The following is a 72,089-nucleotide window of genomic DNA, read 5'->3' as shown; positions in this document are numbered from 1 at the left end:
TCATAAATAAATAAACACCGAGGGATAGATGCTTTACACAACCTAGCCTAAAACTAACCAAAGCTTGTCCTACCTATATATTAATTATATACCTATGGGTGCAAGGCGACGATATAAGCATAGTATTACATAGGTAACTTAGGTATATATAAATAAAAATAAATACATAGTACTTTAAGTAAGGATTAAATTTAATAACGTGTTAGCTCTGAATGACTGGCACGTTATCTATTCGCGGATTAGCAAAGCAATCTTCTACCTGTTGGTCGTGTCGTGTTCACATTATCCGGTCCGATATCGGATGTCGGATGAATGTCAAAGATGGCGCCTCCAATGTATCAGCGAAGAGTAAGCGTAATCTGATAGATCCTTCAAGCAACTTCAAGACACTTGACGCTAATCTACAAATAATCGATGGTAACAAGGCATTTTTTGTGGCGCCATTTATGTATGGTGTAGTGTATGTGCGTTCTTAGGCGGTCGCATTTTAATGTATGGGATGGTATGATCTTCTTAATCTTCTTATATTTAATCTATGCTTCAAAAAGAGAAAAATATAAAGTAAATGAATTGACCGGTCACGCGGTGACGTTTCGTTTTCCCCCGACGCGACAACACTTTACCATTGATTAATAATGGAAATCAATAAAGAGAATAATAATTAATAATTTATTTTGTCATATTTCTTGTGTTTAAGAATTCAAGTAATTTTATGTTTAAGTACCAAAATTTTTACGTTCAAGAATTTCGTAGTTAGGTTTTCATCTTACGTATTTCGTAAGAAGGTAGAAGGTAGGTAGATATTCCTAAGAAGAAGAAGGTAGGTATTTCGTAAGGAGGAAGGTAGGTATTCCTAGAGCTACTTATTTAGTTATTTTATTACTTTTTGAAAGCTCGCACTTTTAGTTTTTTTCACCCTTTTTTTATTTAATTTTTAATTTAATTCACCTTTTTTTTGTGTCGGGGGTTTTCATAGTATGTAAGTATGTAATTGCAAATTAGCAAATCGTTTTGACAGTTTTTAAAAAGAAGCTGATTTGACTAGTAGGAAACTAGCCTATTATTCCTCGATACTCGATAGCGAATATGTAATGGAATACATTATGTAATTTTTGTGTCTAAAGTAACCGCTTGGGGCGCTGTTATCTTTCTCAATACAATGAATGTCTTCCGTAAAGTCGAGAACATTATCGTTATCAAAGACAATATAATACTGGGACAGACAAAGCCCATACAAAAACCGTACCCCTGAAATGTATGGGTCTTTTAGGCTTAAAACTAGATGGCGCTGTTTCGCAGCCGGGAAGTGGCCAAAATCCCCAAATGTTTTTGCGTGCTTTTATTTTTTATACGAACAAATGACATGCTTCTTTATATTAATATCATGATATGACGTCAATACACATTTTGAAAAAAAAAACAAATCAGTGTAAGAGTTTTGAATGATTCACGGTTATTTTCATTGACTTATTCACGGTCGCGCGACCGTCGCGCGACCGTCGCCGTCGCGTTTCATCGTTACTTCCATATCGATAAGGTTTGATTTCGTATGCGTCGCATCGCCGTCGCGCGATCATCGCGCGACCGTCGCCCACGCAAGCCACGGCGTTATATTGACCGGCATATAGACCGTGATTACCTTCGTGATTAAAATCAAAAAGGTAATCACGGTCTATATCCCGGTCAATATAAGTCTAATCATCAGTGTAGGTACTGTGTAGTTATGATAGTATTTAATTAGAGGCGCTAAAAATGAGATACGATTCTTAGTATGAAGATTGTCAATCCTATATAAATCATCCTTGTCGTTACTGAGCATATCGAGTGAAATTAATAAAAAAAAACCTACTTTAGCTAGTACTCGTACATACTTAGACAAAGATAGCTACCTACTTTATTTGTGTTTCCCAGGTAGGCACAAACTGTCCAGGTATTCGAAACAATTGGTCCAAACATTATAAATTATAATTACTTATTGTTTTCCATTAACTACCACATCAAATTCCACCGTTTCCTCCACATAATCTCGCATACAACATAAACATAAAAGCCGCAATCGTAAAGCCGATCATAATCCAACATACACGCAACATACAACATAAAACTTCATCATGTAAGCTCCCCAAGACGATATTAATATTAAGACTACCCTCTCATACTAAAATACACGCACACATTTCAAAAACCAACCTTAGCTTACTACATATAAGCTTAAATTTCCTTAAACTTTAATATATACACTTTGTCATTGAAATTTAGTCCGTATTTCTGGTGGGTAACGTTGGGATTGGGTTGCGTAGGGTGGGGAGTGGGCTGTGGGGTGTGGGGTTCCTTGGGGTGAATGTAAAAACCACCCCGCGATCGACTTATATGCTGTATCAAGACGCGGGCACGCGCCAGGTGGAGAAGACTGTATGTGGTTTCATCATCATAGTTTTAAGTGCTTTGCTCAGTTTGAAATGGCATCGTCTTGGGTGATCACATTTTATTTTTGTCATCAGACTACTCACAACAGTGATGTTTGAAGAATGGGTGACGAACGCAGAATGGGTCAGATTTGAGAAATTTACAAAAAAACTAATGGGACCATCCAAGATGATGGATTAGAAATGTGGTACTGATGGAAAATGCTAGGAATCAAATAAACAGACCGCCGCGCCGCACAAACGAATCAGTCCGTAGCCGGCTGAAAATTTATATACGATTATACTTTTTCAGCTAGCGTATACCTACTTGTATTCTCCGAACACGTAGGTATTAGGGAAGCTAGAGTTGTTGATGATGATCGGTCATATATAAAGAGAAACAGAAGTAGTATGTCACAGTTTCGTTTTCTCTCAACCCCTTATTTGCCAAGAGTGGCACTGAAACTTGAGTGGTTTCATGTGCTCTGCCTACCCCTTCATGGGATACAGGCGTGATTGTATGTATGTACAGAAGTAGTAGAAGAGCATCTACGCGATGACATGGTCAAAGCACAAGCAAACGCAAGGCACAAAACCCAGACTTGCCTGCAAACACTTAATATTAACCATTTTCCGCAATTCCTGAGTTTAAGAAGTAATAATAATTATTAAATAAACCGTCTTGATAATTGTCAGTAGCGTGGTTCTCCGCCCCCGGCCGCGGCTCGTTTCTCGCGGGTGCGCACTTATTATGTAGCCTCCTCACCTATATACTGCGCTGTTTTACACTTCGTACCAAATGTTTACTACCTGAGCAAGTTTCATGAGTAACCTTATTATATTAAATACGTAGCAAGTAACTATAATGATATAATGAAAATATTAAATGCCGTGAAGCGCCTGTCAAAACGGGCAGTGGGAAAATGCTAAATTGATAACGAAAAAATGTCTTTTCGACGATTTTTTACTTAAGTCCTCAAGCGTGAATGGGCCTAAAAAGAAGAAATATGGTAAATATGATTACTTATATAGGTTGAGAACGTTGTGACTTTTTATACACTGCAAATTTGGTTACGCGCTGTGGTTGCGTTAGACTCAAGCGGTTAGGTACCTAAGTACATGTAGGTAAAAACAGGATTAAGTAAATATGTACATAATTCTCATATGATCTTAATTTGATTTAAAACATTAAAATGGCGTTAAAAGGAGACATATGGTATGAAAATAATCCATACTAATATTATAAATGGGAAAGTGTGTGTGTCTGTTTGTTTTTCCGTCCTTCACGGCAAAACGGAGCGACAAATTGTCGTGATTTTTTAAGTAAAGATAGTTGAAGGGATGGAGAGTGACATAGGCTACTTTTTGTCTCTTTCTAACGCGAGCGAAGCCGCGGTCAAAAGCTAGTTGAGTTATAATTTTAAATTCCTATTATAGTAATCTACAGTTTAGGAATCAGCGTCCACCTTTGGTGCGATTTTAAATCATGATTATTAATTTGACCACTTCCCGGCCCCATAACGATTACCTCCACTAGTAGTGTGATTTGGAACTTTATTCGATCGTTGGCTCAGAATTACTTTAACGGGCACGTTTAATTTATACCTACCTCGAAAAATCGTCATTTGATAGTTTTATTTGTGTCTGATTTTTTTTCACGTTTTATATTTTTAAATATTATTTTAATGTTATCCACATTCTTTTATATATATAAAATTGTATAAAAAAATGTTAAAAATATAAAACTCACTTCAAGGAACAATTTTCTGCTGAATTTCAAAGTCATGCTTATTTTATTAGTTACTTTCGGATCTTATGGATTTTTTATCGTATTGCGTATATTCGTATCCAAGTCGTGTGCCTAACTAATTTTTGATTTTAAATTGAGACCATCGTCAAATTCAATTAAATGTTATGGCAGAACCTTGAAAGAGGAGCCCCGAATCTTGCGAGAGAGATGTCGCGGCTACATTAGAATACGTCCCTTCCCCCGAGGATGACTGTGTCTACATTCAGATCACGGCGCGAATTCGGATTGAAACTATTAAATTCCATGCATATGTATGTATGTAGAAGATTTCATACTATGAGATTTTTAGGGAGATTGTCAGAAAATATTATGGTAGCAATAATGATACTTCATCAATATGAAACATTAGTTCTTTAAAGTTTTGTTAGAGACTCGTCCTTCGCCTTGCACGTGTATAAACGTATAAGTAAACCTTACCTCTCAACCGCCTAGTTCCAGATCTCTCCCAGACAATTTAAACTGTAGTTTACAGATTGAACGTTATTAATACAGTAGCAAATTTTTGACAACGGCGTTCCAGGGGTTATTACTCTATCTATTTAAAAGAAACGCATCAAAAACCGATGAGTATTTTTAAAGATACATTTATTTCAAAGATACACTCTGTTTTTATTGAATTCCGTTAAATTTAAGGGAAGGTTCTTTAGATCAAATACAATTAATTTCTCGAAGAAACTAGCGTCTTCACTCTTAAGGTTATCAAAGTTATTAAAAAAATAAAGATAATTACTGAACATTTGTGTGATACCTTTACCAATTCCTAATAATGTTATTTGTTTTGACATGTGCCGTCAAACACTTGACAATGACTTTAATTAATTTTTATTAAGCAGAAACGTCTGCTAACGATTCTAAACATTTTTATATTAAAGGAAAAAATGGAAAAATTTACGCTTCCGGCGGGACTTGAACCCGCACCATTTTTGCAATCCGTGCAATGCTCTTACCAATTGAGCTACGGAAGCCACGCCGGACTTCGCAAATCTTTCCATGCCATTCCTTTTGTACACACGTCTTGGGGTGACGTCTAGCGCCATCTACCGACAGACTATTACATCTTGTAACGGCACTGGAGTCTCAAGTTATATTGAGAATTCACCAGTAACAATGTGCTAACCCATACTAAATTAATTTTTATTAAGCAGAAACGTCTGCTAACGATTCTAAACATTTTTATATTAAAGGAAAAAATGGAAAAATTTACACTTCCGGCGGGACTTGAACCCGCACCATTTTTGCAATCCGTGCAATGCTCTTACCAATTGAGCTACGGAAGCCACGCCGGACTTCACAAATATTTCCATGCCTTTCCTTTTGTACACACGTGACGTGACGTCCCAAGACGTGTGTACAAAAGGAAAGGCATGGAAAGATTTGCGAAGTCCGGCGTGGCTTCCGTAGCTCAATTGGTAAGAACATTGCACGGATTGCAAAAATGGTGCGGGTTCAAGTCCCGCCGGAAGCGTAAATTTTTCCATTTTTTCCTTTAATATAAAAATGACTTTAATGTTATGATTTAGGTCCTCTCACACTAATTAATCCATTTATGGAAACGAAAAAAAAAAATTTTTTTCGAATTTAACAAAAAGCGACATACAGGATGGTTCCTGATGATGAACCTAACTGCGTGTCGAATTTAACGGAAAACAAAAACAACACGGTGTATACATATGTAGTGATACACAGCATTATTAGTCCGGATATATATATTTTTAGTCCGGAAAAGCAACTTTCGGACTTCTAACAAAGTCCTAAACTTGATTAATTCGAATCAGCGAATATGATTTATTAGTTGTATACACAATTACACATTAGGTAGGTATCTTGCGCGTTGCCAAAACGAGCGTATTTTATCTTCGTAATAATATCTCCATCTTAATCTTTAATCGTAAAGTATACAACGTGTTTTTTTTTCGTTAAATTCGACACGTAGCTAGGTTCATTATCAGGAACCACCCTGTATATCACTTTTGGTTCAATTAGCAAAAAAAAAAATTCACTATTTTTATACATAATAAATTAATTTATTAGTGTGAGAGACCCTTAAGAATAACATTCAAGTCAGTGTCAAGTGATTGACGGCACATGTCAAAACAAATAACATTAGGAATTGGTAAAGGTTGTCACACAAATGTTCAGTAATTATCTTTATTTTTTTAATAACTCGATAACCGTAAGAGTTAAAAGACGCTATTTTCTTCGAGAAATTAATTGTATTTGATCTAAAGAACCTTCCCTTAAATTTAACGGAATTCAATAAAAACAGGGTGTATTTGTAAATACTCGTAAATAAAGATTCACTGTTATCTCATTTCTGTTCAGAGGAAGCTTCGTGCAAAACTAAGCCAAGCGATTTTTGGCACGCGGTTATCATTGGACAACTTTTCCCCTCGTAAAACACATTCATAATCTCGTTCCAGCCCGGGAATACATTTTACAGCATCCAACTAAAACTGCGGACTAAAAATTTCCAACTACGTAATAAAAATTAATACCGTTACATTCCGCATGCAAGCCGCACGCGAAGGGAAAACATTGCCCCGCTTTCCAGAAATCCCCAAAATTAAAACTAAAACGCGCGACCCGGATCTGAACGCACACAACTATAAAAACAACCAATGAACGTGCCGTATTTAAATTTGGAACTATAAAAGCAGGTATCGCCGACCCTCGGTAAGAAGTTTAAAAATATAGAAATAGTTATAGGACGCCGGGCCAGGGGGGCGGGCGCAGGAAGTGGGGTCGAGTAGCGGGGAATTCTGCGTCGGGCGGGGTGTCTCCTAAAAACGGTTAAGTAGCCCCCCTACCCTCTATAACTATTTTATGCGGTCCCCTTAGAAAGACAGCGGAGATGGGGCCGCGTGATACTATAGGCGCGGTTTGGGGAAGTGAAATTTTAATATGTCTAGTCGGTTAAGAATTCATAGCGGATTTATAATTAAATGTCTAATTAGGGTATAGCGATGTTTTCGTGCGTGCGTATGAATTTTAACTTTTTAGCTAAGCCCGTGTTGTTATGGGTTCTCTAATTGGCTATTCAAGTCGCGTCAGGTTATTGTTGTTGTGGCGAGAAGGTATTCTATGGCATTGTGTGCCTTAGCGTGCGGGGTGGCGACTTTCGATATACAAAAACTTTTGATTATTATTTAGAATTAAAATATTATGACTCATATCAATGTTTATGTCATAGGTATATGCCTAAATACCTAAGTCTGTAAATTACTGAACAAGCCAAGTTAAAATTTTACGCTTAATAAAAATATTTACTTATTTATGATACAAAAACATACTCTAGCAAGTTACTAAATTAAGATAAATATTTAGTTGTTCGAATTTCACATTAATTACTCGAATTGCACTAGCATTTCACTGTAAAATATTTTTTCGTAACACATGATGAGACGTGACACTAAAAACTTTTTAAACGACATGAGTACATAATAACTTGTTGCGATCTTAACTCCACCGCGGACAAATGGTTACTGAACCAATTTTATAAGCCCAATGTCAAAAAGCAATACAAAAACATGTTTTTCGTGAGAAAAAAGTACAATGGACATTTAGATGGGGCGCACCGAATTCACCTGCTCCGGTTCTTACGAGCAGGTTTCTAAAAAGTTTAAGAAAAGGGATCCCTTGGTGGTACAAGTGAAAGAGTTCTGAAATCATCAAATAAAATCGTCAATTAAAGGGGAAATTTAAATGATTATACTTATTCAATACAATTGAGTAAATAATGATTTTATTTTAACACTCTTTGCTAATTTTTTTTGTTTATGAAGTTAGTGTATGTTTTTTATTTTCACTTTTACTCGAGAAAAATACAATGATCTTTTGTTGTTCTTCTGCATGCGTTTTTGTCAGTTTATTTAGTATTACATTTTTATTATCTACCGAGAAAATTACACTCACATGACCAAGTATGGTAAGAAAATACCTAATGACGTGCAAACTAATAAATGGACCAAATAAAAAAGATGCTTGCTTGCAAAAAAAGACTGCTTTCGCTTAGTTAACTTAGTTTGGCTATACAATTTTTTTACTGTTAAGTGTGGTAATGTCCAAGAACTCCAACAATCAGACCTAACAACTGGTTTCCAAAAATCAGTTCCCACTTCAAAACAAGATTACAACAATATTACAAAATTTCACACGGCCAAGATCCCACACAACGAGTATTTTTTATCACAATCGCGTCATTTCTAAACTAGTCCTTCAATAATCGAACCCCTTTTCTAGAACAGGTTAAGACTTTTCCCGAACATTCCCACATAATTTGTCAAGTAACAAATATCAAAAACCTGTCGTTCCAAGTTAGATTACAATCGGACAAGACACGAATGAAGATTGTATACCTACATAAAAAAGACCGGTTTTTGTAAAGATTGGGGTAATAATGAGGTCGACTTGGGGAATCTTACTTTTTGTTACGACAGTTTACTTGTAAAAACTTGTTTTTTTTTTTACAATGGTGACTTTTTGACAAAAAGTAAAGTGACCTTTGAATGTCCACGTTTAAAAACTATGATTGGGACATTCATTCAACACAAGAAGTGGATTTAACAGACGGTATAGGTTTACTCATGTCACCTTAGATTTCGATACCTACTCGGTCAATCCGCGGCAAGAGTAACATGAGTCACGATCTTATGGCATGTTCCAATTATTCACGATGCAAGTTCGTCATAATCGGTCTCTAAATAAGTGTTACTTTCCCGATATATGCATAGATCCTTTCATTTGCAGCTGTAGTTCAAATGAACACTCAATGAAGTCGTGATTCACGCGATTTAGCCTACTAATTGTATTACATATTGAAATCAAATTATATCAAAAAAGAACTTATTAATAGCCTCGTTTTCTCTTTTACTTGTGGTAATGAAAACATTGTGATATAAGTGTTTCAGCATTGATGAATGATGCCTGATTATATTATAACCCAATAATCGATGAACCTAATTCAACTTTAATCCAAGACCGCTCCAATCGTTGCCGACCCCTGCTCGGCTGCTTAATACTCATGTAAAAAGCCAACGTCTAAGGCTGGGTGGTACACACCTGCAGAGCGCTAGTGTGCGTGATCTCATTGCGATAGTTTTTGCGCGACTGTGTGGGTGCGGCTGTGTGCGTTAATGCTGTATTGATTTAGCCGCGCGAAAAGTTGGCAAGACATTTTTGAGTGCAAGTGTAATGGTGGGACGGAGGCCATTTGTTTACCGATGTGAGGAGGGTGCTTTCCGTATTGTGTTGCCAAAGGTAAAGCACCTTTATCTCTTGACTTGACAAGTAGGGATATTACATTAAAATTAAACTATTGCAATAAAACAATATTTTGTTCCTTACAGTTAATAAGGGTTAGGTACATTTAGTAAATCTTGGTGCACCAAAAACGATATTCATTGATATTTTAATTTTTATGAACCGTATATTATATGAATTTGCAGTTGTGAGTTTGAATTATCTGAATGGAACCTGCGAACATGGAAGGAAACAAAATGTGAACCCGTTCACAATTACAAAATTATGAAATTTTGAAAATAGGCTAACTTATAAGCAGGCCTTTTTTTACCGATATATCGTAAGATTTTTCTAATCAAATAGAAATGGCCATGTCAAAAAAAAAACAACAATCAAGAAGTTTTGTTTAAGAAATTAGTAAGTACAACCATCTTGTCCAGTTACATATATTCTGGTACTTACTTACACACAACGTACACGTACAAAAAAACTCCTACACCAAAATAAAAATAAAAACCTAAAACAAAATTTCCGTATAAACCGAACCAAAGGTTGGCGCGCGTTAGATTGAAAAAGCGATGTCTAAGGCGAGGCGGGAGGGGGGGGGGGCTCTTATATTTTAAGATGGCTCCCGAAAGTCCCGAAGCCCGCGCGGCGCGGCACGTATCGACGCGCCGGGAAAGGTTGCCGGCCGCTGACACTTTTACTGCGTCTTCTGTTTCAAACGCGTTTCAAAATGGAACGAAAGGAATTGAGGAATGAAGGGAGGTATAGGCTTATTTTCTGATAAATATCAGTTTTTGTATGTTTGTATCAAGGTTCATAATAAATTATAAGTATAATACGGTACAGACAAAGCCCATAGATAAAAGCGTACCCTTGAAATGACCTGGACCTTTTAGGCTTAAAACTAGATGGCGCTATTCGCAGCCTGGAAGTGGCCAAAATCATATTTTCCCGAAATAATTTGCGTGTTTTTATTTTTTATAAAAACAAATGACACATTTCTTTACTTTAATATCACGATACGCACGTCAGTACACATTTTGAGAAATATAAATTGGTAGGCATCATCAGTGTAGGTAGGTATGCTATTAATTCTATTATGCATACGAGGTAAGTATGAATGAAGATTATAAATCCTTTATTATAAGTAATCCTTGGTATGAATTAGTATGTAAATCCTATATAAATAATTCTTGGTTTGTATTTATCGTTTTTCACTGTTTTTCATTCATTTTTATTAGACCTACATAATTATTATAATTATGTCGGTACGTACTACGCACGACCATCGTAAAATACGAGATTAGCTGAAGTTGAGTTTAAGGATTGCGAGGAATGTAACGATACGATCCATTTCAGAAAGGTCGTTGTGCTATTGCGTTCACGTGCGTTCGTTTTCGGCCACGTCCACATATTGCATAGCAAATAGTTTAGTTTCGTAATATGCTGCTCGCAAGATTAAAGTTTATGACTATTATATCAACAGGCCGTGTAGTTCATTAATGATAAATGTTTATATTTTGCGGCTTGTTATTTTTTTTTTTGATCGAATGACCTCACGAAACGAAGCGCTAGTAGATAAATGATCGACAGAGCCAGCGGCGTATCGCTTTCGTTTGGCGTCATCGGCTAGCCTGGAATGAAAAGTTGGATTGGAAATAATCACCTTAAACTTTAATCAATTAAAATAAAATGAAATTGTTCTAACATAACAAGTATTTACCGGGTTATAAATGAATTAGCTATTTAATAAACTCTTGCCAAATATTATTAATGAAATAAAATAAATCCACGTAAATGTAAGGTCCGGCTGTTACTACATTACTTCCCCTTTTTCTTAGCCGGCGCGGCGCGGACGTTAAAGACGACTCGGCTGTCAAAAAGTTTAGTCTACCGAGGCTATTAGTTCACAACAGTTTTTCGGGGAACAGATCAGTTGGTATAACTTTCTAGAAGCTTCTAGATAGCGGGTTGCCCTCCACGCGGCAGCTCAGCCCGCGGCTGCGGCCCCTGGCCCGCCGGTGCTGCACTACTTCCCCTTCTTCTTGGCGGGCACAGCGCTGCGCTTGCCCGGGCCCGACAGCGCGGCCTCCAGCATCTCCTCCACCTGCGTCAGCTCGCGGCAGCCCACCGGCAGCGGGTTGCCCTCCACGCGGCAGCTCAGCAGCCCGCGCGGCGTGCGCCCCGCGTCCCGCTGGTACGTCAGAACCTCCAGCAGCTTCACGACACTAGGATACGACAACCCGTTGTAAGACAGGTTCAGCAGACACAATGCATTATTCCCCAGACAATAAGTCACACCGTCCCGAAAAGTAACATTCTCAGAACAGTACGGATCTTTAAAAGGCGTCAGACTTTCCGCCATTGCTCGAGCCTTCTCGTAAAAATACGCGTCAGAGTAACAAGCGCTCTTCTCACTCGTTAGATCATCTTTCCCTTTCCCTTTCAAACGCGGAGTCGACTTCGCTTTACCTTTCACCATGTCGGTCACTCTTAAATCTTTAGCTATCTGTGCGATCGCCGCTTGCTTGTTCCGTAAATATTCTATGTGTCGTTTTTTCTTATCTATCACTTCATGTGGTGTTAACGGGAATTCCGATAAAATATTCAAGATAGCCGACGCTCCTTCGTCAGTAATAAAATTGTCAGCTAAATTCAAATATGCCAGTCTCATATTCATCTTCAACGCTTCTCTGATACTTCGCGCACCGACATCTGTGATCCTATTGCTGGACAGATTGAGAGCAACGAGGGTAGTAGATCCAGGTTTAGGATGGTACAATTGAGCCATTATCAAAGCCACAACCTGATCAGTGATTCTGCATCTAGATAAAGATAGATTCCTCAAAGTGGTAGCGTTTTCGAGGAATGTATAGTAAGTGCCTTCGCTTAAGAAGCAGTTGTCTAAAGTGATGTCGGTGATTCTAGACTTGGGGAGGAAGTGGACGATCTCGTGGATCACGTACTTGTTGAGGCCCTGGTTGATGGCGAGGCTGGTGAGGTAGATCTGGAACTTGACGACGAGGCCGAGGATCTGGAAGAGCGCGCGCGGGAGCGCGGTGTTGCGGTGGAAGCGCAGGCCGACGAGGTTGTCGGCGTGGTCGCAGACGGCGAGCACGCGCACCAGCTCCGCCTCCTCCTGGCTGACGCTGGCCTCGTCGCGGTCCACGTCGTCCACCACGGAGGGCACGATGCGCGGCTTGGACTTGGCCTTGCCCTTGCCGCGGTCCGCCGCCACCGCGCTCACGTATTCGTCTGGAAAAGACAGCGTTTTAAAGATGTCTATTAATTTAGATTTCCAAATCTTTTTTTAAGAGATGCAGTGTAGGTATGTGCAGTTTTAGTGCTTTAAAAAGTGTGGTCAATTAGTTTCAAGAAACTAATTGACCACACGTTTTAAAGCACTTAGAAGATTAGGCTTCTGGAATTCCAGAACCTAATTAGGTTGCTTTGAAAGAAGTTGGACTTTTTCCCACATTTCTAACAATTCTAGAGTGGAAAAGCTAATAGGTATTTACTCTGAAGAATCCTGATGATGACGACATCCTTGGACATCTGCAGCTGCGCGCAGGCCGACGGCAGGAAGGTCCTCAAGGGCTGGTGTGAGTGGTACATCACGAATAGCATGACACGTGACTCACTCTGCAGAATCCTGATGATGACGACATCCTTGGACATCTGCAGCTGCGCGCAGGCCCAGGGCAGGAAGGCCACCAGGTCGTCAGGATCGGGCCGCTCCGTCACCCGGTCGGTGTTGCTGGACTTGTCCATCGTGCCTGAAATTAACACTTTTTTATATACCACTATTTTTATTTTGTTAATGTTGTGCCTATATTAATTCTTTAGTGTAAATATTTCTACCCCAATGCATGCCGGCAGCATATGCTGACAACATTCCACCTATAGATAAATAGTTTTTAAGTAGTAAATAATTATGTAGTTATTTTCGATGGGTAGTGGGTACCTCAGCGGTCGAGGTGGTGTTAACGGCTTAGCACGTCAGCCACGATAGCTGGAGACCCGAGTTCGATTCCCAGTTTCGCCACCAGTGGGCTTGATCGCTTTTTCTTTAGTACCATACACTTAATCTATTTCAGTTTGATGATTTCAACGATAAAAAATGTGTCTTAAATTTTCCATACAAAATTCGAGTTTCCAATACCTCACGCTCGTATTAAGTTCATACAAAAATCGTGACGTAAAGGGAAAAAATGAGGACACATTTTTTTATCGTCAGGATCGAATCAGCTCGTGATTCTGAGAAGAATGAGCCCGAACACGTCCAAATCTGGTGAAATTCGATATTCGAGATTTATTTTGAAAACGCCCAGCTAGTATTATTGCTAGGAAACAGACGTAGTCTGATAATAATATTTAAACAGTAGCAAACCCTGTGCTCTTAGCGGATTCCTTATTCTGACTATGTAGTTGGTTCTAGTGCTTACCAAAGTAGTACTCGTAATTCCACGAATGTAGTCTTATCGTCTATTTATCTTCAGGTTCTGAAATATCTTCCAGAATTCTTTCGAGCAGGAGCAGGTTAAAAGGAACAGGCTAGATTTTCGAAGTTTTGTCATGGCACCCATGCACCATGGCACTACCAACTGACATTTAGCATTTTAATAAACATGCCACGTGTCAAACAAGACGACAAATAGGTAAAAAAACCTGAGCAGAAAGAGGCTAAATACAAAACGATGGTATCAGTATAATATAGTCTATAACAATAGTCCCAGAGTTGGTAAGACAGTTTGAAGTAGGCATTTGAGGCAAGCTGGAAATTTGTCTTTTTTTTATGGGATAGGAGGCAAACGAGCAGACAGGTCGCCTTATGGTAAGCGATCACCGCCGCCCATGGACACCCGAAACACCAGAGGTGTTGGAGGTACGTTGCCGGCCTTTAAGATGGGTGTACGCTCTTTTCTTGAATATTTGAAGGTCGTATCGGTCCGAAAATACCGCAGGCGACAATTCATTCCACCGTTTAGCTGTGCGGGGCAGGAAGTTTCTGGAGAAACGCACAGTTGAGGACTGCCAGCCTCAAATGATGGCGATGGAAATGTTGTCTCATATTTTTCTGGTCATAGCTCAGACAGCAGACAACCTTTGCATAAACCGTATGCAGACCTAATACAGGAAAGCCTGATCATCAGAAATATATGACTACGCGCCATGTTGCGGAATTTTATTACAACTATTTTTAACCCCCGACGCAAAAACGACGGGGTATTATACGTTTGACGTGTCTGTCTGTCTGTCTGTTTGTTTGTTTGTTGGTCTGTCTGTGTGTGTCTCTGTCTGTGGCATCGTAGTTCCCGAACGGATGAACCGATTTAGATTTAGTTTTTTTTTGTTTGAAAGCTGATTTAGTCGGGAGTGTTCTTAGCCATGTTTCATGAAAATCGGCCCACTATGTCGCAGTCGGGGGTTTCGAAAAAAAATAATTTTGTGGTTAGGTTATCTTCATACTAAACTGAATTGTGACTCCATACATTCTGACAATAGTCAAATATATCTAGTCAGGCTTTAATAGTAGCGTGTCTGTACAAGCACACAGGGTGATATTTCACATAAGGTTTTCAAAGTAATTTTCAACTTATTCCTTTCGACCTCATTTCAAATCGATTTCCACCCCTCCCTCCCCCCACCCTCGTAAACCACAAGACGTTACAAATATACTAACGTATAATATATAAAGTATCAAATTCGCCGGGAGACAGCGTAAGACGCGAACTAATGTAGCAGTATGTATAATTATGTAAATAAGTACTCCCCCCTTCCCCCTCGCGAAAGTACCAACGATATTATAACTTCGAGAGCGCGGTACAGGGTATGGAGGAGGCTTTTGTATTCCTAGGAGGAGAACCGAGAGGAGAATGTTGACGACATACGATGAGAAAGATATGTCTGGGTGATATGTGGTAGCTGTGAAAAGTCCTTACTTAATACCAAGGATTATTTATATAGGATTTACATTTTTTTTTTATACTACGTCGGTGGCAAACAAGCATACGGCCCGCCTGATGTAAAGCGGTCACCGTAACCGATGGACGCCTGCAAATCAAACAGTGTCACATGCGCGTTGCCACCCCATTAGAAACTAGTACATTCCCTTTTGCTGTGGTGCTGTGTAAGTACACAGCAAAAAGGAGTGTAAAAGTTTCTAAGGAGGGTTCGGGTTGCCGACGACTCCAAAGGACAATAGACGGAACAAGTTAGTTCCGTAAGTCGTCCTGTCATCAGCACATCGCACCCTCGTTGAGCTCTGGCAGCCTTACTCACCGACAGGAACACAACACTATGAGTAGTTACATATTTGATACCAAGAACCGTACCTCGATTTTTTAGCGCCATATTATACTTACTATAATAACTACACTGATGATGCCTACAAATTTATTTTTTTCAAAATGTGACGTGATATCATGATTTTAAAATAAAGAAATATGTCATTTGTTGTTATAAAAAACAAAAATACGCAAAAATATTTGGGAAAAATATGATTTTGACCACTTTGCCTGCGAAACAGCGCCATCTAGTATTAAGCCTAAAAGGCCCATACATTTCAGGGGTACGCTTTTTGGTATGAGCTTTGTCAGTCCAGTATTAAATCGTTCTTGCTTAATGTAAGTGTACATTTTGAACTAGGAAACCTACATAAATTACATAATATGTATTTTTGTAATATGGGCTGATTACCTCACAAAGGATTAAACGGCATTACCTATTGTTGGTTGGGTCACTTGTGGCCTATTTCAATGTTACTTACCGACCTAGAAATAGGAACAGAATTGTCAGTGTCAATGTCAGTGTGGTGAACTAGCCCACTGAGCAGTGTCGGATTCGGCAGTCCCACTTCGGCAATATAGGCGACTCGATATTCCCCTGAAGGCGGTCGCGGAACGTGCAACACAATAATAAAAACATTTTTTTTTCCATTTTTTATTTTTGCACTTTGTTGGCGTGATTGATATACATATTGGTACCAAATTTCAGCTTTCTAGTGCTAACGGTTACTGAGATTATCCGCGGACGGACGGACGGACGGACAGACAGACATGGCGAAACTATAAGGGTTCCTAGTTGACTACGGAACCCTAAAAAAGAGTATGTGCTCATCAAAAAGTTAGAGAGAGAGAGATGGTTGACTAGTAGACAATGCCTTGAGGCATTACGCCCGTCATTTTGCACAAGTTTATGTCGTGCAATAAATCTAAATAAATAAATAAAGAGTCTTGTGACCAGGACCGGAATAAGTGGCGTACACGAAGGGAGGCATATGTTCAGCAGTGGGCGATTAATTAATTAATTTATTTATTTTATTTCTTAAGAAACAAACAGTCTCATATTATGACAATTGTTACAGTGTAAATTACTAATATTGTAGACTTACAGTTTCCTTAATTTAACTTGATTTAACTATCTTAACCTAAACATTATCAGTTAAAAGTGTTATAACATTCAATATATTGTTTACTGGTGTTTGAGTGGTATCGGTATACATCGCTAAGTAATACAAGTGAAAATATCTATTACAAATAGTGTGCTTGTTGAATAAATTGTAAAGATAATCGTTTGAAGCGACTTAGTGTTTCGTGAAAAATGTTAGACATTTTTTTGACATTTCTTGGAATTTTTCATCATAAAGCCTGCATGCTCTCCTAATGAAACCGTTTTTAGAATAAGAAGTACGACTACGAGATATATGAAAGAGGGGTTTTTTCCTACAAGCTCGCTCACAACGCCGGGGTACTCGAAAACAAAGTGTCTGCAATAACGAGGGGGCATCAATGATGTTGTTAATAATTTTGTAGAGGATCAAAACATTAATACGAAATAATGGCTGAAATGATGATGATGAAAGAGTCTTGTGAGCGTCAAAAGTCAGCCTACCAAGTTAACGCTGGCGTTTTACGTATCTAATTACTAGTACGTAGTACCTAATAATCATACGTACCTACATAAAAGAACCGCCTCCGTACTAGCAGGCGCCAGCACGATTGTTAAGAAGTGTTCGCGCGCCATCTTGAATCTCATCGCAGCCTCACCGCGCTCATTACTTACCGCGAGATAATACACACACACACACACACACACGTTCACGTACACACACAGCGCGCTGTGGGCGGGGAACACGTTCCAATTTTGAATTTCGGAGGCTGTATGGAGCGCCTTTGAAATAAGACGCTGAAAATATGTAGCACACTTTTGTGTAGCTACTATTAGCTACCATGAGTACAGAACACGTTACTTGACGTTGAAAACGGTACGGAAAATGTATAGAAAATAGCGCATTTAAAAAATTACAGTCATATTAGCCAGTAATGTAAAAGTACCTATTACCTAAGGGTAAACTATTTATAGTGGGAATTGTAGGTTTAAATTTTTTTGCAAAATGATACAATCTGCACTTGGAATTTGTCATGTACGTAAGATGCAAAGAATTGAATCTGATGCAGAGAACGATAAAGTGCGGCAAACGTACAGGTGTGATCGTGGTCAAATGTCTACCTATTCACACTAAAAAAAAAAAAAAATTAAAAAAAAAAAGTCAAGCTCAAGTATATTTTCTCATTACATCGTCTTTTCTCAACGAACGCTCATGAAACGTGCAGATAAGATAAGATAAGATCAACACGTCCAGCAGGAAGAGAAACTTCCTGCAGTTCCGCCTAGATATGTCTTAGGTATATGTGGGCCGGCGGCCGATCGTTAAGTTAGGCCGATTGTAAAGCTTTTGTTTGATGAGTTAAATAGATATCTGTATTACCAATTGGCCTAAGTAAGTATATAAGATACTATTAGAAAATTTCTAAAACGTGACAAAATGTACGTAGACCGGGGTTTTAGGAACATCAGTGGTTATTTTAAGTAGTTTTAAAAGTTTTTAAACACAATAGTATTGAGACCCTACCTCATACTTGCTTAATATTTGTAAGATGAGTTGCTAGAACGATCTATTTTAGATTTGATCCCAGCTCCGGCAAAGAAGGTTAGATTGCGTTCTTCGTTTTCCAATTCCGATCGGAACTTGGCTCGTTCCAAGTTGTGCGTACTGTGCCCGCTCCCCCGCGCCCGTGCACGGTGCACGGTGCTATGTCGACTATAGCCGTGGCACACCTTGCCTGCAACAAAAATAGATTCGCTGAAGCCTGCCAAGCTATTTTCGTCAGTAGAAAGAGCAACAAATAAAAAAAAAACTGTAGGCGCGTGAACGCGTGATTGCGATTGATTTCGTCCAATAGAAATTTTGAATTTCGCGCCGTTTCCTAATGACAATACTTATGTTAATTTAATAATAACTAATAGCTTAATAAGTAACATTTATCGTGCTCTGATTAGGAAAACTTATTTTTTATTGTTATTATTGTAAATTGGCATACTTTTGGCCACATACTAGCCGAGCGTGGACGTGGCCTACCATGGAGTGAGCTCGCCCAGAAGATGTCTATCACATTCTCCGTCATGATTTCTTTCTTTTATTTTTTCCTGGGTCTACGCACCACGCGTATTCCCTGATTTGAATTAAATTCCAACCTAGTTAAGGTAGTGGCAAATGGTGGCTGGTAAAAGATAATAAACAAAATAAAAGAATGCCAAGATTGTCAAACCGGCAAAGTCGTATAATAAACTAGCAATATAATTTTAAAATAAAGGAAACTGCAATCTGGTTACTAACGACACGACCGAAGGGGAATGGAAAATATCACGGAAAAACGGAGACCGCTTTCAAGTTCGCCTCTAAATTCGTCATCTTGCCATACGATTTTAAACTTCAGCGAGTAAGCAACAAAGTTTAATTTCATGTTTTTTTTAAGGATCCTAACATAGTTCTGCGGTGACTATGTAGAATAATATACCTATGACAATATCGTATCTCTCATTAGCGCCAATCTCAAAAGTTAACTTTAAAAGGTTAAGATAAGGTGAATTGTACAACGCTGTAAGCAAAGCTTTATGTTTATTTTATAAAATTAATTAGTGATATAGCATGGTGTATATTATCTGTCTTCCGCCCTTTCTTGTGGGGTTTTATTTGTGGCATATCCTGAATATACCAAGTATTTTCATACTTAGACGTTCTGGTAAATAAACAATAACTTATTTGATTTGGTCGTCCTACCCCTTTTGGGAATACAGGCGTGAGTGATTTTGAATAATGTATGTATGTATTGTATGTTAGCAGAGTTCTAGGCAGAGGCGGTGGTGTAGGTTTGTACTTTGTACTCGTACCCGTTATTAAACGGGGTAAGTAGTTTTGTACACGTTTCTGATCAAAAACCAAATAAAATACTACCGTAACGCTGTCAGGAGATATGGAAACGACCATTACCGAGCATAAACTAATTTATTCATACATAGCTTAGTCTACCCACATTGTTATGATTATCAAGATACCTACAACCCCCCTGTTACAAAAGAAATTAAATTGTACAAGATAAAACATCTTAACTCATCATCTCACCTTAAATTTTTAATTTTAATTACAATAGTTAGGTAGGTACATTGTTTTGGCAACAAAGTATTGCGAATAATTGATTTCATCTAATTTTAAGGATAATTGCTTCACTTAGGTATTATGCATAACATAATCAACTAGAAACATAATTAGGTATTTAAATTGATTACCTTTTTTTTTTTTTATCCACTGATTATTGTGAACATTTTCGACATTTTCACCCGCATGCTTTGGTGTTACATAATGTTAAAATATATTTATATAATAAGTATTTAAAATTACGGAGGGCTTACCTTTATGAAAATATTACCAATTGTTTAAGTTACAACATGCATACCTAATAATGATTTATGATCGAATTTTCTAGCACTTAGTGTTATTTATTAAACATGTAGTTTTTTTTTTTTTTTGAACATACAAAATCAAATTCCAAATTCGTAAGTTTCTGACATAAGTCACATAACATGAATAGGTAGGTAATTAGGTACTTTTACTAGGCAATTCATCATTTGTTTACCAGTTTTACTACTACTAGGGTCGATTATTCACTTGTGGTACACCAGGTGCCGAGTATCCCCACCGATCAGGAGGCCTCACTGTCCTGCCAAAGCGAGAAACAAAGCAATCAGCTGTTTGCGATAACGGGCGGACACGTTCGACACTAGTTGTGGTACTGGAGCCACGCACTCGATTTGCCCCGGTTTGACCTGCTACTATATCGTCATACGGAAAGTGATCAACTGATTCATTTAGACGCGGCGCGGAGTCTAGTATGACTTGTCTTCGATTTCGTCGTATTATCCTGCCCGTTTGCAGTTTTACTGAGTACGATCTAGGACCTACTAATGTTATGATTTCACCGTTACACCACCTACCATTATTACGAACTTTAACTAACGAGCCAGATTCTAACGGTCTTAGATTTTTACTCCCCCTGTCATAAAATTGTTTTTGTGACAATTGACGGTTTTGTAATTCCCGATGAATTTGACTGTTATCTATGGGTTTAGGTAAGAGTCGTTCAGGCAGACAAGGTAAATGACTTCGTAGCTTCCTATTTTTTAGAATTTCTGCCGGAGACGGTAATTTGTCACTAATGGGTGTATTTAAATAATTTAAAAGAGCAAGTCTAAAGTCCGAGGAGTCTTCTGTGGTCTTGCGTAGTATTGATTTTATGGTCTGAATGGCCCGTTCAATTTGCCCGTTGGACTGTGAATATCTAGGTGATGACGTATGATGCTCAAAGCCCCACTCTTTACTAAAACTCTGAAATAATAACGATGAAAATTCCGGCCCATTATCCGAAAACACGATATCCGGTATTCCCTCCCTATAAAATATATTTTTTAAATGGTTGATCACATGAACCGACGTAAGCGATCGTAATTTTATAACCTCCACATACTTGCTAAAATAATCAATAATGCAAAGATAAGAGTTCCTGCCGTAGTGAAAAATATCAGTGCCGACCTTTGACCAGGGACGCGACGGAACATTATGTGGGGTCAAAGGTTGTTTACTATTCTCTTTCCTATGCATAAGGCAGGGCTGACAATGGGAAATCATATCTTTGATCTGAGAATTCATGTTCGGCCAATGCATTATCTCCTTAGCTCTTAATCTGCACTTTTCCGCCCCTAGATGACCTATATGTATTTTTTGCAACATCTCGCGACGTAAACACTTTGGTATTATTATTTGTTCGCCTTTCCATACCATGTCGTAAGCAACTGTCAACTCGTCCCTATAGTTCCAATAAGGTTTGATGACATCTTCTACTTGGGACTTATGTATCGGCCAGCCTTTTCTAATGATCTTTTTTAATATTTGCATTTCGTTGTCCTTACTGTACGACTTCTGTAAACTTAAAAAATGTGAATCAGTTAGTGGGTTACTAACCGCTATCGCACATACTTGCGCTTGCGCGTCCAAGTGGTCCCGTGGTTCCTCGGGCACCTGGCTCGTGCCGGCCGGCGCCGGCGCGACGGCGCGCGACAATGTGTCCGCTACATAAAGATACTTCCCGGGCTTATACACTAGGGTAAATGTATAAGGTTGCAACCTCAACAACATACGTTGCAATCGGGCCGGCGCACTTGCTATCGGTTTATTAATTATACTAATTAGAGGCTTATGGTCTGTTTCAATAATCACATCGCCTCGACCATAAATATATGTGTAAAACTTCTCGCATGCGAAAACACAAGCTAACAATTCTTTCTCGATTTGTGCATACGATTGTTCCGCCTTCGTTAACGATCGTGATGCATAACACACGGGCAAGTTATTCTGTAATAAACACGCACCCAGACCGTTTTTTGAGGAATCTACAGACAACGTTATCCCTTTATCTATACTATAGTACTGCAGTACTGGCGGACTAATCAAACACTTTTTAAGCTCATCAAAACATTTGTCATGGCGATCGTCCCAGTGCCATGCTATATTCTTTTTTAATAATTCCCTTAGTAAATGTGATTTTTCTGAGAGGTTCGGAATAAAGCTACCTACATACGTAACGAGACCCAGAAACCTCTCCAAATCTTTCACATTTTGTGGTTTGGGCATATTTCTTATCGCAAGTGTGTGCGAACTGTCCGGCAAAATTCCATGCTCTGATATAATATGTCCCAAATATTTCAATTCCGACAGCCCAATTTTACATTTTTCTTTATTCAGTTTAATATTAATTTGCCTACACCTTTCCAGAACCTGACGCAGACGCTTATCGTGAATCTCCTTCGTCTCGCCATAGACAAGTAAATCATCGATAAATAAAATAGTCCCTTCAATATCATCAAATTGCTCGTATAACTTTTTATGAAATATTTCCGACGCCGACGAAATTCCAAACGGCATTCTTAAAAATTTATACCTACCGAACACGGAATTAAAAGTACATAAATCCGTCGAATCATCACTTAACTTCACCTGCCAGAACGACTGTTTGGCATCTAACGTGCTAAAGTACTTGGCGCCTGCTAACCTCGCGGTAATCTCGTCTAAAGTAGGTAATTTAAAATGCTCCCTACGGATAGCTTTATTAAGATCACGCGGATCCAAACAGATACGTAGATCGCCATTTGCCTTTTTTACAACCGTCATACTATTAACCCAGTCCGTGGGTCCTTCGACTTTCGCTACGACGCCTTGCTGTAACATCTCGTCAAGTTTCTTTTTAACACTATCGCGTAATGCAATAGGTAATTTACGTGGCGCGTGTACGACCGGGCGCGCGTCCTCCCTCAATCTTATCTTATACTCGCCTGGTAAACAGCCCATCCCTATGAATACATCCTCAAAATCGTTCAATATTTCCGCACTGCTCGCGGTCACCGATGACTCTAGGCTATTTACTCGTTTAACGAGATTCATCTCTTCACACGCGATTCGACCTAATACCGGCGACGAGTCTACGTCAGCAATAATACATTTCAATAAGTACGCATTTCCCCTGCACACAACCTTTAGCATCGCTTTACCGACCACCCTAATCGGATCCCCCGAGTATCCCGTTAACTTAGTACGCGTTTGTATCAATTCAACGTCCTTAATACCTATTCTTGATAGAAACCTATGAGGCAAAACGTTTACGTCAGCTCCAGTATCCAGTTTGAATGACACAGCAGTATTACCTATCAAAATATCTTCATACCAACTTTTGCGACTCACCTGATCGGTGGAGTTCTCCTGCACCATATACACGCGGCACATCCTAGCAAAATGATTTGCCTTATTGCATCTGGTACATCGCTGGCCATACGCCGGACATTTAAATCTATCATGCACACGACCACAATATTCACATTTCTTGTTATATTTCCTGCCAAATGGCACATTCTGATGTGATGATCGTGAAAATCCGTCGCTGCTGGCGCGCATGCCTGCCGGCGGCGGCGGCGGCGGCGGCGGCGGCGCGGCGCGCGCGCGCGGCTGGCTGGCGGCGCGGCCCCCGCAGCGGCACGCGGCGGGCGCGGCCGGCCCGCGGCGTCCAGGAGGCGCCGTCCGACGCTTGAAGTGTATATCACACACTCTTTTTCTTCTCCTTCCTGCTCGGTGACCTCGTGAACTTGACTATCAACTCCTTTTTCCGTTTTAATGTGGTTCGCTTGTGCTCGCGACATTTCCGCTATTCTACTAATATCCATCGCTTTTGTCAGTGTGAGGTCACATTCGCGTAGTAACCGCTCTCTCAAAGCATCTTCAGTGATACCACATATCAACCTATCTTTAATGAGGTCGTCGTTCAAATCTCCAAACTCACAAGTTTTTGCCAACCTTTTCAGTTCAAAAGTATATTGCTCAATCGTTTCCCCGTCTAATTGATTTCGCATAAAAAACTTATGTCGTTCCATCGTTAAATTCTTCGTAGGTAAAAAATATTTATCAAATCTATCTAACAGGGCTTTTGTTGTGGCAAACGATTCAGTGAATTGGTCATATACTTCTCTGCACTGTTCGCCAATAACATGCAGTAATATACTAAGTTGTACATCTTCGGTTTTTTTACCAAATTCACATGCTTTTGAATATGTTTCAAAAGATTTCCGCCATTTTGACCACTGCCTACTAAGATTGCCCGTAGTTACACTCGCGATATCGTTCTCAAAACAAAACGGAGATGGAGGTTTATGTGTCGACTCCATCGCAAATCAGTCACAGTTTATTTTTTACACTAAATAAGTGGGCAAATCACGAAATTTCACACTTTAAACTATTAAAACCGACTGCGCCATGTCAGGAGATATGGAAACGACCATTACCGAGCATAAACTAATTTATTCATACATAGCTTAGTCTACCCACATTGTTATGATTATCAAGATACCTACAAACGCTAGAACGAATTTCACACTGGATTACTTCCTATTTTAATCTAGTCAATAAATTAGTGTTATGCTCGTGGCAAGGGTACTGATAAAAGGAAATCAAAAAATAACAAAACAGAAGCGCTCACAGTAAAGTATGACATAAAGTTGTTTTACCTACCATTACATAGAATTTTATAATTTGTAAATAGGATAACAAACAAAAAAACAGCTATAATGAAACTATAAAAGGATTATCTCACATTTCCTAAAAAAAAAATAACAAAAAGTGGGTCGCGCCAACCACAGGGGGTATGAGTGTTCTTCGAGGTGAAATTTGTCCGGAGACCTTTTACCATTGCTTTCACATTGTATAGTTTGACCAGTGATTACAGCTATAATGAAACTATAAAAGGATTATCTCACATTTCCTAAAAAAAAAATAACAAAAAGTGGGTCAGGGGGTATGAGTGTTCTTCGAGGTGAAATTTGTCCGGAGACCTTTTACCATTGCTTTCACATTGTATAGTTTGACCAGTGATTACTCACTCAGGGAGTACATCTGAACGTCTGCCAAGTTACACCAGTTTGACAGGACTGGCTTCCCTCGAAGGCAACTGACCCACACACATCGCGTATAAAATTGTATCTATCAAAAAAGTTATAAAAACTTTGAAAGCGCGATGTAGAACAGCAAAGTTGAATGCGGTTGGTTTGAAGGAGATTGAACTTTGACGCGATGGGATAAGTGTTGCACGTGCTTCTTAGCGTATTGTCAAATGCGACGAAATGATTTTGGGTTCATGTTGCTTTATGAATTTTATGATGAGATCTCGTATTCTAATCCATACTTCCATACTAGAGGTAATATTATAAATGGGAAAGTGTGTGTGTCTATTTGTTTGTCCGTCTTTCACGGAAAAACGGAGCGACGAATCAACGTGATTTTTTAGGTGGAGATAGTTGAAGGGATGGAGAGTGACATAGGCTACTTTATTTCTCTTTCTAACGCGAGCGAAGACGCGAGCAAAAGCTAGTAAAAAATCATTTTAAATAGATTTAGTATTTATACTAGTTATAATTAATTATGTAATTACTCAGGTATCGATAGTTTCGTCAATACTAGCTTTTCTCAAGGTTCATAATTATTTATTTTCTGCAACGTCAAACAATCTCCAAATTGATGATGAGTCTATATACTTACTAATTTATTCAGCCAGCAGAAAAAGTTTACTTGAGCCAAATGTTCGAAGATGGGATCAAATCATAGGTACATTGTATTTGTTGGTTTTTGTATGTTTTAGTATGGCTTAGGTAGCACATGTCGGTACGTATTATTTATACGTAATTTAAAGGGCAAATCGATCTGTGTGCTGCTAGGTATGTAGGTACTTATTTCCTTCTAGCAAGGGCAAGCTTGAGAACCCCGCCTCTGCTCAAGGAAAATTGAATCTCTTTGACCAAGGAGTATAGTCGCTCGAGTGGTTTTATGTAATTCCGCCCTACCTACTACATGCACACATGCCTATACATACATTATACATTATAATAGGACCTTCCTACATTTCTACTTCTACCAGTCACATCTCAACAAAGTGTCGTAAAATTTTGTAGACAGATTCGATATTTTTTTTTTGTAAAATGTTCATGTTGCAAATATTAGTTTCCGTTTAAGCTTTGTCAAAAAAAACAAATTGTATGTCGGAATGCATGTTCTCGTCTGCAGGTGGCATATTTCGATCGATTTCTGTAATTTTGTGACTACCAACGTCAAAAAAAGTCTGAAAGTTTTTATGAGGAAGCACTTCTTAGAAACTGAATACTCAATGGATCGATCAACTCTTTAAAGCCATATTTCAGAGTTTCGTTCTGTATCACCCCAACATCAAAAGATTTTCAATTCCCTGCGCCTAGTTCATTTCCCATACATATTCAAGATACTAACTTAACCAACATTTTAATGGAATCCAACTAATCCCGGGTGGGGGGAGGGAGGGGGGCGCGTATAAAATTACATAAACATAAACTTAATTAAATCGGAGCGTCTTGGATTGTTCCCGGTGATAAATTAGTCGCCGCCATCTTGAAAGTAATGGCGGCATTTTGTTTGGGGGAGGGAAGTGAGGTAATTTATGAGGTGCGTGCGAAATTATTGTTGTAATTTCATATTTATTTCAAATTATATTACTAGAATAATTGAAAACGTACATCTTAAATATGAATAACTACTAACTAGTTTAGTCGCAAGATTAAAAAAATAAGTAAAATAACATAACATAACTTTAAGAAATCCATTTATTTATATGAATAAATTTACGTACACAAACTAAGGCTAAGCATAGAGCTTAATAGCTAGATTAAATCTTGAATAGGCCCTTGAGACATTGTACTAAGGATGCTGGGTACATACATTTCCTCGCTGTAAATTGTATCTACTGAAGTGACTCTTATTTCTAAAAAAAATTTTTTTTCTGTTTAACATATGTAAATTGTGTACAATAATGTATATTTCATAAAAATGTATGTCATTTAGACAATTTTTTGTAATGTAGTACAGAAGCTGACACAGTTTTATAACAATAGTAATCATTTTAATAAATATTTATTTACAATATATTTAATAACAGCCAATATTAAGGAAGCGACGCGTAAGCATACGGACCACCAACCCCTTTTTAAATACCTGTATCCCATTTCGCTAATAAACCTATACATACAAATGTAAATACCCATACCGAAATAATTCCACAGCAATCTATCTAAACACATTACTTATAACAACACGCGCCCGACCCTTCCTTATCTTCCAACTTAAAACTTAACGCTGCGAAACTAATTAATTTCCCCGTATATCCATATTATATAAACGAAATTTTGAGTGCCACCGTCTTGGCGTCTCGGGCCCAGGTGGGGGCGCGCCCCCACCCGCGGGCGGCGCGGCGGGGGGCGCGGGATCCGCGGCTCTTGAGGCGAATAAATAACAGTTATGTGCTGTGCGGGTACATAAGGAGGTACATAAGGAGGGGAATTAAAAATGGATGGAGTGCGTGGTTCCGGGATTCTGTGACAGGTGGATGGGAACACTTACGGTTGGAAAGAGATGTATTAAGAGGTTACTGAAATCGTTAAGTATTTGGATGATTATTCGAGACAACCATAGAACCAATTGTCAATTGTGAAACACATCGTTATGATAATATTTAATGATTTTTGTTCATTTCAATTTGGCTGGTTTAGAAATATACTCTTTGTGGTGGAATAAATACGAAATCAAAACTTAGCTCAGTGAAGTGTATGTCCTACGTTTTAGTAACTCCAAGAGTTTAGACACAGCGCGTAATTTGTAATTAATATATTGAAAATGATGTATCTACCCACCAAGTTATATTATCCCACAATTAATACATTATAAAGACAAAATAACTGTATAAAATGTTTCAAATGGCGAGGACTGAGAAACTCCAGATAATTTTACCTTGCATATTGGCTAAGAATACTGTAATATTAACAAAACTATTTTATTGACTGCAAAATTCAAACCATATCATATCTTTTCCTTACCTTAAACCTCCAATACAAACTATGATCTCTTACCTCAAACACACCAAAAATATTCCCCACGCAAAAATATTACTCAACCCCTCACACACCAGGTACCCGCATCCAAGGAAATTGCCAAGACGATAAGAACTGTCTGCAAGACTAATGTCCCCCTCCCGCCCCCCACAAGGGCTTATCTGGAAAGGTATCGGCCCCTCTTTATACAATTTTCGGGGGGCGGCGCCCCCCTTTTTGTGCCGTACATTTTCATTTCCTTCATCTTTCTCTGCTCTCGAGGGTGCCAGGGTCGGAGTTGGGTGTAGGATTTTAAGCATTATTTTGGAATTATACCTACAGACATTTGTGTCGTTGTATGGTGAGGGGTTAAGAATCTCACCACCCATTTTTCTCCCGTGTCTCGTAGAAGTCGACTGTGGGACCCTTACTTGCCAAAAATGGCACCAAAACTTGAGCAGTTTCATGTGTTCTGCCTATCCCGTTTGGGAATACAGGTGATATCTTTATTATTTACTTTTATCAAGTTTCGTCATTCCTGTAGTTGTTGTCATGAAATAGTTATTACATGAGAGTGTTATCACAGTTTGAGCTGGATTTGTTACAGTAGGTAATACTTTCTTACTTTCACCTGTTTAAAAAAAAGACTGTTATTGGGCTTTATCCGTGTAAGCATCATGTAATAGTACATTTCGTTATAAGTGCGAGCAGAATGACATTCTCGCACGTGCGACGAACGACGTTTTTTAATACAGTTACGAAAAAACACTACTACAACGAAATAACAAATAATATAAACAATCCGAACTCCCAATTTTTGCAGTGACATTGACGCATTTTTTTGACATTCAAGCTTTGAAGCTTTTAAACTTGCGTTCATATTTTCGATTTTGCTATCCATCCAACACAATTTATTTATTTTATTGTGTGCCATAAAAACATAAACATTTACGATTTGGGACGATTGTTTAATATATACCTACATTTTAATTCAATCGACCATTTATGCCTCGAAGTGTTGCAAATAACATAAAATTATTATGACAAATCGCATATTCAGGTTTTTGAACGTGCTTGCATTAAGTTGGTAACATTGGTAAGACGCCACTACTTTCAATGACAGACGACGCGTTTCGTTCCATTCTGTTTACACGACTCATTGTGACCTACTTTTTTAAAATATAAACCATTTTATAAATTATGTATAATATGACTAAAAGTAAACGATTACATAGGAAATATCAATGTTTTTAATATTAATGCCTTAATAGTATGTTTATAGTTTTATTCCATCTTAGTCAACTAGACTAATATTAAAACAACTCGGTAAGTAGTCGTAAAATGTAACGAATACTTTTAACGCACTAGTGCGTAAAAAAAACCAACTTCTCGCACGCTAAACAGCCAAAAAACGGGCACATTTTGAGCGACTGTATTAAAGAATATCTTTTTATCAATAAATGATCTTATGGTATCGTATCGTATTCGCTTACCTTTCCCATTTTAACCATCCCATCTCCCATCTTTTGTTTGCTGTTTTTTTTGCGTTATGGCTATCTTTACGTCCGTCATGGATCATTCACTTGCTTTCATTTAATAGGTACCGTCTGTCACACAATCCATCCTTCCAACCTTTTTTCAGGTTTTCCAAATTTATTCACAACAAAAATTTTGGTCACAAGAATATCATTCCATTTTAAGAAAAATAAATGGTTCACGCACCTATAAACAAACACCAAGCTAAAACCCAAATCCCAAGTCCGTCCCTGCACCCAATTCCCCGTCTTACAGCGCAACCTTAGACTCCCCCCCACGCCCGGCGCCCGCTCCCCCCTCGCCCCCCGCGCTTCGTTAGCGAACTTCCATACTTTGTAATATGCAAATGCCGCGTCTAAAGGGAGACGTCTTAAAATGAATTAATGAGGGCTGACGCAGGTGACTCGGAGGCTGGAAGATGGTGGCTTGTGTAAGATGATGTATTAAAATACGTATACTGATGTATAAATGTGTAGCGCATCCGGTGTCAATTATGTTATTATAAACGTGAAATTTTTATAAATTTATTGCCAATTTGTTATTGCAGTATTTGGAGTAATCCAAATATATAAGTAGGCACTATGCGATATTAACGATATTGATTTGATTTGCGTGCGCTGTATTGTATGTTTTGTGAAAAATTCATAAAAGATGATTATCTAAGTATTCGTATCCATAATTCAAATACGAATGAAATAAAAAATAAAATAGAAAAATAGAAGGGCTTTATTATTGACGATGAGTTTATCAATAAAATATTCCTGGTATTATGTTATATTTTTTCAGAATATAAAGTAAGTTGTAAGATCTACAGGGTGTAACAAAAATGGTGGTGATCCGTTTAAGGGCGTATTCAGTATCGTATTCTCATCAGGAAAAAGTAGGATAAAAATTTTTTTTCGCAAAAAATTTTTTTATCTTTGTATGGAGATTCGACCGATTCGCGCGGCCCGGCTCATACAAAAGTGAAAATTTTTTTAGCGATAAAAAAATTTTCTTCTACTTTTTCCTGATAAGAATACGATACTGAGTACGCCCTTAAACGGACCACCACCATTTTTGTTACACTCTGTATTGTAAACCCACAAAAGCAAGAAATAAGTAAATGAATGAATAAAAGTAAAAAATAAACGCACACTGCATGACTTGCAAGAAATTTTAAGTATTTTAGTGTATTATTTTAATACATACATGTATTGTATTGTATTTTAGTGTATTATTTTAATACATACATGTATTGTATTGTATTGTAGTGTATTTTATATTAATTTAATATATTTTTTTAATACCATTTTATAAATTATAACAAAGTTGTTAAAAATGTAACCAAATTTTTCCAGTCAATATTTATATTTTATAGATACCTACATTATAAAAACATAATCGCAATAGGCATCTTACGACCGTCCCCTATACTATACTACGCCTGGAATTATACCCAAGACCTTACAAAACGAATGTCTTTCTAATTCTACTTTTACCCGACTCCTACAAAAGAGAGTTACACGTTACACCAAACCGGGAATCGTACCCACGACCTTACGGAGCGCTCTGTCTACTTTTACCCGATTGTCATAAAAGAGGGTTACAGTGTACGAACGGGTTTCTTATACTTATATAGATCTAGTTGTGAACGTGTTGGATGGATATTATAGATAGTAACTAGTTTTGTGAGAAAATTGAACTTGTACTTCATGGGAATTGCGTTGAATTAAAGTGTTTAGATTGGTATGTTGTAAGTTAAAGAGCTGTAATTAATGTAATATTTATATTATTTATAGTATAAATCGAGCGGACCCTGGCGCTAGGCCGCGGCCGGGAAAACGCAAGGTGGAAGAAGATAAATCGAGTCTTATTTAAGTAACTACGTACTTATGGTGTCGATCAATATTAGTTACCCGTGGAAAATAAAGTAGGATTCAACAAGAGTTTATAAAAAAACTTATTATTACTTAATTTAATAAGTTTTCACCGAAAACGGTATATTGGTTTTTATTGATAAATAAAAGACAGTCAAGTAAGCACATCAAACTAATAATTACTTTTTTCTACTTATCGACTGTAATCTGTCAATTAGGACACCACAGACTAAACTATAAGTGCTAACTTTTCAGTGTTGGATACTCTATGGCAGTTCCGACTCAATTATAATAAGCTCATTATAGTTGACTTTAGTTAACTGTAATAATTTCAAAAATAGAACTTCATACAATTTCTGTACTAATTTGCGATACCTGGCAAATTTTTCTGCATTTGAAACACATTTTTTTTTATCTGTCGCGTTATCGGCCAATCAGAGACGGTTATTACAAACAATTGGTTGCTAGGTAATTCGATGTTGATACAACGGTGAACGACTCTATTAACATTAATTTTAACTTGCATGAATGATGATATTTCCGTCCATTGATGATGAAGATGATGACTCGTAGAAAAAGTATTGTATACAATAGTGATATAATTAAGCTTTTCACTCTCGTACCGTAATATTAGGCCACTCGGCAAGCTTCGTGGCCTAAACATGGTACTCGACTGAAAAGCTTTGTATTATTATATCACGATTGTATAAAATACTATAGATTGTTTATTGTATAAATGCTTTCGTTTATTATATCACGATTGTATAAAATACTATAGATTGTTTATTGTATAAATGCTTTCGTTTCATGATTTAAGTGGGCGTAAAACAAGCTTTATATCTAAAGCGTTCAGAATAAAGTGGATTATTCTAATTGTAACATGCAATAACCTTTGTACAATCAAAGACCTACCTACTTACTTTGATTGCAAGTAAAAAATACTGTACCTATTTACTTTTAGGTATTACAAAGTTGTATATTTTCGTATGAATAATGATCACCTAGCAATAACATATGTAACTATCCGTAATGCTTATATAAATATTTATGCATTTAAGTACATAATTGGTATGTATACAGTATATACAAAATCTAAAATATATTATTTTCAATTTAAATTAAAAATGGTTTTTAATATTTATTGATATATGTATTTATGGTTTTTTAAGTTACCTTTTATTAAAATGTTATATTTTCTTGGAATAAATATTTAAATTAAAAATGGTTTTTAATATTTAGAAAAGCTCGCGCTCATTTTTTCTCGTTTGTCAACCGGCGGCGCGGCGACGGCAGTGGCGGCGGCGGCGGCGGCGGCGGCGCGGCGCGGCGCGGCGCGGCGCGGCGCGGCGCGGCGGGCCAGTTTCGATTCATTGTCGGTCGCATTCACAACAAAATTATATAAAATTAAATTTACCATTCTAACCCTGATTAGATCTTTTATCAAGGACAATGTAACATGTTGATGTTTCAGTTTATTGAAAGATATTTTTTGTGTCTTTCATTCTAAAAGTATTATTTACGTAATTTTGTCTATTTTTATTGGAAACATGTAAAGTATTTGCGTATATAATACTTTACTTATAAGTAGTTACACCATCTAATGTTATTTGATTTATAGTTAGAGGATTCTTAATTTCGACATTTTGATATTACTAAGTATATAAATCGAATCAAGGTTGTACCTAATCACATTTTTGTAAAGTACGATAGATATAGATAATTAAGTTGAATTTGAACTTACAAACGTTACTTTTCCATTTCCATTTCCATTGCTTTAATCAGAATAGGTATATAGGTACCTAACAGATTTTTATTAAGAACATAATATTATTTTTTTATGGGGTCTGTAAAGCCTGAAAATATATGACTACGCGCCATCTTGCGGAATTTCATTACAACTATTTTCTTCATACTAAACTGATCTGTCACCTCATACATTAGAATAACAGCGCCCTCCTGACAATACTCATATATTTCTGGTCAGGCTTTACATGATATGTAAGGTTGCTCATGATAATTTCAAATCCGCTTGTTGACACAAGAAATGAGCGACATGCTCGTACTGGCCGCATACAGCGGTCAAGGCCGGCCGAGGGTTGTGTACTTGTCGGCATGCCGTGGGTATTCTAACGATGCAGTGTCGCCAATCCCTGTGGACAGAACGATTTTATTTATAGACACGAATAAGCTAATTACTAATTATGATCTGCGTTCGATGAAAATTATTCAAAAAAGAATGATGTGGTGGAATATTAACTTGGAAGATACTAGCATTTTCAATATTAATATCACACGACATAATGGAGACAGGCAAGCATGATAAGTGATAAAACATCAGGCTGTCCCTGTCGCACTTACAAATGGTGCTTATACGCCTGAATGGACAGTTTAGGGCGTATTATTCTAGGTAAATATACGATCTCAGAATGCCGAAGATTCTGCATATAATGGGTTAAGATTTTTAGGGCTACAAGCATAATAAGCGAAAAACAATGTAAATAATAAAATAAAATCGTGTGTTACACAACTGCTCTCTTAAACAAATTACCTATTGTTTCCTATGAAATCTATTTTTGCAGATTAGGAATATTAATTAACCCATCATCATTTATTTCTTATCACAACTAAATAAATACATAACATATGAGGGTAGATAAATAATCCTTACTCCGTATTTCCTAATATAATGCACCAAAGAAAGTTACATTTGTAAGATTCGGTTTACTAGTATTTTTTGTAGTAGCTTTGTATTTCAGTTCGTTTTTAAGATTTCTCATACTAGAAATAAATAAATAAAATGTAAGAAATGTTTTTAAGGAGATAGGTAAGTACATTATAAGGAATTTCTACTCTCATTTCTTATTCTTACTGTTTATGAAGTTGGTATCTTAACCTAAATAATAGAACAGAATAGAATAAACATTTATTGTGAACATATTAGGCAAAATACACATAATAACAGCAAGACAAAAAGGAATGAAGTGCCACGAAATGGTCTCATCTCAGCGTATTGCTGATGCTGGTGATTTCCAGCGCTGATCTTCCGATGAAACCATCAAACAGTGAGAACAGTTCACGGAGGGTAACAGAAAGAAGAAATACAAAGCACATACAAGAAAATGGTCAAACAGATAAATAGAATATAACTTAACCACAAAATTAAGATTTTGAAACAACGTCCGACATAGTGGACCGATTTTCATGAAACATGGCTAAGCACACGCCCGACTGATTCATCAGCTTTCAAACAAAAATAAATAAATCTAAATCGGTTCATCCGTTCAGGAGCTACGAGGCCACAGACAGACACACACAAACAAACAGACAGACAGACAGACACGTCACACTTATAACACCCCGTCGTTTTTGCCTCGGGGGTTAAAAAGTGAAAACGTTACAAGAAAAATAACAACAGACTAATAGAACGAAAAATAATGAGACACAATATGAAATCATGTGTTGAGTAATTACTGGCATCGCTGTACAAGTACGTTTAGGAGCGGTCAAGGGCGGGCAAGGGTGAGGTATTTGGAACGATGCGTTCTGTCGCCAATCTGTGTCCGCAAACATTGCCCACGCTACGCTGCTTGCATCTGCGAACAATGAGAGATTATTTAAAAGGCGAAGGATATAAACGCTTCTTTTAAATAGTGGGAAATAAATTAGGTAAAGTTGCCTAAGAATATATACTCCAATGTGACGGGTAAATACGAAGTAATCTTAGAAAATGACAGTTTATTAAAATTAAAAATAAATTTAAAAGTAAAAAAAACTGACTTAGACTTGAATTTTGAACCTTCAGATAGTAGTATTTTTTTAAATTTTTTTTATTATTTTAAGTTAAACTGTGCATCTTTGATAGGTATTTCTGCTGGCAACCAATATTTTTGACTGATTACTTTAAAATTAATTGTTCATAATTTTTGTTATCATAGAACAGAAAGGCAAGTAAATAATTATAAAATAAAGAGAAATATAGCAATGTAAAAATCCAGCAGTCACATTTCCATAGAATGCAAGGTTGCCCATATCAAATTGTTTAGGTACTTGTTAATTAGCCAAGCAACTAGGACTAGGACAGTTGTAACAGTGTACACGACAGGTCAGACGTCCTTGACCGGATTACGTATTTATAGCACCTGTCCATTGTGGACCGTGTCTCGTCGCGTTAAGGACTAGGAGTGGACAGTGTCCTCGGTATTGGGAGCCATCGAACTGGGAACTATGCAATTGTTGAGGATCTGCGTTTTGCTGTGATGTGAGACGAGACAGGACACAGGACGGGACAACTGTTAGAAACATCATGGATGAGTTGTTAAAAAACTTTTTTTGTGTGGAAGCCGAAAGCATTTGACATATCTGCTGAAAATAGCAGGTAATTCAACACACCTCGGATGATACCTGAATAAAAAAGCCTAAGCAAGCACGTTTTTGATGATAGAAATATTTTTCTTTTCTGCCCTAAGTGTACGTTTTAATTTTTTTTTATACCTACATACTTACTTATAATAATGTGAGTTACTAACCTGTCGATTACAATTAGGTGGGTATAATTTTAGGTTTATTGATGCTCAATGATAAATTATAAAGGATGTCTCCGTGCCGATTGGTGATCGGTGAACAAAGTAATGTTTTGAAGAAAACAGTGTGGTAGATGCCAAAGTCTGAGTCAAGGTACGTTTCAAGCGTGTGTTATAAAATACACATATTTTTTACTGAAATGAAAAACTACGAGGATATATTGAACTTAAACAAGAATTGTAAATACTGTGTTGTATTATTAGCACCACCTTGTTGGTAATTCTGTCTGCTCTTACTGCCTCATCTTAGTCCTCACGACACAGGCTTGACCTAGTGTGAAGACTACTGTTAAACTAAGAAACATATTGTAATGTATGTACCCAAACCCACTTATGTAAATCTTGCTTGCTCCAATTGTCAATATTACCTACCAATGGCGTCCAAATAAAAATCAGCGCAAGGCCAACGTTGGAACTTAATATTGATTACAATGGTATTTCTTAGCACGCCGTCCTTAAAAGCACGTTTGTTATGATATGTTATAGCGACAAAGACATGAATTGTGTGGGGTGGGTATATGTCTGTCGAGCGGCCGAGTGACCGCTGACCGATCCCGCAATACTGCCCAGTGCCCCTACCACGCGTATTTGTCGTCGTATTTATTATACTATGCGACATTATTATTATATTATTCAGAGCCTATGATGTCCCACTGCTGGGCAAAGGCCTCCCTTCACTTTGCGACATAGATTGTAGAAATTAAATCAGTGGATAGCGTGAAGAGATTGATAACTCGAGATATTTTATTACTGAAATTGAAGATAGAACAAATTATTGTTGGTCGGTCCAGAACTGACTCATTAAGTTCTTCACTCCATCCACAAAAATGAGGGCATCACTTTATTCGTAACTATCACATTTTTGATGTAAAGCACTTACCTATACATGACAACAATTTTAGATTCATTTTTATTTTAAGTCAAGCAAACCATGTCACTAATAACCACAAAATTAAAATTTTGAAAAAACCCCCGACATAGTGGACCGATTTTCATGAAACATGGCTAAGAACACGCCCGACTAATTCAGCTTTCAAACAAAAAAAACTAAATCGAAATCGGTTCATTTGTTTGGAAGCTACGATGCCACAGACAGACACACACACACACACACACAGACAAACAGACAAACAGACAGACAGACACGTCAAACATATAACACCCCGTCGTTTTTGCGTCGGGGGTTAAAAAAGCGAAAAATTTTAAAATGTAACTTACCAGCTACCGGCCCAATTGTCTTTATAAAACGCGTGCTTTCCTAAACCTTGACGTTGGCGGAATCATCGTCGAGCCAACACAAACAATTATCGTCCCATAGAAAATTTGTATTTAGTGTCTTGTTTTAGTCACAAAATTGCTTGACCATCTTCTATGTATACCTATTCCATCTCGTTATTTCACGAGTTTTACCTCTATAATATGCCCTCCACGCTTTTGTCTTTTTCTTCTACGAATAATTAACGCTACAGTCGCATTTCAATAATTTATTGGATATAGATACGATATCGAGCTGTCGTAAATGTGTGTAAATCTTTGACACCGACTGTCAAAAGAATAATATGTGAGTGTGCACGGGAAAACGTCCCACTTTGTCGATTGCTATAAAGCCGGTTTATCAGTTTATTCATATAAAGATACAAGTAAGTCTCGCCCTAATGGTAACCGACAAAGTGGGACGTTTTACTAAACACACTCACATATTTGCGAAGGTACAGAACCAATGGTAGCAGTGCATATAAATAAACGGCCAGGAACCAGCCTACTTACTGTGAACTGTGTGTTACAGTTTGACTAGCACTACAGTAATTTTATGATACTTATAGTTATTGAGCTAATAAGGATATTTGCGTATAGAACCAATAGTAGCGGCACATTTCAGCGGCCAAGATTCAGGCTATTCACGTACAGTACCTACAATACATTCCTACACTAATATTATGATAGGTAGTTATCGAATTCAATGCAAACAGTAGTGAAGATTTGTTTGTTATTTAAGCGAAACAAATATACTATTTTATACCTAAATAAAGTAAATTTAATGTTGTTTATAAGTATAATGGACGGATATAAAATAATAGTGTCACTAATTCTTAATTACAGAAAAAAAAATCTCTACCTAATAGGTACATACGAATTGGTAGGTAAGTAGTGATTTGTGATGATAATGATTATAAGAAAATCAATGGTTTCTTTTTGTAGCAATGAAAAAAATCTTGTCAAATGAAAATAAAGTTTAAAAAAAAAAAAATACAACCAAGATACATCTGAATTTAAAATTAAACTAACAATAACTTTAGAATATGTTGCGTTTTTGTTTTTATTTCACTATGATTATTTGATTATTTTCGCTTCAGGGTAGGTACGTAGCCGAATGGCACAAACGCTCACGAAACGAAATTGAAGCTGTTTATCTCGCTCGTGCGTATTGGCGCGACAGAGCCAGACTACCTTTCGCGGCGTTTCGTTTTCGTTTTGCGTCGGAGAAATGCCATTCGGCTACGCACGCAGGATTATTAATAATTAAATTACTAATTCTATTTTAAATTTTGCAAAGTTTTACATTTATTTAATATGATATAAATAGTCCATATACCTACAGCAGGAACGATATAATACGGGACTTACAAAGCCCATACAAAAAAACGTACTGCTGAAATGTATGGGCTTTTTGGGCTTAAAACTAGATGGCGCTATTTCGCAGCCTGGAAGTGGTCAAAGTCATATTTTCCCCAAATATTTTTGTCTGTTTTTATTTTTTATAAGAACAAAGAGGTATTTAAACATTAAATAAAGGAAAGAGGTATTAGGGGAAAGAGGTATTTGTTTATTTTAATATTATGATATAACGTCAATAAACATTTAAAAAAAAAATTGTAGTCATCATCAGTGTAGTTATGATAGTATTTAATAGGTGGCGCTAAAAAATGAAGGTACGATTCTTAGTATGAAGATTGTAAATATTATATAAATAATCCTCGATATGTACACGTACAGTATATAAAATTTTATAACATTGGCAACGTTGTCAGGTACCAAACCGGGCACAGATTCCGTCGGCGCTACTAGAGGTGTCTAATTTAAAGTCAAAATAACTTAAAAAGTAGGCACAAGGATCCTGACTATCCATAAGAGACGTACATAATAATTTATCAATATTATAATGGTTTAAAAATGGCTTTTAGCCTTGGGACTAGATGCCTAATAATTTATGAAAAAATTGATGTAGGTACGTAGATATCTCATTAATTTACCTGTATTCTAATATTTTTGTTAATTTGAATGTTATACATATATCTAAATGTTAAATTGCTACCGAATAACGCCTTATTAGATCTATTTATTCAAGATCCGTTAATCTTCCCAGTATTTTTACTCATATTCAAATTCAATGGTGATCTGTGGAACGACGTGTCATTAAAACATAAATATCGGCACAAACACTGTCACAAATTTATTTAATAGCATAATTTAATCATTGGTTGTAACTTAATACAAGATATTATATTGTTGTAAAAAAATGAACTAAGCAATTAATTCATTATAAGTTGTGATTTTATTTATAATAAAATGTCTTAAGGTCCATAATTCATAATTTATTGAAGACATAAAATAATTATTCTATACCAACCTGTTTACTTATAAATTCTTAATTTATGAAAAAATACAGTCAAGTGTCTAAGACACAACAAAAAACCGGCCAAGAGCGTGTCGGGCCACGCTCAGTGTAGGGTTCCGTAGTTTTCCGTATTTTTTTGAAAAACTACTGAACCTATCAAGTTCAAAACAATTTTCCTAGAAAGTCTTTATAAAGTTCTACTTTTGTGATTTTTTTCATATTTTTTAAACATATGGTTCAAAAGTTAGAGGGGGGGGGACGCACTTTTTTTTCCTTTAAAAGCGATTATTTCCAAAAATTTTAATATTATCAAAAAACGATCTTAGTAAACCCTTATTAATTTTTAAATACCTATCCAACAATATATCACACGTTGGGGTTGGAATGAAAAAAAATATCAGCCCCCACTTTACATGTAGGGGGGGTACCCTAACAAAACATTTTTTTCCATTTTTTATTTTTGCACTTTGTTGGCGTGATTGATATACATATTGGTACCAAATTTCAGCTTTCTAGTGTTTACGGTTACTGAGATTATCCGCGGACGGACGGACGGACGGACGGACGGACAGACAGACAGACAGACATGGCGAAACTATAAGGGTTCCTAGTTGACTACGGAACCCTAAAAACACAATAAGACGTTTTTACACTCTCCCCTTTTAAAGCCGAGATCACAATGAGACCTGTTCCTCACAACAGGTTTACAAAAACTCACAAGATATTAGAAATCGGAACGCTCCCTCGAACTGGTTGCGTTCGATTTTTGAATTGAAGATAATGTGGAACTGGTTTGAATGAAACAGTTTTCTTAAAAGGTTAGAAATGTCGTGAGAATGGACATTTGTAAGGAAACAGGACATTTCGTTTCAGGTTTTCGTGTGAAATTTTATTTGATTCTTAAGAGGTTTTTGTAATATATTTTGGAATAGATAAAACTAGTTGTAGATGTTTTTTGAATTAGAAACGATTGTATAATTAACAGGATCGTTAAAGGTGTTTAGAACATTTTTGTACTCCTGCCGTGCCAGAATAACGAGGTTTTTTTTTTATAAAAATATAGACCTACATAGATTTTTAATCAAAGGCATGTACTGCACACTTTTTTTTTATACCTGTAGGTATAGTCTGTTCAATTTATTAACGCCCTATCCCCTACAGTACCTATCACAGTTTCGTTGGCTCTACCTTAGGATATGGGCTCATTTACTGGGGTAACTCGGTCAACACAGAAGCCGTCTTTATAGCGCAGAAGAAATGTGTGAAAGCAATTCGAGGGCTTCACTAAACAGATGGCTTTGTGCCACATTTTAAAGAATTAAATATTTTAACTTTACATTTTTGAAATTATGATGTTTATTAAAACAAACCCAACACTATTCAGGACGGTTTGCGAGGTATTTACTAGAGATTCCAGGTACCCTCAGAATCTATTTCCTGTTTTTGCAAAAACTGCCTTAATGCGCAAAAGTGTATTCTGCTTAGCTAGTAAGATTTATAACAAATTCCCTGTTAGTTTTAGAATGTTACCCTTAAATGAATTTAAACGTAAACTATTGACATTTTTAATTGATAATTGTTTTTATTCTATTTCTGAATTTTTGCTACATAATTTTATGCCCACGGCCTGATATGAATTTGAATATTAATTATATTATAACTAATTATTACTCAATTTCCCAATGTATGCTGAATATAGTTACGTAAAATCAATTTCGCATGTTAGTATGTAAGGAAGGACATAATGAAGTTTTTGTACGCCATTAGCCAGAGTATAGTGCTACATATATTATATTGTTTACCACCACTGTAATCAGTTTGACATATACTTACAAATAAAACACTTTGGACTTTGGACTTTACTTGATAGAAGATATGTGTACCTAGAGATAACTTGACTTGATGTTAAAAAAACCGGCCAAGTGCGAGTCGGGCTCGCGCACAAAGGGTTCCGTAGCAGCAAATATTTAACCAAAATTACAGTTAAATCAACCTATCTCAAAAACTATAAGAGATACTTTGATCAAACCAAAAATCGTTGAAAGAGTTAATTAGCATGCATCACCTCTATTTTTTTTAGAATTTTATACCCCGTAGTTATAAAAATAGAGGGGGGGGGACATACTTTTTACGACTTTGAGAGCTGATATCTCAAAAACCGTTCACTTTAAGAAAAATGTTTTTTAGAAAACTTTATATCATTTTAAAAGACCTTTCCATTGATACCCCACACGGGTATGTACATCGAAAAAAAAATTTTCATCCCTCAGTTACATGTATGGGGGCCCCACCCCAATTCTTTTTTTTTACTATTTAGTGTCATAATTTTGTAGCGGTTCATACAACACATATTCCCATCAAATTTCATCACTGTAGTACTTATAGTTTCCGAGTAAATCGGCTGTGACAGACGGAGAGACGGACAGACGGACAGACGGACAGACGGACATGACGAAACTATAAGGGTTCCGTTTTTGCCATTTTGGCTACGGAACCCTAAAAAGAGAGACTTTACTTATGTGTTATAAATTTAACATCTAGTAAATGGTAAGGTACCTCTATTTGCTCAAATGCTCACGGATTCTTTAGATACCTATCTACCTAATCATATATACCACATACCTACATTACCTATCCGTTAAGTTTTCCTCTAAAACATCAAATTGTCAAGAACAAAACTAAATATATAAAATAATAAGCTAAACAATTACAGGCAACATTCTAACACCCTTTAAAATACATAAAATGAACCCGAAAGCGGAAACAGCACTGCATTTTCCCGCTAGACCACCCCAACCGAAATCCCATACAAATAGTGCACAGCGCTTCAAGCGCTACCCGATTCAACCCCTCTATCTATACCATAGAGGCAACATATAACCAACGTTCTAATTCCTTTGAGAAATTCAAATTCCGAACGCCTCTAGCCCGCCATCTTGCGAAGACGTCGATAGAGAATAACTAGTTTCCCGCGTATTTTTTTCAAGAACGTCTTAAGTATACCATTTTTACGCCACTATAGCCCTTACGCCGTCATCTTACGCTAGCGAATCGCTCGCGTAAAAATGTTGCTACGTTCCGTCTTGGGACAGAACAAAAACGCTCTAAAAACCATATTTATCAAACAAAATTTGACCCTATTTTATAAAGCTTTGAGTGTAAGTTTGAACTTAACAAGTTGTGATATAAGCTGTTTTAGCCACGCGATATTCAAATACAATAACAATGCATGCGGTTAAACTATCACCGTCTCGTTTCGCGGGTATAGTTGGGCGCGTGTTAGAAAGAGTCGACAGTATGCGTGATGGCGTGGGGGCGGGGCCGGATAGTTGGATAGTGAAGTTTGGAAGAAGTTTGGAAGAGGGAGCATTTTATTGAATTTTCGTTTGGTTTCGTTAGGTTGGTAATGGAGGGTACCGGATTTCAAGATGTCTGCATTTTCGTGATTACATGAGTCGTTACTTTGTAATTTAAATGAAGTTTATATTTTATTTACCTACTACTTGTCATGATTTATTTACCTAAGTTTGAGAAGTAGGTATTATTTATGAACATAGTAATAAATAAACTAGGCACCCAGGTTGGTTAGGCTTAAAGTTTGCTATTGGGTAGGTACGTAGGAATATCATGATCAGCTTTTCTGCAAAAACAATTTTTATGATTGAAGTCGCTATTTGTCGTTTCAGAAAGATAAAGACATTTATTCAGTACAACATACACAGGACAAAATGCTGAAATAAAGTTTCACTAAGATTTTTCAGGCAATGCAATGGTATTTTCGTAACTCAACGAAATTCTTTTAGATATTCAATTTCCTTTCTTTTTCGTCCCTAAGAAGAAAGCCCTTTGAACTTTATATCATTACCCATATCAGTTAAAAACAACAACAACAATAATAGCGCAACGCAGAGCCGTGCTCGTTGACATCACCATCCCCCATGATGAGAATCTCGTGAAAGCCGAGAAGGACGTCCAGTGAGTACCTAGACTTGGCTCACGAGATAACCATCATGTAGGATGTTGAATCAACGATCATTGTTCCGATAGTCGTTTCAGCGAACGGTCTCATAGCGAAGAGTCTCGACCAACATCTTAAGAGACTCTCGTTAGGTGGTTGGATCAAGGGCCAGATGCAGGAGGCGGTGATCTTGGACACGGCGCGGATAGTCCGACGGTTCCTCTCTCTTGGGCCCTGCCCCGCTGCTGGCGGCACCCTAGGTTAGGTTTTTTATAATGTGTTTATATTATGTTTTGTACTGTTTTGTAAGTGTGTTATATTTTATTTTTATACCTATACATATTGTTAAAAAACTTAGTAGCCTAGAGAATGAAAATAAATACCGAGACAATAATAATAAAACAATTATTGGCGCAAATTTAAATGTTTTGTCTACAAAACTCCTCCGGATAACCCACCGGAATAGAATAGAAAAATTTTGTCATGCTATAAATGTCTTCACCGAAGAATATAATACTCACGTCTTCACCTTTACCAGCATTGAGTTACTGATAGCCCATAAAGTGACCACCCTATACTAGGTAGTAGGAACGGTTTCCACAAATTGTACCTATGGTTGAAAGCCATTTAAAAATATAACCAGTTCTTTATTTGAAAATATTTTACAAATACTACCCCGTAACTATATTTAAAACTTTCACACGATAACTTGAAACGAAATGTCCAGTTTGCTTAAAAATCCCCATTCTCACGACATTTCTAACCTTTTAAGAAAACTATTTCATTCAAACCAGTTCCACATTATCTTCAATTCAAAAATCGAACGCAACCAGTTCGAGGGAGCGTTCCGATTTCTAATATATTGTGAGTTTTTGTAAACCTGTTGTGAGGAACAGGTCTCATTGTGATCTCGGCTTTTGAAGGGGAGAGTGTAAAAACGTCTTATTGTGTTTTTTTAGTGTCTTTGACACTTGACTGTGTTAATCCATGAATTAAGAATTAATGAAATGTCAATAAGTAGGGAGATAGTTCAGTAGGGAATAATTTAATAAGGAATAATGTCTTCAATAAATTATAAATTACGGATCTTTAGAAGGGGATAGTGTAAAAACGTCTTATTTTTTTTTATTAGAAATAATTGTTTCTAAGGCGTTTAATTAAATTTGTTTTTTTTTTTATTATGCAGAAACGTCTGAGATCGGTACATACATATTTTTAAATTAAAGGAAAAATTGAAAAAAACACCTCCGGCAGGACTCTTGTGACCTCTGGCTCCAGCAAAGCCATCAGTCATCACTGTGTACTCGTGTAAACTCATCTACTCTAAATGTGAATATAAGAACTGAGACGCCGTAATGCAATAACTCTTATTTATTGATAAGAATCCTAGTTAAAACGTATACATGTTAATTCATTGAAATATATTGCAAAAATAAAAATCTAGACTTCTGTCTTCATAATGTAAGCTTCAGTTGACAGCAATTCAAAAATGTGACAGCTATATCGATTCTCTATGGTCAATCTTCTTGCTGGCCATGACATTCTCCCGCCTGAAGAACAGCAGAATCCTTTCTTCCAACATCTGGTAGTGGGCACAGCTTCGAAATCGATCTAGTTAACACTCCAGTTGCTGTGCGGACGTCGTAGACTCGCGTAACATTATCTTTTCCAGGATGTTTCAGTAACACTCTACCTAGTAGCCATTTACTAGGAGGTAATCTATAGTCTTTGATTAACACTAAATCTCCGACGTTGAACTCTTGTTGTCTAATTTTCCACTTAGGTCTCTCTTGTAATCTTGTAAGAAATTCTGTTTGCCATTTTCGCCAAAATATCTGTAACATTCTTTGCATATTTTGCCATCTCGATAGGGAATTTGCTTTATGTTGAGTCAAATCTCTCTCTGGTATTGTGACTAATGGTTCTCCGACAAGAAAGTGTGCTGGTGTCAACGGCTCTAGGTCATCAGGATGATCGCTCAGCGGTGATAAGGGTCTCGAGTTAAGACAAGCTTCGATCTGGTTCAGAAGCGTTGATAATTCTTCGAAGGTAGGTGTAGTATCTCCGAGGGTTCTCTTTAGATGGAATTTCGAACTCTTCACCCCCGCTTCCCATAATCCCCCGTGATTTGGTGATCCAGGAGGGATGAACTTCCACTTGGTACCTTCAGTGTCTAGTAAGGCTGCTAGTTCAACTGGGATCGTTGATTTGCCAAGTCTCCAAGTCTCTAGTATTTCTTTGCTCGATGCAATGAAATTAGTACCGTGGTCGCTCCACATCTCTTTGACGAATCCTCTTCGTGATGTAAATCTTCGAAATGCAGCCATGAACGCTTCCATTGTCATGTTACTCACACATTCTATGTGTATAGCTTTAGTTACCATGCAGATGAAAATACATATGTATGCTTTGAACGTTTTCGTTCCTCGTCCAGGGCTCATGCGCACGTTGACTGGACCTGCGAAATCTACACCTGTAGTAAGAAATGCTCTTGATGGCTTAACTCTTATTTCAGGTAAATCGCCCATCAGTTGAGTTACAGTTTTCGCTTTTTGTTTAGCGCAAGGAAAGCAGTTTCTAACATACTTCTTGATAGTATTTCCTGCGTCAATCAGCCAGTATCTTCCTCTCAAGTATATTGTCATAAGTTGCGGGCCTCCATGCAATGTCTTCTTGTGTGCGTCATCGAGTAAAAGTGGTAGCAGTACATTGTTCTTAGACAGAATGACAGGATGTTTGCTCAGGAACTCTAAATCTGCATGTTTCAATCTTCCTCCAACTCTGAGTACTTCTTTTTCATCAAGAAAGGGTGTAAGTGACAGTATTCGACTTCTTTTCTTAAGTGGTTGACGATTTCTCAAAGCTTCGATTTCTTCTGGAAATTCAAGTTGCTGTGAAAGCTTGATACATGTAGTAAGTGCTTTTTCTCGCTCATCATGAGTTACATACTGAGGTAAGTTTTCTTTTACATCTTTGTTTTTGAACATCAGCCATCTTTGACAGTAAGCTATGACTGAAATGAGTCTTCTCAATGATGAATATCTCTTTGAAATTGTGAGTATGAATTCTTCTTTCTTCTCTAACACTGTAGTAGTAGCACATTTGATAGATTTTCTCGTTTCTTGATCTGTATCTTCTACTTCACAAGATTCTCTTTTCCATTCTCTTTGTTGTAAGAATGTTGGACCTTGAAACCATAAGGTATGTTCTTTCAATTTCTCAGGTGTGACTCCTCTCGACGCTGGATCTGCAGGATTTTCTTTAGTATTCACGTATGACCATGTAGTATTTATGTTATTGTTGATTTCAATGACTCGGTTCTTCACAAATGTTGTCCATTTCAGCGGGTCTCCGAGAATCCAAGCTAAAGTTACTTTTGAATCTGAATATGCGTATGTATTTTTGTTCTGGATCTTCATAGCTGTAGCAACATGTTTCAGCAGTTGACTCAGTAGTAGCGCTGCACTCAATTCTAGACGGGGCAAAGTAAGTTGTTTTTTCATCGGTGAGATTTTTGTCTTTGCCATGATAAGTGACACTTTGACTTCTCCATCTGGTTGTATTACTCTGCTGTAGACTACTGCTGCATAGGCTGACATTGATGCATCAGCGAAGCCATGTAGTTCTATTAACTCACTGTGGTTGGTTGTTCCAATCCATCTCTCAAGTTTAATTTGTGACAGGTGCTCTATACCATTGCAAAAGGTTTTCCACTCTGTCTTTAAGTCTTCTGGTAGTTCTGTATCCCATGATAATCCTCTTGACCAAATCTTCTGTAGAAATATCTTTCCCATGACTACAGATGGTGCTAGCCAACCCATTGGATCAAACAAGGAAGCTATGACAGTTAAGACGTTTCTCTTAGTTACTCGTTGTTCAGATAAAGTGTTAATTTTGTTAGTTACTAAGAGAGTATCTTCGTTTGAGTTCCATGTTATTCCTAAGGTTTTGATTGTCTCTTTTTTGTTGATGTCTATCTCACATTTCTTCGCTCTCTTCTCTGTTTCGACTGTATTGATGAATTTTTTGCTATTTGAAGACCATTTTTGTAGTTCAAAACCTCCTCTTCTTAATACTTCTGTTAATTGACGTTTTGCTTCTATTGCGGTTTCTTCTGTATCTCCCCCTGACAGTACATCGTCCATGTAGAAAGAGTGGTTGATAATCTCTCGAGCTTGGGCATATTCTTCTGTGTTTGCCTCATCAATTGCTATTTGTCTCAAGGTTTTGATAGCTAAAAATGGCGCACATGCTGTTCCAAATGTGACTGTTAGCATTCTGTATTCTCTTATGTCTTCATCAGGGCTGAATCTCCAAAGTATTCTCTGAAAGTCTGTGTCTTCTCTTCTTACAAGGATCTGGCGATACATTTTGATGACATCAGCCACAAAACAGACTTTGTGTGTTCTCCATCTCATAAGAATGTCTCGAAGATCTCCCAGAAGTGACGGACCAACTAGCAGTTCTGAGTTGAGGCTCACTCCGTTGCTTCCTTTGCATGAAGCGTCATAGACTATGCGATACTTGGTAGTTTCTCTATCTTCACGGATCACAGGGTGATGTGACAAATATACTTGTTTGTCAGTTTCTTTAACAGACTCATCTCGTTCGATCAATTCCATATGTTGAAGTGTTATGTACTCTCTCATGACCTCGTTGTAGGCTTCTCTCAATTTTTTGTTTGCTTCTAATCTTCTCTCAGTGCTCATGAATCTTCTCAGTGCAATTTCTCTCGAATTCTCAGGTAAAATAGGTTTGTCGCTTTTAAAGGGAAGTGCCACAACGTATCTTCCATCAACATCTCTAGTTACAGTTTCTTGATATATTTTCTCAGCTCTAAGTTCTTGTGGGGTGAGAGTGTCGTTTTCCTCTGACTCTAATCTCTCTGTCTCCCAAAATTTTTCTACCATCTCCTCTAAAGTTATGTTCAGATGCATGGTTTTGAATTCTCTTGTGCGGTTGTTTGTCAAATGACCTCCTGACAGTATATATCCCAAGCGTGTTTGTTGTGCTATGGGAGTACCTGGTTCTCCTTTAATCACTCCATTCATTAAGATGTCTGAGTAGATATGAACTCCAAGTAGTAAATCAATGTTGCTTGGTGTATGATAAGTTGGATCTGCCAGTGACAGGTGTTGCAGATGACTCCATTTCTGTGGATTGATCGGGACTTCTGGCATTATGTCAGTGACATCTTCAACAATGTAGGCTGTGCAGTCAGCTTTGAAGTTGTTGTCGAATCTTGAGTAAATCTCTATGTTTGTAGCGGATTTGATTGTAGTTGACATGTTACCCACTCCGGTAATTAATCCATCAACTGTTTTTCTTCGAAGTTGTAGTTTTCTAACAGTTGCTTCACTTATGAACGACTCTTGAGAACAGGGATCAATGAGTGCTCGTAGTACTTGCATACCATGGCCGGTCTTGATATTTACTAGTGCGGTAGCCATTAGTGCAGTATGACTCTGAGTGATAAGATAATTTCTCAGTTTTGGTGTTTCTGAAGTTTTAGTGGTAGACTCTTCCCTCATGGTATAGTTTGAATTGGATGCGGGTGCTTTCGACGTGGATTGTTGATTGTTCTCTCTCTCTTCAGCGGTTTGATTCTCAAAATGAAGTAAAGAATGATGTCTTCTTTGGCAATGATGACAGGATACTTTGGATTTACAGTTTTTCACATTATGTTTTGATGACAAGCAGTTGAAGCATAGTCTCTCCTTTTGGACGTGTTGAACTCTATTGTTGACATCTAAATTTGCAAATTCTTTGCATAGATAGTTCAAATGGTCTTGCTTGCAGTAGGAACATTGTACTGTAGTTGTAGCGGGGCTTGTTAGAAAGGATCTTTGTCTCACGATAGCTCTCTCTCTGTCCTTCGAATAAGTTGTCGACGGAATCATTTCTAACACTCTGAAACGTGTGTCCAAGAAGGTTGTTAACTTCTCAAGTTTCGGCAACTCTTGTACAGGTAGCGTGCTTATCTCCTCTTCCCACTGTTTGCGTGTCTCTTCATCCAATTTGTTGAGAATAATGTGAATAACAATTGTATCCCACTCGTTTATCTTCACGTCGTTGTTTTTAAGACTGTTCAGACATTCTTGAGTAGTATCGAGAAGTTCTCTAATAGATTTGGAAGTGCCGTTGTATACTCTCTTCTGATTCATAAATCTATTCAAGATTGTATTCACTATCATGCGTTTGTTGTTGTACCTCTTGTCTAAAGTTTCCCATGCGACATCGTAGTTTTTCTCGGTTATTTGTAGATGCTTCAATAATTGTTCAGCTTCACCAGTGACACTTGATTTCAAATAATGAAGTTTTTGTACCTTGCTCAAAGATGGTTTGTTGTGAACGAGTGACGTATACAGGTCTCGAAAAGATGTCCATTCTTCATAATTTCCCGAGAATTGGGGCAGTATTACTTTGGGAAGTTTTACATCTTGCGTAGATTGCTTGTTTATATCTGACGTGTTATTCTGCGGATGCGGTTGCGGGTTCTCTCTCACAGCGGTAGATTTGTTGAACAGATCAATAGTATCTGACAATTCTCCTTTTATCATAAAATACTCTTCTTCTCCAACAGAATAAATGTCGTTGACGAAATAAACATGTTCTTTTCTTTGAGCGCTCGTTGCATATTTAACAATTTGGAAATGGTTTGTCTGGAATTTCTGCCAATACTCGTTAAGTGTGTCGATTCTTGCTTGTACGTAGCCTTTCGTAATGCGTGTTTTTCCTTGCTTTTTGAAGTTTATTCCTATCTTCCGTATTAAGTCGTAAGTAGTTTCTTGTTCCGATACGTATGTATCCATTTTGTAGGTTATGTAGTAAAATCTTGCGACGAAATATCTAGAATCTTCGGTCTTGTTCTTCGAAAACACGAAATGTTCGGAAATTCACACTTTTTCTTCCAATTATTACGAATCGCGATGTATTTTCACTACTTTATGTCCATTGTTTACACTGATGCGCGGATCGTTTTTTACGAAAATATGACGAAATTTCTTCAAATTATTGTCCTCGCGGTAGTTTACACAGTTTTTTATCGTATTTATGCACTAAAACCTCGAATTATTGTTCATTTACTTGTATTACACGTATTTTTCTCACTATAGTTCGTATTTTGTTTTCTCACTTTTGTTCATTTGACTTTTGTTTTCTTCTCGAATGTTCGATGCGTGACGTCTATAATCTCTCTAAACTGTTCTTATTTCACTGCGATTGTTTGTTTTTCACCACTAATTCACTATATTTATCCCGGTTCGTATGGACCACTTTGTAAACTCATCTACTCTAAATGTGAATATAAGAACTGAGACGCCGTAATGCAATAACTCTTATTTATTGATAAGAATCCTAGTTAAAACGTATACATGTTAATTCATTGAAATATATTGCAAAAAAAAAAATCTAGACTTCTGTCTTCATAATGTAAGCTTCAGTTGACAGCAATTCAAAAATGTGACAGCTATATCGATTCTCTATGGTCAATCTTCTTGCTGGCCATGACAACTCGTATTTTTAAATTTTTCCTTTAATTAAAAAATATCGTTTAATGAAGAATAGCATAAATTAAATAATTTTATATATTTGTGTGACCTTGATTAGAATACCCGTTTTTCTCGTGTTTATGTTTATTTATTATGTATCCTTTTTTTGTAAACTAACGTTAATTTTATTTGATATTTTATATACTCAATAAACCCATTCGAATAACGAATTCCAACAGTTCGTATTATCGAGGTTCTACTGTTATATTGTGAGCTCACTCACTGGCCAGATATATTTACATTCCTGTATTAGGTGAGTGTGTTGCGAACAATATGTCGCGTCAGGACCGCTGACCGCTCCGGTCAGAGAAATATGTGGAGTCGTCGCTTTAAAATTGTCGTTTTAAAATTGTCGTTTTAAAATTGTATACCTAATTTAATACATTTAATGAAATGAAAAGCGAAAGTCAATTTCAAGTTTGATGAAATTTCCTGTTGTTTGTATAATTATATTCTGACTATTCACTAATTCTCTCAGTAAGAAAGTATATTTTAAAATTAACTCCCTTTCCTAATATAGTTCAAGACATCTACAGGTATATAGGAAACAAAATAATCTCAATATGAAAATACTTCCAAACATAAGTCACACGGCGCCGTCCCTGTCACACCATGCTATATAACATTTATAACAGCCAGTGTGGCAACACCACTAGAATGAAAGTTGCCACAAAAAAATGTACTTATTAAATTTTATTTTTGGATTTTATTAAAAATATCTTATTAGAAATATGTACATAGATATCCCTGGGGAAAATATAATAATTCAGCATTAATCTTAAATGCATCACTTGCCTTATGGAAAATAAGTCTAAAATCCAAAATTTAAAATACTTCGACTCTTCCGTACCTTCATACCTTCGACTCCATCCACACATGGGTTTGCAGCAGTTCTATCAGGGTCATACCTACATGTTCAATAAAATATTCTAAATACGAGTATACTATTTTACGTAAATCTTAAGGAATTAAATTAAAAAGAAAATACTGACGACGAACGGTCAGCCAATAACTTGTGCTTAATTATCTTATTAGGAGGGTCAAGTCATCAAACGGTATCAAAGTTGCGTGTTTCATGACATTCCTTTATTAGCTTTACGGCATTACATTGGCCGTACATGTACATAAGTACTTAAATTACATTTGTTTGATACCGACGTGGCACAAAATAAAATAAAAAATAAACGTCGTCGACTCCATGCATTTCCCTGTGACGAACGGTCAGCCGCCAATAACAGTGGGCACAGATTTGTGCCTAATTATCTTATTAGGAGGTCAAGTCGCCAAACGGCGTCAGTCAGTTAAATCTAGACATTCCTTTAGGTAAGAAACGTATTATTGGTTTCCGTCTTGTTTTTTTTGTATCATACATAATTATCGATGAATTAAATAAACTATATTTATTCATTATTATAACAACTAAAAATCGATAAACAATTTAATTGATAAATTTAAATTAAATAAAAACTCATTTAAATTAAACTAAATCTTTAAAGTAACAAAATGAAATAACTTAAATAATTAGAACAGTAGGTATGTGTTTTGTTTTCAAGTTTTCGTCTAAGATTCTTTTTTCATTTGTACCTCTGCGCTCTTTAGTCAAACCACTAAATTAACCCTAACTTTAATGTGCATCACTACGTTTAAAAATACGAAAAACACCCAATACAAGCAGTAAATAAAAATAGTTTCACTACTCGCCACTAGATCGAGGAGCGAACCCAATTGTTAGTTTAGCGTCGCCGTCGCTAGTTGGATTCCACCTCTCATAGAATTGACGTATATCGGATAGTTAAATTCTTAATTTACAAGTATTTGGTAATATTATTTTATTCTTTTCGTTGAGATGAAAAAAAAATAAGAACCCCATTTTATATATGTAATTATAAGATGATGATAACACAAACTGATACTCAGCGAATTAAATTATTGAAAAATTTAGTACTTAGTCAAAAAATAACGTTATTACTTACATCTATAATAACATTCATAAATCTGTATTTCATTATTTTAATACCTTCTATGTTCTATTCATCAGCAGATGGCGCTAAACTAAACGCTTCATAGAACAGTTACAGTCACAGCTGTGCTTCGGCTACTCGCTCATAGATGGCAGCACTTATGCAGTTTTGGTATTCTTATAAGATTTTTAATAATTGTAAAATACTACGATGCAGAGATAACTGACCCTCCTATGCGTACTATAATTATATTCCTAATAAGAATACATAATCACAGTTTGTGGCTGGTGTGGTTCCATTGTGTCTTGTGTCTTATTTAAATCATTTTGATTAATAGTTATTAAACGTATTAAATTCTAATACTTAAACTGGTAGGTACTTTAATAATAAATAACATAGTAGGTTTTTTTTATAACGTGTTTATATATTTTGTACCTACTGTTTTGTAAGTGGTTTTGTATTTTGCTTTTATAATCATATTATAAATTAGCCTAGCCTAAGAGTTAAAATAAATAAAGAGAATAATAACATCTATAGACCAAAGGAAAAGGCGGTCAACTAAATCTTGTCACTAAATAAAGGCGGCTTATAACCTTGACGTTGGCGGAATCACCGATGAGCCATAACGCTTAATAGTAAAAGCTAAAAATAGTAAAAAAAATAATATAATAAATGAAAATGTACGTCGTGACGTACGTGACAAATTTGAATTTCGCGCCTTTTCTTAGTGAGAAGATTTGCTTGACCATCTATAGCAATTGATTAGTAATGTAGTATAGTATGTGCGGCCCTTGATTGAACCCTACGTCTGTCGCGATGACCGCGCTCCGTGACCGTTGTCCCCGAGCTGACGGCCACCGCCGCCGCCTCGTCACTGTCCTACCACAATAATAATCACTGTTTACAACATGTGCGAAGGAACTTACTTATTCCTAATCGAATCCCTCGTTCTTGTACAGTATTCAAATGAGACGTTTGCTCATTTGTTTTAGAAAAGTTCTCGAAAAGCGCGGCCGCATTGGGTATATTATTAAAAAAAAATTGATTAATTTCATTATTATAAGTTAGCAGAAGTAAATTAACCAGGTCTATAAATGGTTTCTATATAATACAAATTAATTAAACAAAAATAACAAAATTATAAACTGGGTAAATTTAACTAAAATATAGTAACCTAAACTAATTTTTAAATCTTTATTTTAGAATCACTATTCGATCCACAACCAATCTAAAATTTGTAACAAGAAGTACCAACAGAAACTGATCCTTAATCCTTATTACCTATAAAGTTAAAGGTATAAGCAAAGTGCTATAAGCTGAATATCATTTATTTAAAAAAAATTGTCTGTCAAAGCATTTAGAATGAAAAACTCTAATATCTAAGTATAATGATACATTACAATAATACTTTACTTGACAATGGTCCAATCTATCTTGTAACTGATTTCTTCTAAAACCAGTTTTGCGGTAGATAACCCTTTATTTATTTCCCACGATGCCCGCTGTCCGGTTTCGTCCCCTCTTGTGATCATAAAGATTGCATTTTTATTATTACAATAACAAGAAAACTACTCTACTCGACAAGTGTAGGTAATTATACTAATAATAATTAACCTACACCAAAAATCTTAAATGAAATAAAAAAATAACGATATTTTTTCCTTTTTAGGGTTCCGTAGTCAACTAGGAACCCTTATAGTTTCGCCATGTCTGTCTGTCCGTCCGTCCGTCCGTCCGTCCGTCCGTCCGTCCGTCCGTCCGTCCGTCCGTCCGTCCGTCCGTCCGTCCGTCCGTCCGTCCGTCCGTCCGTCCGTCCGTCCGTCCGTCCGTCCGTCCGCGGATAATCTCAGTAACCGTTAGCACTAGAAAGCTGAAATTTGGTACCAATATGTATATCAATCACGCCAACAAAGTGCAAAAATAAAAAATGGAAAAAAATGTTTTATTAGGGTACCCCCCCTACATGTAAAGTGGGGGCAGATTTTTTTTTTCATTCCAAGCCCAACGTGTAATATATTGTTGGATAGGTATTTAAAAATGAATAAGGGTTTACTAAGGTCGTTTTTTGATAATATTAATATTTTCGGAAATAATCGCTCCTAAAGGAAAAAAAAGTGCGTCCCCCCCCCTCTAACTTTTGAACCATATGTTTAAAAAACATGAAAAAAATCACAAAAGTAGAAATTTATAAAGACTTTCTAGGAAAATTGTTTTGAACTTGATAGCTTCAGTAGTTTTTGAGAAAAATACGGAAAACTACGGAACCCTACACTGAGCGTGGCCCAACACGCTCTTGGCCGGTTTTTGTAAATGGCAATGCTTCCTGAAACGTAAAGGCATTCAATTCCATGTTATATAAGGCCCAGTTAATGATATATAATATATGCTGAAAACCGTCGTTTTTGTGAAAACTATTGCCTGCGCCAATTGAGAATTGGTTACAGTAAACTTTGGGCTGCCTAAGCGTACCATGGCAAACATTACCATTGCCGTATTTAAACAATCGTAATTTGTCTTATTTGTTACTTAAGATTCCTTGAGATAACATTATAACAGCCCTCTCAAATACGTAATCTTGTACAACTTTAAAAATTTCTTAAATAAACCGGTTCCAACCCTTCCGATTCCCACACTGACCGCTGCCCGTTGTCCGAAATCCAGTGTTGTCACAAGACAACGTCTTAAAAACCTGTTCCTATTCCACCCGACTTGGGGACACAATGAAGACCGGACACCACAGTAGACGGGTTCCGAAGTCCAGTGTTACAAAGACAGCGATGTCTTGGAAACCTGTTCTTTTTCCCACCAGCGACGATCGCGGGGCACAATGTCCAGTTGCGCGTTGGACGGGTTGACGGACGTTCGAAATTTCAAAATGTAGCTCAGAAAAATTACCTCTGAAAGAACCTAGAAAAACTACCTGAGATTGTGTTTAAAAGCGATCTGTTTATGTTGATACCAAATATCTATGAAACATAAGTTAAAATACAAGTGCGTTATATGCAATGATATCAATAAACAACGCTTAAAATTTTGGTACATTTTGAACCATAACGCAGTTAACAAGTTGAAGTGAAATCTGAGAAAAATCTATAAAATGATTTGTATAATATTAAACTACTTTATCTTACGGGAGTCCAATTTAGTGAAACTGTTCATATACATGTGTTTTCTGAATTACATGATGCTGGACTTACTGCAAGATTTGTACGTGAAAAACCAGAAGCAGTGCTTTGAGAGTTTAAACTCCACTAATCAGGAATTTAACCTTTTCTATTGGCGGTGTTTGTGAATAAAGTGAACTTTTGTCATTATTTGGTTGGTGGTATAACCGTGGTTATGCTGAGTGGTGCAAAAACAAACGTCCAGAATCCTTTCCATACAAAAGTTAGATGTCAGTTCACTTCAGTTTCTTCAAGATTACTACTGGCATCCGTTGGCTCGTTGGGTGGACGACATTCGAAAAACTGCGGGGCACTTCTGGATGAGATTAGCCCAGGACCGGGATAAGTGGCGTGCACGAAGGGAGGCCTATGCTCAGCAGTGGGCGACGATTAACGGCTGAAATGATGATGATGATGAAGTGGTCGAAGAAGAAATCATATAGTGAGTATCATTATTTCACTTTAGAAATGCAATAAGTACTTCAAGTTAATTTTGAAAATTCTATTCCTTAAGAGATGATTTTTAACGGCATTTACGCGGAGGCAGTCGCTTTCGTAAAACTTAGGATTAGTTGTCACAGCGGACCCTAGGCTCCCATGAGCCGCGGCAAATGCTGGGATAACGCAAAGACAATGATGATGATTTACGCGGAGGCTAATTAGGTACAAGAGGGTGCCATGTTTCAATCATCACATGATAACCTAGAGAACTAAGTGTCGAATGTCCGGCTCAGTATTTGTGATGCTCAGTATACATACACCCTGTTTTTATTGAATTCCGTTAACTTAGGGATGGTTCTTTAGATCAAATACAATTAGTTTCTCTAAGAAACTAGCGTCTTAACTCGTACGGTTATCGAGTTATTAAAAAAAATTAAATAATTACTGAACACATGTGTGACAGCCTTCACCACTTCCCAATTATGTTATTTATTTTGACATGCGCCGTCAATCACTTGACACTATAACACTTTAAGTTCTCGCGCTTTGTACACATATTTAAAGTCACACACAGGTCGAACGCGATTAATTAACATTATTTTTACCTTTTTTCCCAACGTTTCGGCCTGGTTGCACTGGCCGTGGTCGCGGAAGACTGACGTCCCAGAAAAGTGTCACCGGAGATGTAAACAACACAAAACTACCCGATATTAATTTATATAAATGTTCGGGGTAGACAAATAAATATAATCTACCCGCTTTTAGTTATTGTTTATTTCCCACCGCACGACACACAGCACTCACAACACACTTGACACTAGCTTGAATAGTATTCTTAAGGGTCTCTCACACTAATTAATTAATTTATTATGTATGAAAACGACAAAAAAATTTTTTTTTCGTCTTTAACTAAAAGTGATATACAGGGTGGTTCCTGATAACCTAACATTGACAGAAATCAGAAATCAGAAATCAGAAATATTTATTGTTTAAACTGTGTAGGTACAGGAAGTAACACAAGGTACATTTTTCAGTGAGAGTATCAACAGTTTTACCCTTTTCGGGCATACAATGTATTTGACTTAAACTAAATTTTTAACTTATATCCTATACTGTCATGATTTAAAAAACATTAATACTTTTATGCTTGGCAACACTGACATCGTGCTCCCTTCTGTATGATCGATAAATAAAAATATAAAATAAGTGGGTACTTCGAAAAAAATGACTAGACTAAGACGGGCGGAACGGAATGTGGGGGTTGATTGAGCGAGTGGTAAGATGGCGGATGGAGTTTATGAAATATAAGGTGTATTTGTGATTTGTGATTAATAAGTGGAACTTGTACCGAGTAAACTAATATCAAAGCAAGTGGTGAGTTTCATTTCAACTCAGAAGTGGTGGATCCCACGTAAAAGGAACAAAGAGGTATGTACAATGGATTATCTTAGTATGAATGATAAATTTCACAATCATGCATGTAAATTTTGATTGATAGCCAAAAGATAGGAACGCTTAAGAAAAATAAACCTATTTATTGCATTTAAAGTGACTATTTAGAATTGGTGGTACGTACACTACGTACACACCTACATAGCATAATTGTGAAAATAAAAGAAAACCGTTATGAACGGTTGTATTAAATTATTTGAATGTGATATTTTAAGATTGATCAATTCTAAGGTTATAATAACAAATAAAATGGCCAAAGGCTAAATTGGTACGGAGAAAAGATAATTACACAAATTCATGTAAGGTACCTAAGTATAGTATTAGTTAGTAGTATTGTTTTTACTCATGTACCATCGGCAACACTGTTGACTGTACGTTTGTAATCCTTATTACTAGGGCATAAATTCCACCTATAGTTAGGATAGTGTTGCTGTTAGTACGATGAATTTAGTAGTGTCGTAAAGAATATTTATTTTTCAGTACAGATAGTGTTTTTTTTACGCACTAGTGCGAGAAGTGGTTCATTATATGCCAGGTCGAAACTTCGGAGGCTCATCTGTACTGAAAAACGTCGTACGATACACGTGCGAAAAGGAAATTCGTAACTCGTGTCGATTTAAAACACTCCCTTCGGTCGTGTTTTAATTTATCGCCACTCGTTTCGAACTTCCTTTTTTTACGCACTTGTATCGTAATGTACTATTACCACGTTCGTCCTTGATTTGATCGGACCTTGTGTCACAGAGGCATGGGTTTATTTTGACACAAATGTTTAGTCACCGGGGCCGAACGTATGATGATGATGATGATGATGATGATGATGATGATGATGATGATGATGATGATGATGATGATGATGATGATGATGATGATGATGATGATGATGATGATGATGATGATGATGATGATGATGATGATGATGATGATGATGATGATGATGATGATGATGATGATGATGATGATGATGATGATGATGATGATGATGATGATGATGATGATGATGATGATGATGATGATGATGATGATGATGATGATGATGATGATGATGATGATGATGATGATGATGATGATGATGATGATGATGATGATGATGATGATGATGATGATGATGATGATGATGATGATGATGATGATGATGATGATGATGATGATGATGATGATGATGATGATGATGATGATGATGATGATGATGATGATGATGATGATGATGATGATGATGATGATGATGATGATGATGATGATGATGATGATGATGATGATGATGATGATGATGATGATGATGATGATGATGATGATGATGATGATGATGATGATGATGATGATGATGATGATGATGATGATGATGATGATGATGATGATGATGATGATGATGATGATGATGATGATGATGATGATGATGATGATGATGATGATGATGATGATGATGATGATGATGATGATGATGATGATGATGATGATGATGATGATGATGATGATGATGATGATGATGATGATGATGATGATGATGATGATGATGATGATGATGATGATGATGATGATGATGATGATGATGATGATGATGATGATGATGATGATGATGATGATGATGATGATGATGATGATGATGATGATATATTCGGATTTGGATAGGAATTCCGAGAGGTATTCGGATTTGGATATGAATTCCGAGAGGTATTCGGATTTGGACATGAATTCCGAAAGGTATTCGGATTTGGATATTTATTCCGAAAGGTATTCGGATTTGGATATTTATTCCGAGAGGTATTCGGATTTGGATATGAATTCCGAGAGGTATTCGGATTTGGATATTCCGAATGTAGGGATAATATCGGGACTTGATTTTAATAGAATTTTTGTTTAATGCAGGATTTTACGTACAATGGTCACCGAAGATGAAGGCACCCCACAAGGCACACCACCAAGTACGCCCCCTAGGCGGCGACGGTCGAGAAAGAAAGTCAAGCGAAGGAGGAGTCCATCTTCTTCTCCCAGCTCATCCCCTGATCGCGTTCAAAGGAAGCAGCGCAAAAGTAAGCGAAGGAGATCAAGGTCTTCATCGGGTTCGTCTGATTATCGCGCACAGGCAAAACAACGGAAGATGTCTAGTAGATTGACAACAGAGAAGGTATTGGATATGTTACTTACTTGGAAGACAGACAAACCTCTTGGGAATAGTAATATGAATAATGTGGTCCCGGAGTTCAACCCTTCTAACAGGGCTCAAACCATTGACTGCTGGCTACGGAAAGTCAATGAATGTTCACAGATATACAATTGGGATGAGAGGCAAATTATCCACTTCTCTCTCCAGAAGCTCGCTGGCTTAGCAAAGAAATGGTTTGAGGCCCTGCCCACGGTTGTCTACACTTGGGAAGAATGGCAATGTAAATTGAGGAAAGCTTTCCCAAGTGAAGAAAACTATGGTAGGCTTTTGGAAGAGATGTTAGGTCGGACTTCACGTAACGACGAAAATTTGCGAGAATACTTTTATGACAAGCTTAGTCTGATTACTCGTTGTGAGATCCAAGGTAAAAAGGCAGTAGAATGCATTATCTATGGCATTACTGATAAATCAATTCGGAATGGTGCTCAAGCGCTAAACTGCTCTGAGCCCGAAGACTTACTCAATTACTTGAGTTCACAAAAGACGCAAACATATAATCAACCATCCACTAGCAAAATTCGAGACAATATTGTACAAAAGGATAACACAGCGAGTAATTCTAAATCTGGTAAATTCTCTAGCACGATCACGTGCTTTAATTGTAAATCACAAGGTCACCCCTACTTCAAGTGTACAAAGCCGCAAATAAGGTGCAAGCGTTGTAACAGGGTGGGGCATGATCTTGATAATTGTAAACTGGATCCAATTAATGTAAATGCTAACGTGAAACGATCTGACAATACAGCTCAAAAGAAAATTTTGAAAATTAATGTTACGTCTCAGCCAAATGAAAAATTTTACAAGACTATTTTGTGTAACGAACAGAGCCTGGTAGCGTACATTGATTTTTGTAGCGAGTGTACAATAATGAGAAATAGCGACGCAGAAAGTTTGGGACTGTCAAAGAGTTTTGATAATGTACCAGTAATAAATGGATTCGGTCCCAATGCAGTAGTGCCTCGTTATAAGTCACGAGTTAGTTTAAAGGTCGATGAAATCGAGGCATCGGTCGAAGTCTTAGTCGTAGACGACGAATGGATGAATACCCCTGTGATTGTAGGGCAAACTTTTACGGAACTGCCGGGCCTTACCGCTCTTAAGGACTATAAAAGTCTAGTCTTCTATATAACGCCTAATGAAAATCCCTTTGATAGTGGCAGCGAGACCTTGAAGTTGTTCGTGACTAATTCGGTCGAAGTCTCTAAAACATCTTCGGTGCCAGTTCACGTAGGGTCTAACTTTACCGGAGATATTTACGTTGAGGGATACACAACCTGTGAACCTGGTAAGGAGTATAGATTATTACAAGGAGCTTACCACCTTCGTGACGGAAAAGGTGAGGTAGTAATCACGAACTTAGCCCAAAAGTCTATTAAATTAGAACAAAACACGGTTATTTCTAGATCAATTCCTTTTATTGAACGAGAAACTTGCCAGGTTAACAGGATTACGGTTGACGCTTCCCAATTGGTACCATTAAATAAATCGGATATTAAGGTAGGGCCTGAGCTTGATGACGCGCAAAGGGACAGACTCTATTCAATGTTACAAGACTATCGTGATTGTTTCGCTTCCAGCTTGAGTGAGATCGGCTGTGCAGTTGATATGGAGATGAAGATAGAACTAACAGATAATAAACCAATCATATATCGTCCCTACCGCCTATCTCACTCCGAGCGAGAACAGGTCAGGGAGACTATAAATGAACTTTTGCAAAACGACATTATTGAGGATTCTAATTCTGATTACTCGAGCCCTATCCTAATGGTGAAGAAGAAGACAGGGGAACAAAGGCTCTGTGTTGATTTTAGGGCCCTTAACAACAAAACTGTGAAGGACCGTTTCCCCTTGCCCGTCATCGATGATCAGATATCGAATCTTAGTGGCAATAAATATTTCACGACCCTTGACCTAGCATCAGGTTACTACCAAGTCCCTATGGCTGATTGTAGTAAACATCTTACCGGATTCGTCACTCCAGACGGCCATTACCAGTTCAAAAGAATGCCTTTTGGGTTGGCAAATGCACCCGCTGTTTTCCAAAGAATGATTAATAAGATCTTGGGGAACAAGCGGTTTGAATATGCATTGGCTTACCTTGACGATGTTCTTATACCATCTAAGAGCACTGAAGAGATGTTGGAGCGGTTGGAAGAGGTTTTGAAGCTTTTGCGGCAGTTTGGCTTGACGTTAAAGCTTTCAAAATGTCGTTTCTTCGACACTCAAGTCAGCTATCTCGGATATGACATTACCGCGGAAGGGATACAGCCCGGCGAAGCCAAGGTGTTGGCGGTAAAAGAGTTCCCTAAGCCCTGCAATGTACACGAAATTCGTCAATTCCTTGGTTTAACCGGTTATTTTCGGAAATTTATAAAGGGATATGGCGAAATTGCTCGCCCTTTAACTATGTTGTTGCGAAAAGAGTCCACGTGGCAGTGGTCAGATTTAGAGCAAAAAGCATTTTGTACACTGAAGGAAATGCTTGTGAGTAGACCGATCTTAGCACTTTATGACCCAAAACTCGAAACCGAGTTACATACCGACGCCAGTGCTCTGGGAATTGGAGGTATTCTAATGCAGTGGCAGAATGATACTCGCACCCTGAAGCCTGTCGCTTATTTTAGTCGACAGACTACCCAGGAGGAGAAGCATCTGCACTCCTATGAACTAGAGACATTGGCTGTCGTCTGTTCGTTAAAAAAATTTAGAGTGTACCTGCTGGGTATCCACTTTAAGATTTATACTGATTGTGCTGCTTTACGGACCACCTTAACCAAGAGGGATCTAATCCCTCGGATAGCTAGGTGGTGGTTGCAAATAAGCGAGTACAATTTCGACATTGAATATCGCCCAGGTGTTCAGATGTCCCATGTGGACGCTTTAAGCCGCAACACGAACCTACCATCGGAACCAGAGGACAATCCTTGCGTCAATATATACAAAATAACGCAAGAAAATTGGTTATTATCCTTACAAATAGCTGACCCAGATATATCCCGAATACTAAAAATTCTGAAACCTGAAGACGATCAAGAATGTAAAGACGTCCGTAAAAATTACGTGGTTAAAAATCATGCTGTATATCGAAAGTTAGATGATCAGCTACTGTTAGTTGTCCCACGTAGCGCACGATGGCAGATATGTCGTGCTAATCACGACGATATAGGTCATCTGGGCTATGCTAAGACGCTCGAAAAGATTAAATCCCAGTATTGGTTTCCAAAGTTACGGAAATTCGTTAAGAAATATGTCTCGGCGTGCATCGAGTGCGCGTACAATAAAGACTCGGCATCAAAACAAAAATCGGGTCATTTGCATCCGATTGAAAAGGTTCCGGTGCCATTTCATACATTGCACATGGACCATGTTGGTCCATTTGTAAAGAGCAAGGACGGTAATTCCTACATATTAACGATAGTTGACGCATTTACTAAATACGTTTTTGTACGGGCAGTTAGAGACGTCAAAACTAAAACCACCGTCAGAACACTAGACAAATTGTTCTATGACTTTAATCCACCGGCAAGAATAATAACCGACAGAGGTTGTTCTTTTACATCAGCTGCGTTCAAAACGTATTGCGATGGACTTGGAATAAAGCACATTTTAAACGCGGTTGCTTGTCCCAGAGCTAATGGCCAAGCAGAAAGATTTAACCAAACAATTCTGAATTCTTTAGCTGCACAGAACTGTTTTGGCCATGAGCGTGACTGGGACAAGTGCCTAGGAAAAATTCAATGGGGCATTAATAACACGATTAATGCGTCCACACAAAAATCCCCAGCTGAAGCAATGTTTGGCTTAAAAATGCGGGACATTTTGACAAACAAACTTGATATACAAAACGAAGTAGACCGTTCAGATTTAGTTGAAGTCAGAAGTTCTATTAGTAGTAATATTGAGAGAGGACAAACTAAAATGAAATTGAGATATGATAAAAACCGGTTGCCTGCAACTAGCTATGCCGTAGGAGACTTAGTAAAGATCTCGCGAAATAATTTCGACAATAATGGTAAAAGCACAAAATTATTGTCTAAATTTGTAGGCCCTTACAAAATTACAGAAACACTTGGCAATGATCGATATAGGATAACAGACGTTCCGGGGTTTACAAAAAAGGGAAACTCTATAAGACTGTCATAGCAGCTGACAGGATTAGACCTTGGATACATATCAAAACTCTTGAATTACATGACAGTGATGAAAGCCAAGATAACAGTAGTAGCGGTAGTAACTAATCATTAACATTGTAAACTCCTTACGAATACAAATATGTCGTTGATATGTGTAATTAAGTAGTAATTTAATATGTAAGTAACTTTGAGAGTTCTTATGAACATAGGTATTATTGTTTGTTTCTTTTTTTTTTCTTTTTCTGTTTTGTGACAATAATAATCTAAAGCAGAGTGTCATGATTTTTGGTAAATATGATGTCGTGCGCCAGGAGGCAGCACGGTGCCGGATGGCCGAGTGTCATGATTTAAAAAACATTAATACTTTTATGCTTGGCAACACTGACATCGTGCTCCCTTCTGTATGATCGATAAATAAAAATATAAAATAAGTGGGTACTTCGAAAAAAATGACTAGACTAAGACGGGCGGAACGGAATGTGGGGGTTGATTGAGCGAGTGGTAAGATGGCGGATGGAGTTTATGAAATATAAGGTGTATTTGTGATTTGTGATTAATAAGTGGAACTTGTACCGAGTAAACTAATATCAAAGCAAGTGGTGAGTTTCATTTCAATACTAAATTGTAATTTAGGTTTACATAATTATAAAATTCTTTTAAATTATAGAAAACTTTCTCTAATAAAAAGTTTTTTAAAGATCTTTTAAAAATATTTCCTTCGAGACTTTTTATATCATTAGGCAAATGACATGTCGAATTGAACGGAAAACAAAAAAAATCGCGGTGTATAAGCACGTATACGGATGAAAAGTAATTTTATCGCAGTAATACAATAGATGAAGTAGGTAGTTTGACTTGCAGTGTTCTAGCCAAGTCCAAGCGAGGCAAGTGACCCAATTCCAGTGTACAGCAACACTTACCTTGCCCCGGCGGATAAATTATTTCGTACCTTATAAAGAGCGGTATTTTAAAATATTCCGTTTACTTAATTCAGTTCACTTCTTTGTGAACCTAGTCATTAGGTACTTTTTTAAATAGTCTTAATTTAATTTGACATAAAAAAGGAAAGGCAGGAATCACATCTCCAATGCATTCACGCTGTAGTAGGTACTTATCAACATACATACATAAAATCACGCCTATATTCTTACAGAGGGGTAGGCAGAGCACTTGAAACTACTCAAGTTTCAGTGCCACTCTTGGCAGTTAAGGAGTTAAGAGAAAACGAATTGTGACAATTCAGTGACAGGTTGCCAGCCTTTCGTCGACGCCACAATTTAACCTATATTCCACAGTCGCCTTCTACGACACCCACGGGAAGAAAGAGAGTGGTGTAATGGAAAGTTGTAAAAATATTTAAAGTTAGTAAGATAGCTATACCTACTTATTGACTGTAAATTCCTATGTTAAATGCTAGTAGACCTTTATTAGAATCTCCAGCACAGGTGTCTTACCTTTAACCGAGGCATAAATAACCCGACCACGAGTAAGGACTCGGCCAAGACACCGAACGATCAGCGTAATCGATACAATTCCCCGTCGCCGCAAAATTCCTGCAAAATTTCAAACTAACGGAAATTTTGCAGCAATCCGTTCGGAGCAGCAATTTAGTCCCGACAGAGAGGAGCTGCCAATAAAAACTGGCAAAGTGTATACAAATATACATGCATACAGGCATGGTAGGCAGAGATCACGGATTTCCATTTACTACGATCCTGACAAACCACTTTCGCTTCACACACTTTCATAACGTTTCTCATACACGCTCGTCGGTTTCGAGTACTTCTGACCTGGTGCCGTAGCCTAATGGCATTTCTCCGACGCGAAACGAAAACGAAACGCCGCGAACGGTAGTCTGGCTCTGTCGCGTCAATACGTAAGAGCGATAGAGATAGATATCTACGAGCGTTTCGTGAGCGTTTGTGCCATTTGGCTACGCACATCTTTTCGTGAAATAATTGGAGACCAGTCAACAGATCTTTACTAACATCACCATAGCTATGGGCATAAGAAAGACAGCAAGCAAGGGAGGCGTGAAATGCTTAAACTCAGAAATAAGTTTAAAAAAATTTTTTGGGTCCAAAATTTGGGTATTGCCCATTCTCTGCTCTCTGTCCCGACTAACTCTCAGTTGACACCTTCGCGGAGGCGGATTATTTTTTGATGGTCGCCTTTCATTATGCCTTCATAAGAATAGATTAACAGTCTGTATTGTCCATCCGCAAGTTGGCTGGTTTTGGCTGGATGAGATTAGCTGAAGATCGGGAGCAGTGGCGTGCATTAGAAGAGGCCTATGTCCAGCAGTGGACGAGGATAGGCTGATAATGATGATGATGATGATTGTCCATTTGCTCCTCTCTACCCAGACAAAGTTTCGTAATTTTGTTCGCACCATCGCAAAGAAGCAAGATTTCCTCTTCTTCTTAGGTAGTCATATGCTCTTGTCAGAGTAGTCGTGGTCATCGGGGTTGTTGTGCTACTTTTTTAATAGTTTCCGCCATGTTGCTCTTTTGTAACGTTCTGCACGCACAGATTTATGATGATTTTTTTTTATTCCCTTCCCTTCCCTTCTTGAGCTTACCGTGGGACTCAGTCAATCTGTGTAAGAATGTCCTATAATATTTATTTATTTATTTATTGTCCCTTTTAGTTTAAAGACAGATTAACAGTCTGTATTGCCCATTTGCTGGTCTCTGGCTCGACTGAGTCATTTAGTTCGCGTCTTGGCGAAGGCAGATGATTTGCAATTTGTTTTCTCGGGCTTCTGTCGGCTCGGGCGGAGAAGGCTGCTACTGCCAAGAGTGAATGGGAAATTTCAGTGAGTGAATGGTTGAACAGTGAAACAGAACAAAAATCCTTCCTTTTCCTTTAATATAAAAATGCAGCGAATGAAGTCAGTCTGTCAGTTATTCTTGTTCTTTCACTGGATATTGTAAATTGAGTGCAGTTGAAAAAATCGTGGAGGTTTAAATAACTGGGTTAAGTTTGTCTTGAACGTAATTTCCATTTTAAAGTTATGTCAGTCGTTCCAAATATGTATGGGTGGGTCAGTTAGTCCGTCAGTTAGTCGGTGTCAAATCACCACGAAGGTTAGTGCCGCCGTTAGATATAGTTTAGGTAGTAAGTGTGGGTATAAAAAAGGAAAAAAATAAGTTAGGACGAGTATTTATTCCATATTGTGAAATAATTTTATTTTAAAACCATTTTTTACATCAGTTCAGTTCAGTTTGCTTAATATTCAAAAACAATTTTTACATCGTGAGTTTTGAATGATTCACGGTTATTTTCATTAGACTTATATTGACCGGGATATCGGGAATATCGGGAGCTCGACAAAAATCAAAAAGGTAATCACGGTCTATATCCCGGTCAATATAAGTCTAATTTTTACATCGTGTTTGAATGTGTATATACAACTAATATTAACCTAGTAAGTCTATACAATAAAATAATAAAAACAAAACATATTATACATTAAATACTCTCCAATGTCTACTATGATTATTATTAGGCAAGACAATAATCATCTCCACTTATGTACTTATACTTGATGCTCCAACTGCAGGCACCTAAAACAAAAAAAAAGTATGTATATTAATTCATTTCACACATTAGGCCAAAGTTATAATATTTATTTAGGTAAAAAACACGACCACGATACGGCCAGTGGACTGGAAAAAGTAAAGTACTTAATTAATAAAGTAAATAGGCAATTTACGCCCTCATTTTGTTTTTTATTTAATAGGTACAATAACATAATGCAGACAAACAACATTAAAAATTATTCCTTGTTTTTTTTATTTGTTCCAATAATAAATACGAGTTTTTTCAAAACATGTCAAAATTTTGATATGAATAATGATAAGTGCGTTTTTGTTATTCGAATGTAATGGAATGAATGATGCCTAAATCACTCATTCAATCACATATATTCTAGTTCATTCCTCAGTAGCGTCGTTTTCCTTTTCGGTCTGACTGATGTCTGAGAAAATGCAGGTCGTTTCATTACCGCGTTTGGCCCCGGAGATTTACGGCCAGACCTGCTGTATTGTTTATTTATACAGACGATATTATATACATTTATATTTTATACTAAGGTTTATATAATATATTAAGATAGACACGGGCGGCGCGATTCGAATTCTAGGGATGTGAAATATTAGCTCTTGGTACGATATGAATAGGATGTCAGCGTTAAAAATGAAGGTACGTCTTTGTTTGAACACTATAGGACAATCTAAAGGACAGTTTAATAACGATTGTTAATGAATGTTATTTTAGACGCAATAACATGCATTTCATCACATAGGGTAGTCTAAATGCGCTTTGACATTTTGTAAAGTGTACTTACTAGAATAATGAAAATAATAGGTAAAGAAAATAGTTATTTTAGTTAGATGATGATTGATGATCAATTTTATTTCTTGTGCCATAAATAAGTATGTATATTTTGGTTAGCCTATCGTGATTTAAGCAATAGGTAACTTAAACATACATAGGTGTACCTACGTAAAACTTATTTTTTTATTAATCACTTACGCCATAAATTCTTAATGCTCACGAGCTCGCGACAGTTTATATTTGATACCTACAAAGCCCCCAACAGCCAAGAAAAATCATTCGTCTTAGCAATCTCCCGTCTTAGGCCATTAGGGCGCCATTCCGAGGCCCGTTTAGATAAAACGTCACAGATTTGAACCCCCTCTCCCCACCAGCACCCCCCACGTAATGACTCGCGAAGATTTCGCGAGGGCGCCAATGTTTATACAGGGTGACAATTTATGGGCCTTAATTGTTTAGTTTTTAGATAATGCTAGAGGAGGGTAGGTGCGTTTTCACATTATCCGATCCGATATCGGATGTCGGAAGAATTCCAAAGGCAAAAATGAAGATGGCGGCTTCGATGTATGGGATTTCGGTCCTACAGCCGATATCGGATCGGATAATGTAAAAACGCACCAACTAATTTCTTGCGCCTACTAAAACTGGGAATAAATATGTGAATATATTTCGTCGTGAAATTAAATGTAGGTACACTGCTTTTTTAAAAAGAAAAAAAGTTTGATAAAATAGTTTTTACATTTAAATATTCAGTTTATGCCGAATTAGTCAGTAATCCATAAAAGTTGTTTTACGATTTTTACTCTAAAATATAAATGTAATAAAATATTGAACTAAAAGGGCTACGCACCTTGCAAGAGACATTTCAAGTAATAGTTAAGTATCTATTAATAGATAGGTACTTTTCTAAAACCTAAAAAACATACTTATCTTAGAATGTTCTTCTATGTATTCATACTTTAGGTTTTTATAATCATCAAAATCAGTTTTCAATAGAAAACGCCCGCCATAGATAACAAAGAGTTACAAGCCTAGGGTTAGCAATTCTAAATTTTAGGTGTATATTTTTGAAGATTTTTTTAATATTTTTTTTTCGAGCAGCCTGTACGTTATAAGCAAGCAGTCTGCGCTCTCTTATCTTTGCCCTCTACTTTTATAATGCATGAGGGAAACGCAAGAGTGTGCGTTTTTCTGTTTACTTATGTATCCGTGTCTGTATGTGTGTGTGTGTGGGGAAGGAAGAGGTTACGGATGTGTGCGTGCGGATTATTAATTAAAGAAATGCAAGTCGTGTGTGAAATTATGTTTCCTGATCCGAGATCTTTTAAAGGGTTAAGTTTAATATTAAATATTTATGAAATTATTAATAGGATACTCGTACAAATGTATGTCCGTGGAACCTTTGCTTAACAGTGCAAGTTGTGCTTTGTTTTATTACCTATAAATTCTAACTGCCCTTACTAGTTTATTCAAAAAAAAGGTAGTGTTAAGTATCTCTATTTATATTTTATGATTGTTTTTAATTAGATACATAATTAGGTCTTTTATTTCACGACAATTATTAGTATCAATGTTAAAATCACATTTTTTTTGTCGTCTGTAAAACCGTATGCAATTATATATAATAAATCGAATAATCACCCGTAAAACTTTCCTTTAAGCACTAAAATACCTTCCTACTACTTTATGCATTTAAAATATCTAACTAAACCGCTACATTCCTTTATGAGTCTAAATCTAAACCTAATTCCATAAAACTAAACCACGAAACGTTAAAACTATCTCCCACCGGCAAAAAACTAACTCCTATCGATCCGGAACTGGCAAAAACCCCTATTTAATAACCCCCTCCCCTCCCCCCGGCAATTCTTCAAAGGGAGAAAAAACCCCTCCCACCCGGGGGAGCGGCCGCCTTTAAGTAATTCTTCGTAAAAAAGGGGAGGATACTTAGCAACGGAGGGGGCGTCTTCGGCGTTCCCAATTTAAATTGTGAACGTTTTGACGGTTAACGGTTTTTAAATTTTGTGATTTAGAACGTGTTGTGTTTTATATTTTTAAAATTTTATGACTGTTTATGTATTATCTTGTATTGTAGTGCTTTTGACGGCTAGAGATTTTTAAAAATATTATTTATTTATAGAATTTGCTGCATATATTTTTTGTGGTGATCTATGCAGTTTTTGTATTTGGTAGATGAAGTGACATTTCAATCTTAGTATCAATAATTCATTCATAAAAAATTAACATAGTTTGTAAAGAATACTTTTTTGAAATTTAGTTTTTTTTGGCGCAGTCGTATCAATTTTTTTATATCGTTTCAAGTGAAATAATATAACAAATATTACGTCGTATAAGAAATAGAAAAAAAAATCTAGTTTTATTTTTAAATATTGTTTATTAAACACTTAAACAGACAGCATCGAATATAATTCTTGGGATTAGTTGTCAAAGCGCATCCCAGGCTCCCATAAGCCGTGGCAATAAATGCCGGGATAACGCAAGGAGGGTGATCGAATATAATTCGACAGCAAAAGCACCAAATATATCGTAACACACCTTTGTTAGTATACCATAATAACCTAACCACAAAATTAAAATTTTGAAAACCACCCCGATCGTGACATAGAAGAACAAAAATATGTACATCTGGAGAAATAAACACTTATTGCTCATCTACATATAAATGTATAAACGTAGATACTAACAAAACAATGTTTTACCCTCCAGTTTTGCAGCCTGAAATAAAATTACAATCATAAAACTCATTAAAACATTCCAACTAAAAACTGAACCTCATTATAAAAAGCCAACTGCGAATAAAACTGGCAACTAACGCACACAGGCGCACGCCCCCCCACCTACACAGACAAACCCCCCATCCTTGCAGAAATTTGTTTACCGCCGTCCAAGGAAATGTTGCCGGTTAGGGCTTCGCGGGCGTTTTGTTCGTGATTTCGGGGTTGTAGGTATTGTAGATGCGACGCATAGGAACGCATCTTTTATTCATACCCTTGTAGATATTAAACTTTAACCCCCGACGCAAAAACGATAGG

General features: G+C 37.1%; 1 protein-coding gene across 1 annotated transcript; it reads right to left on the bottom strand.

The window, feature by feature from the left end:
- Nucleotides 1-20,702: 20,702 nt before the first annotated feature.
- Nucleotides 20,703-48,767, bottom strand: LOC125237342. Its single transcript, XM_048144335.1, has 3 exons — nt 48,288-48,767; nt 22,866-23,929; nt 20,703-21,328 (listed from the first exon to the last, which is right to left on the bottom strand). Exons 1-3 carry the CDS (start codon nt 48,765-48,767, stop codon nt 21,307-21,309), a joined length of 1,566 nt encoding a protein of 521 aa, XP_048000292.1. The 3' UTR covers nt 20,703-21,306.
- Between the last annotated feature and the right edge of the window lie 23,322 nt (nt 48,768-72,089).

The sequence above is a fragment of the Leguminivora glycinivorella genome, chromosome 21 (genome assembly GCF_023078275.1).
Source record: "Leguminivora glycinivorella isolate SPB_JAAS2020 chromosome 21, LegGlyc_1.1, whole genome shotgun sequence".
In the NCBI taxonomy this organism is placed as follows: Eukaryota; Metazoa; Arthropoda; class Insecta; order Lepidoptera; family Tortricidae; genus Leguminivora; species Leguminivora glycinivorella.
Note: the sequence above shows the minus strand (reverse complement) of the source record. Positions and strands in the feature narration are given on the sequence as shown.

Bases quoted from the DNA above. Each gene is read 5' to 3' on its own strand.
- LOC125237342 (XM_048144335.1), bottom strand. From the start codon at position 48,767: ATGCATCTGAACATAACTTTAGAGGAGATGGTAGAAAAATTTTGGGAG. The intron at 23,930-48,287 runs GTTGGTCCGTCA...ATACACTTCAAG, and splicing joins GCCTCAACTCAGAACTGCTA to CGTCGGACGGCGCCTCCTGG. The intron at 21,329-22,865 runs ACAGTCGTTCTG...ATTGATTATTTT, and splicing joins TTTAGCACGTTAGATGCCAA to AGCAAGTATGTGGAGGTTAT.